This window comes from Xenopus laevis, chromosome 9_10S (genome assembly GCF_017654675.1).
Source record: "Xenopus laevis strain J_2021 chromosome 9_10S, Xenopus_laevis_v10.1, whole genome shotgun sequence".
NCBI lineage: Eukaryota > Metazoa > Chordata > Amphibia > Anura > Pipidae > Xenopus > Xenopus laevis.
In genome coordinates this window covers 40,983,789-41,055,877 of record NC_054388.1, presented here as the reverse complement: position 1 = coordinate 41,055,877, position 72,089 = coordinate 40,983,789, and the positions used below count along the sequence as shown (strand labels likewise).

Sequence of the window (72,089 nt, the reverse complement as noted above, 5' to 3'; positions counted from 1 at the left end):
GAAGAATCCGGAACCGAATCCTGGATTCGGTGCATCCCTAGTAAGATGTGGATTCGATATGTGGCCAGTATTAAAAGGATAAGGTGGTAGGTACCAGCACAGCAACTCCTAGCAACTACTCAGAAATCAGCAATAAATGAGAAATTACACAATATAAGTAAATGTTGTCTTATTTCTATAGCTCTTAGAGTTATAGGGGCAAATTCACTATGTGCCGTCAATTCGCTAGCGTTGGGCATTTTCGTTACTTCGCAAATTCACTAACAGACGCTGGCATAACTTCGCTAGTGTAACTTCGCACCCTTACGCCTGGCGAATTTTCGCAACGGACGTAACTACGCAAATTCACTAACGCGCACATTGTTCTGAACGCTACCTTTTACGCTAGACTTCCTTCGCCACCTCAGACCAGGTGAAGCGCAATAGAGTATATAGGGATTTCTTCCAAAAAAGTAAAAAAAATTTCTAAGTCCCAAAAAACGCTGGCGTTTTTTCTATATTATGGGTGATAGGCTGAAAAAGATCGAAATTTTTACATTTCCTAACTCATGGAAACTTAACTATACAGTGGGCACATGTGTAGGGCAAAATAAAAATTTTATTTGATGTTTTGAAGGTTTCCCAAGCATTTGTAGTGCTGCTACATATTCCTCCATTGAAATTTGAATTTGGCATGCAAATAAACCATCGCTAGCGTAACTTCGATTCGCTTAGCGAAACAACGCTAGCGCAACTTCGCAACCTTTCGCTACCGCTGAGCGCAACTTCGGATTTTAGTGAATTTGCGGAGCGCTGGCGAAACTAAGCCTGGCGAAGTGCGGCGAAGTTACGCCTGGCGCAACTACGAATCTTAGTGAATGTCCCACATAATGCCATTAATGCAGACACAGAAAATACTGTTAGTGGTGCCATTTTGGTTGAGGCACTCGATCAAGGAAATGGAAATGACACCTTCCTGAGTGAAGCAGTCTAAAGTGGAACTCACAGTGTCATATAAACCCAAATAATACAGCTTTCACTTTTCTATAATCCACCTATGATAAAAAGGTCAAGGTGCAAAACAAGGCTGCAAATGTGATATATTCAGTTTATATTCTGGAAACTGATGCTCTACTGGGGAGTAAGGCAGTGCAGTCAAGCATACAGGTGCAATGTGACTCTTTGGGCCAGTTCACATTTACTCTAAGGGGCATATATAAGTCTGAAATTGCCACCTCTCTCCATTCATTTCTATGGCATTTTCAAAGGAGTATTTATCAAAGGACGAACTTTCACCCATTGATAAATACTCTTTTAAAATCCCATAGATATCAATGGAGAGAGGTGGTATTTTCACTGTGGCGACTCTTTGATAAATATACCCCAAAGAGAGGGATGGTGAGTTGCTGGGCATCTAATCAGAATAATATAAATAATTAAGACCAATAAGGCTGTGTCCCATGCTTTGCCCAGTGATGCCCAGTTCTATCCAAACAAGCCCCTTTTCCATTAGTAATCCTGGACTAATCCTAAATTGGAACCATTTGGAGGTATGAGTATTATAGGTATTTTCAGTTTTCCTAGATAAGAAAGTAGACATCCGGAATTCCCCAGGGAATTTCCCAGTAACTTATTGTGCTTAATTCTGCCACCTGTATAAGGTCACAGCTATGAAAGATGTGGAGTACGGGCCCCACCTTTAAAGCGGGTAATTACATAAATTAGGAATATGCAAACTGTTGGTGACCTCTGGCTGTTAAACTATAAATTCTAAAATCCTCCAAACAGTTGTCAGGCTGGACATCCCTAATGGACATATTGACAAAAACTGATCATCATTTGGCAATATATGTCCTTTTTAACTTTGTTTGCATGTTGTCACCCCCAGGGGCTACTGATACTGGGGGCTGAGGTCAAATGCAATTTCTACTCTAACACACCTATGTGATTGAGCATCTTATGCTAACAGCTGTCTGTGTTATTGGTTAGAAACCGAAAACTGCATGATTGGTCCACTACTGCTAACAGTTGCCGGTGTGACTTATAAACCAATGCTAAGGGGTCGTACAGACGAGCGTTTTTACCTGCGCTCCCCTACGTTCCAGTTTCCAGGAGTAGACGCACTGAATTCTTTTCAATGTGGCTGTACTCACACAGATGCATGTAAGTGCCGAACGCAGGTAAAATGCAACCTGCATTCGGCGCGTACATGCGTCTGTGTGAGTACAGCCACATTGAAAAGAATTCAGTGCGTCTACTCCCCTGCGGCTGAACGCATGAAACCGGAATGAAGGGGAGCACAGGTAAAAACGCTTGTCTGTAAGAGCCCGTTTTTCGGCGTTCAGCCGCAGGGGAGCGCAGGAATAGACGCATTTCATTATTTCAAATGGGGCTGTACTCACTCAGGCGCGTGTAGGCACCGAATGCAGGTTGAGACGCAACATGCTGCATTTTTCCTGCGTTTGGCGCCTACACGCGCCTGAGTGAGTACAGCCCCATTTGAAATAAGGAAATGTGTCTATTCCTGCCCCCCCCCTGCGGCTGAACGCCGAAAAATGGAACGCAGGGGAGCGCAGGTAAAAACGCGCGTGAGTAAGAGCCCAAAGACTGGTCCACCAGTTTTAGCAGGTGCATCACCTGCTTGGTTAGGAAATGCTAACAGGTGCCTGTGCAATTGGTTGCCTAATGCTTATAGATGCCCCTATAATGCTAACAAATGCCTATATGTTTTCCAGGAGACAAGATACATCTTATTTGCTGAGGCACGTAGAGATTATGCATGGTTAGATGCTCTGCAAAAGAATAAAACGATCAACGACGGAATCCTGGAGTCTTACAGGTAAATGTCTTATTAAATGGAAGTTTGGAAACCAGCGCCCAAGCAGGTTAGAAGAATTAGCGACACCCTTCCCTCTGCACTGCACAATCTGGATATCTGCACTTCTATAATACTTATATTATGCTTGTTAAATTGTTCAGTTTGATTTTGTGCTGAAAGGGAGAAGGCAGAGTAAGTTTTTTTTTTTTTAGTTTTATGGCTTCTGTACTGATTAGTTAGCAGCAGCTCTCTGCTTCTAAAAGTGGAACTGCAGCCAAAACCGTTTTTTGGAAAATTTAATAAAACAATTGAATTCTAAGCAGCTTTCCATATACATTCATCATTCAAATGTTCAGTGGTTTTAAAAATAATTTTAAATGCAGTTGCTATAAAAGTAGTGTCTGTCCGGTTGGTTATATTCTCTGCCTTACACATCTGACTCCTGAAACAAAGTAGCCAAAGCAGCTGGTTAAATGTAATATGAGAAAGTTGATTAGCATTACATTTTATTTTATTATGCAAAAAATATGTATATTAAAACCCTCTTGCAATTAGAAGAAACCTGGAAAGTAAGTCTGGGGAAACATAAGGAATAGCTGTAATCATTTATTGTAACAGCTCATGGTTAATTGCTTTTTAATAGCAGAGAACTCATATTGAGGTTCTCAAGTTCAACATTTTCCCAAACCACACAAATAGGGTCACCTAGTTGTCAAAGCTCTAGGTGGTGGTTTTTGGGAATTCCCATGGCCAACTCCCATTATGCCCAGACCACACCAAAACTATTTTTTCAACTTAACGTTGTCAGGGCAGTAAATTCAAACTGATTTCATAGGTTTGGCTTTAGCAAATGTGAATCTGTCGTATGACGTAATTGTGCATGCAGGAGATATTCCAATATTACACAAGAATCATGAATATCCTGTACGTTGTATCCTTATTAATGGAGCTTAGTGATGTCATTAGTTGTAATCGGTGCTTACATCATGTCATCTCTGTCACATGACTCACTGAAACGTGTAAAAAATGTATGACCTGTTGTAAAATATGAGGATGTTGGAAGCCACTGACCTGTGCATTCGGCCTACGGCTTTGTGCTAAGCTAATATATGGTTACAGGACTCCTGGGTGACTTCTAATATACTTATATTATAAAGTTGAGGGGACATTTCTATCCTCCCTTTTTTATTTTTGGATGTTTCTTTATCCACCATCAGGCAATACCCCCGCAGTGATTTTGGAGATTCCTTCGACCCAAAGAAGCTATTGGTTGCTCATCCGGACTTTATGAGATATCTGAAAAACAGGTCAGAGGCTGAATAGACCCTGAATAGTCGTAGCAGGAAAACACTCGCACAACCTTATAGTATGATGCTTGGTGCTCAGTGATGGAGGGTACTGCAACCTCTCAATACATATGTAGAAGAAGCACACTGGCGCACAAGGCTTAAAGATGCAGAGTAAACCCTTGCAAGCTTTTAATGAGGAAGTGCAAAGTTTCAGGGCTCTGCCCCTTTGTCAAGCATAATGGATCATTGGTGCAACGTACATTTAAAGGGGGAACAACTGAGGTGAAATAAGGTTCCCTGAATAGACCAAGTCAGTGGCATAACCATAGAGGAAGCAGATCCTGCGGTTTGCGGGGTGGGGACCCCAAAGAACAGGGAGGCCAAGACTGTCAGGTCTGTTTCCTCTACAGTTATGTGAAGGGGGATGCAATAGGATAAGTACCCCCAGATATAAATGTGCACTTTATGTTTTACAGGTTTGCACGAGGAAATACCCTAAAAACGAAATATTGGATGATCTATAGGCCAAGTACGGGTGCACTGCTACTGCTGACTGCTCTCCATCTGTGTGACACGGTATGGAGGGATGAATTTAATGTATTTTAATTAGAATGGACCTTTAAAAAAAATTGTTCAGTATAAAAATAAAAACTAGGTAAATAGGATGTGCAAAATAAAATGTTTCCAATATAGTTAGCCAAAAATATAATGTATAAAGGCTGGAGTGACTAGATGTGTAACATAATAGCCAGAACACTAATTCCTGCTTTTCAGCTCTCTTGGTTTCCACTGATTGGTTACCAGGCAGCAGGGCCACCATCAGGGGGGCACAGGGGGTACAAGTGTACTGGGCCCAGGCCTGAAGGGGGGCCCAGCTGTGCTGCACTTTTCGAAATAGCCAGGCCCCCTTGACAGCGCCGAAGCCGTGCCACCGCTCCCAAAGTCCCAAAGCCGCAAAAAGACCCAAGCCGAAGTCGAAGAGAAAAGACACAAAGTAACGAAAGGAGTCGAAGTTGAATTCCTGAAGCCACGAAATCAGTTCTACTGAACACCAATGTGTGTTTTTTTTAGACCCCTTCCCACCAATGTATTCTTTTAATGCTCTATAGGCCCCTGTCACCAATGTTTTTTAAAGAAAATATTCTCTGAGGCCCCAATTTTTTTTTAACTTGTAAGGGGGGCCTTGGCACCAATGTTTTTTTTTCTAACTTATAGGAGGCCCTGGTCACCGATTACTTTTTTAACCTATAAGGGGGGCCCTGACCACCAATTTTTTAAAAAACTTTTATAGGAAGCCCCGGGCCCTGACCATCAATAGCTTTTTATAACTTGTGTGTGGGAGGGGAGGGTTACCGTTTTTAGTGCTGATGTCTGTGTAGTCTTTTAACTGTGGTGTGGAGTGGGCAGAATCTGGGGTGGGACTTGGGCGGCCAGGGTGGGCAGGGCCCAGGGGGCCCCAAAAATTTTGTTGTAAGGGGACCAGTGACTTCTAATGGCAGCCCTGCCAGGCACTAACCAATCAGTGACTTGAGGGGGGGCCACATGGGTCATATCTGTTGCTTTTGAATCTGAGCTGAATGCTGGGGATCAATTGCAAACTCACTGAACAGTTACGTCCCATGTGGCTCCCCTTCAAGTCGCTGACTAGCTCAGAGTTAGAGAGCTGGAAAGCAGAAAGTTGTGTTATGTTAGACATCCACTCACTCCATCCTTTATAGATTAGATTTTTGGCTAACTAACTATATTAGAATTTTTATTTTTATTTTGCACAGCCTATTTATTTACCCAGTTTTTATTTTTACACTCAATTGTTCCTTTAATTGGTGAATGCATTGATGTAGGTCATAACATGTAATATTTTGTGATCACATAGGTCAGAATTAATTTACTGCAGTATAGATGAAATGACAAGCATTTCAGGGAAACCCTACCTCCCATATAGGAAAACTATAACCCCAGAACAATGTAGGTCTCCATAAAAATGAATTGAATAAACAGTTCATATGTAAAAACCTGCTTCATGTAAATACACCATTTTGATAATATACTTTTTTAGTAATATGTGCCTTTGGGTAATCATAAATAGAAAATTACCATTTTAAAAAATAAGGGCCGCTCCCTGGGATCACAGGATTCACTGTGCACACAAACAAACCAAACATGCTAGGTCACACGAGCCAATTAGCAGACAGAGTTCTGTCTTTTGCTTCCACACTTCTTCCTGTTACAGTTAGAGCTGCAGTATTTCTGGTCAGGTGATCTCTGATGCAGCACACAGACCATCACAAAAAGGTGGTTCAAGGCAAGCAATGTGAAAGGGCAATATTTACTTAAACATATATTCCAGTTTGATAAGATTCTTTAATATGCCACTTAATTTGATATAAACTGTTGCTTAAGTATTAATTTTGAGGTTTAGTTTTCCTTTAATGTCTGTGCATTAGTGCACACGTACCACCAAGTGATATAGACCAATCCCAGCACCCCTCCAAGTAGTGAGCACTGAAATCACATATCCTAAGAATTTCATCTATAGGTGTGTTCTGGAAATGGCCTTCAGCCTTGTAACCCGCAACCGAAATAAAAATTAGCTAGAATAAAATCCAAGTATGAAAACAATAAGCTATTACTGCAACAGATGCGGCAAGCTAATTCCAAAGTTACTACACAAGCATGTAATACTCACTGGGGCTTATTTATAAACACTAGTCAAATCTGCCCATGGGCAGTAAGTAACCCATGGTAACCAATCAAATGTTTGCTCTCATTGTTCAACCTGCAGCTACCTGCAAAAAGCCAGTCACTGATTGGTTGCTGTGGGTTACTGTCTTCGCTTTATAAATGAGCCCCGAGAACGGAGCCACCAATCCAGTCGGACCCGAAACTTACATCTGTATTTACCAGTATATCTATAGATACCAGTTAAATTCTCTTCTCCCATTACAGCCATTTTGGGTTTATTTTTATGTTTAAATGGTTTTCTAGTAGACTTAAGGTATGAAGATCCAAATTAAATGATTATTTCCAGCTGGGTCTAAAAACCTGGGTCCTGTTGCAACCTACCTTAACTTTTGACCATAAATTATTTGAAGCATTGTACGAATACTGTAACTAGCAAGCTGTCCAGACTCACTTTCTGTCGGGTCATTACAATTTTGCAGGCTGCATACATCGGTTTGCAATCCTTCTAACAAATGGCTATAACTGCTGGATGTTATATATATATATATATATATATATATATATATATATATATATATATATATATATATATATATATATATATATATATATATATATATATATATTATTGGAGGCAACACAATACTTTTGGGTTTATCTCATGTTTAAGTTAAGTATATATAAAGGTACTCCTCTTGTCAAATAAATATACATCTTGGTAGCTCAGTGAAACTGTCCCTTCTCCTTTCATGCGCCCCTCATTTTCTCTTAAAGGTCAGCGCTTATGGTTTTATGACGGAAGATTACCTGGACTATTCTGATCATTATTATGACCTAAAAAAAACACCCATCAAGTTTTACGCTAACCACGACTTCCGCCTAGAGAAAGACTTGTGGAATCGCCTGCACAAGCTGAATATTATAAAACTCTACCAGCGGACATAGATAGAAAATATTGTGTGGAACTGTATGGAATGACTCCTTGGGGGGAAGGTCATGGGGGAGCTGCCATCAAATTAGAGCGTTGGAAACATCTCGAGTAGTTATGGAACCTTGAGAAAGGGAGATGAAGTGACTATTCAGAGGTGAAGGATGAAGTACATTTTTGTTATTGTTGATTTTGTGGCCAAAATTTGGTTAAAAGTTAACGTAATCCCCCCTCCCCTTCCCATTTTGTGCTATTTTGTTAATTCTTACACTAAAAAAGAAAATAATTGCTGTTTGCAGAATCAGGGGCTGGCAGGACCGGTTAATAATCCAGTGAGTCCCACTGACCCAGACCAGCACCCTTCTGCCACCCATGCTTTTGCCCTCCTCTGGCCGTGATCAAGAGAACAGGTTTGTGCAGGGGACCCAGAAGGGGTTGTGACTTGGGTTGGGGGGCTCAGAGGGGGGTTGTGGCTAGGGTGGGAAGCCCCAATGTGCCTCAGACCCTCCAGTCCAATGCTGTGCAGAAAAGAAACTGATCAAATATCAGGCCAACATTAAGCCCAAGCTGCAGCTTAGGGTATGGGGGGGGGTGTTTAAACATTACCACCCTTGGATAAGGGGTGGCAACCTGGCCGGTACTTTACTTTTAATAGGGAAAAAAGATAAATATACAGGAAGGCTGGTATTTTTTTTCCAGAAAAGTTGGCAACCCTACCCTTGGCACAAATCCTTATGTTACTTATTCTTCTGCTATTATAATGCCCTTATTGTCTTTCACTAAACTCAGTCCCCCCCCCACCCACACCCCTACCCCTATAAACAGGATAATCTTTTTTTTTAAATAAATTGATAGGCAGAATATATTTTCAAGTCCTATTTATTGTGCTAATTTTTAAAGCTGTATTTAGTTGTATACTTCCCCCTTTTAAAGATGGATTGCTTCAATGCATCTTTTTCATCCCCCTTATCCCATTCTCCATGCAGGACAAGCTAGTCTTGAAGTTGCTAAGTGACCTTCCAAAGAACAGCATTCAGTTTAGTTGGAAAGGAATGTCCTAACCCTTGGCCCTGCTGGGGAAGAGGATTAACAGAGAATTTCTCTTTTTCATCCACAATTATTTGCCCCCTCTACTCCTTTTATTCACTCCTTCCCTCTCTCCTCCTTTTTGCAATATTCTTCAGCAACTTTCATTTTTTCCACTTATACACTCCCTTGCAAGAGGTTCTGATTAAAACAGCTTTCTGAAATATAAGGTAACAGAAAAGAAAGTTGCCTGTTGCATGAGAATATAAAGTCAAAGAAGGCAATTGCCTTGGGCTTCAGTATCAGAGAGAGGCCCAATGAGGGGGGAAGTGTAGATAAATTACTAAAGATGTTATAAAGCTCATTTAACCAAGTGCAATTGCACCTGCCCAGTCTGTTCTGATGAATCACAAACAAATGCACCCTGAATATGACAGTAATTCTAGGTCCCCACTGAATGCTGCATTAAAGGGATTGTTCACCTTTGAGATAATGTTTAATATGATGTAGAGAGTGATATTTGTAATTGGTTTTCATTTTTTATTATTTAAGGTTTTTGAGTTATTTAGCTTTTTATTCAGCAGCTCTTAAATTTGCATTTTAAGCAATCTGGTAACTAGTGTCCAAATTACCCTAGCAACCATGCATTGATTTGAATAAGAGACTGGAATATGAATAGGAAAGTCCTGAATAGAAAGACAAGTAATAAACATTAGCAATAATAATAAATGTGTAGCATTACAGAGTGTTTGCTTTATAGAAGGGGTCAGCGACTCCCATTTGAAAGCTGCAAAGAGTCAGAAGAAAAAGGCCAATAACTATAAAACTATAAAAAAAAAATAATGAAAACCAAATGAAAAGTGGCTTAGAATTGGCCATTCTATAACATACTAAAAATTACCTTAAAGGTGAACCAACCCTTTAATAGGTGCAGAACACACTTGCACCCAGTGAATCAAGTGCAAAGGTCAGTGACAGAAAAGGCTCTATCCCCATTGTGAGCTCACCCAAAATCATTTGACACAATGATGGTGGGAGGAAATTCCCACATGCCCTTAAATAACCTGGAATTATTGGAAATGTGTTTTTTTTTAAATCAGCATTGTGAGTTAAACGTGGCTAATTGTGTTAGAAATTGCACCTTGCACTCTGCAATTGTGTTTGTGAATGAGCCCTTTTATTAAATAATGTTTGTTAGACAATTCTAGTATGTGGTCCGGCCTTGAGCAGATATTGCAGGAAGGTTGGAAAGTTCCATGGGCTGTGGGTGTAGTCCTTTCACATGGGGCCTCTGTCATTCGAACATTGGCCTATAGTCAACCAGACACCTGAGGCTAAAACCCCTCCAACCATACCCACCAATCAGATCTATGCACTAATTTTCTTAGAGGAGGCATTTTGTGTGAAAAACAAGGATTGTGCTGAAAAAAGTCTGCAACCGCCTCTAATCCCTCCCATCTGTTCCACTTCCTGCTGCCTCCTTTCCCAGGCTGTGCTGTGCCGGCAGCACTCAGCACACTGCACTGTAGAAAAGGAACCAATCAGCAGCCAGGCTGACCTGATAGGGAGCTTAAGCTTGTCTTTGCTTGTTTGACCGCAGGGCGGTGATTCGCTGTTCCCCTACTAATGTGCTTCTCGCCACATTTTAAAACACGGACAGGGACTGTAGCAGATCTATAGGGCGCTCCAATAATGGGCCATTTTTGATGATAATATTAAACTTTAGCCCCAAGTAAAACTAGTACCATATATTATTCATGATTGCCAACAAAATTGGGGTTTTTGTTTTTTTACATATCCTATATACTGTATCTCCTTTAAGCTGGTCATACATGTACCATCAATATTGCGTGAAATGAAGTACAAAGTACAATTATTGGTACAGGTATAGGATCCCTTATCCAGAAACCCGATATCCAGAAAGCTCCAAATTACGGAATGACTGTCTCCCATAGACTCCATTTTATCCAAATAATACAAATGTTTAAAAATGATTTGCTTTTTCTCTGTAATAATAAAACAGTACCTTGTACTTGATCCTAACTAACATATAATTAATCCTTAGTGGAAGCAAAACCAGCCTATTGGGTTTATTTAATGTCTAAATGAATTTCTAGTAGACTTAAGGCAGGAAGACCCAAATTACGGAAAGATCCGTTATCCGGAAAACCCCAGGTCCCGAGCATTCTGGATAACAGGTCCCATACCTGTACATGCATGGTGGCACAATGATATCAATGCATTGCAGTTATCAATCCGTTCAAGGATAGGGCAAATTTAAAACATATTTCTCATGTCAAAAAACTATTTTTTTGTACTCTCCTATGAAAAATGATGGTTTTTGCCTGATGTGGAGGAGAGAATAGATTTTGTCAAAAATTTCTATTTAAAATTATGTTGGAATTCTTTGTAAGCATGATTGAAAAAGACTGTAATTTTATATACATATGTAACCAAAATAGGTTTCTATTTTCTTTTGCTGTTCATTAATAAAAAAACAGATATATAAACTGGTATAATTTGAATTATTTGTGTATGTGCAAATATAACAAATCCTTGTGATACAAAATTCTCAAGCTAACGTTGGTCACCACTACCTTGGCCTTAAGGGCAGAGCCACCTGTTTGGCTGTGAAAGCAGTTCTTTGTTAGACATCTCCATGTTCTCCATCTGGAAACTCCTTTTGTACATCTTAAAGGAACAGTGACATCAGAAAATTAAAGTGTTTTAAAGGAATGAAAATATAATGTACTGTTCCCTGCACTGGTAAAACTGGTAGTGTTCCCTTCAGATTCATTACTATAGTTTATATAGACAAGCTGCTGTGTAGTCATGGGGGCAGCCATTCAAGCACAGGATACACAGTAGATAACAGATAAGTTCTGAGGAATCCTACTGTATTCTACAGAGCTTGTGCCTTTTCTCCTTTTTTCTGCTTTTAATTGCTGCCCCCATGGCTACACTGTAGCTTGTTTGCATAAGCTATTGTAGAGTTTCTTAAGCAAATACACCAGTTTTACCAGTAAAGAGCAACAATTCATTATATTGTCATTCCTTTAAAACACACATTTTTTTGGTGTTACCGTTCCCATGTAAAAGTCTTTATAAACCCTGTAAATTTTTTTGTGCAGAGTTCTGGCTTTTGGGAGTTCAGAATCTACAAAACTTGTAGCAAATAAACTTTGTTTTTACTTTTACATTGGCATCTCAGCTGCAAAGTAGGGACATTCCTATGTAAAATTTAGTGACATTTTGTGTCACACCCTAATTTGTCATTCCTTTGTGATCCACACTAACCCCACTGTAAATGGATACTGTGCAGATTGTGCTTTTCCTTACCCACATATCACTTGTTCTGTTACTTTGGGCTCCATCCCTGTTCCCTCTGGCCGGGTCCTGCGTCTAAAGCTGGCCACAGACGCAAAGATCAGATCATACGAATCAACGTACAATCGGAACTTTCCCATCTCCTGACCTGCCACTAACCATAAAGATCATATTCTTACCATTCAGAAGTAGTAAAAGAACAGATCAGCCGATGTTCTGCCCCTGACAGCAATCGTACGATAGTTATGTCTGACCAAAGCTAGTGACAGTCTCCCTCTGAAAATCGTACGATCGGCAATACATGCAGAGATATTACCCACAGCCGACTTTTCTAACCTGTCCGATCAACCAAACTGGGCCCACTGGACGAAAAATATCGGGACTCTCCACACATGGTCCGAATATCGTATGAATCCTCGTTTCTTACGATTGGATCTTTGGGTCTACGGGCAGCTTTACTCTGACCAAAGGTGGCCATACATTGAAAGATCCGTTTGTTGAGGTTGCCAAACAAAACAATGTTTTCCCAATATGCCCACCGTCAGGTGGGCAATATTGGGTTGATCCGATCACAATTGATATTATGCAGGTCGTTGGATCGACAAACTTGCCTGATTGACATCCCGATCATCTAGACATCCAGACATAAACTGCCAACACTGTCTGTCGGCAACTTGTATCAGTCCATGTATGGTTGCCTTTAAACAGACTACTTTTTGTTTAGATATGTAGCAGGCTTCAAAATGAACTGCTAATTAGTCATGAAACTTCAGTGTATACAATAAAGGAGTCAAAGTTCCAAGAGCCACCTCATAGCGGCGCTGTTGGCTCAGCTCAAACTAGTCAGTGGCTGGCTCAGGACATGGTTCATAGAGCTTTACTAAAAATAAATGTGAACAAGGGGCGAGTGCAAGATGGAATACACCCTCAGGTACTAAGTGAGCTTAGTTCAGTTTTAGACCGACCTTTATTTCTGATTTTCTCGCGTTTTTATCTGGTATGGCATACATGGATTGGAGGAAAGTCAATGTAATTCATATATTTAAAAAGGGATTACAATCTCAGCCTGGTAATTATCCACCAGTAAATTTGACATCCGTGTTGGGCAAATTATTTGAAGGCTTGTTAAGGGATCACATTCAACCTAATTTACTAAGTTACTACGTAACTTGAGGGTATAGGTTGACTGAGAGCCCAACATTTTTTTTGTACTGTCTTGTTCTCTTAGTAGGGTTGCACCGAATCCAGGATTCGGTTCAGGATTCTGCCTTTTTCAGAAGGATTCTGATTCAGAGGGGCAGTTGCATATTCTGCACCAGTAGCGTTCCTAGAGGGGGGCGGGCCCTGGTGCGTGACTTGCAGCCGGGCCCCGCCCCCCTCCGTACGGCCGATTTTGCTGGGGATTTCAGTGGCTTGCGGCGCAGTCGGGGGGCCCTGAGGGGGTACGCGCCCTGGCCCGCTCGCACCTCCTGCTCCCCCGGTAGTTCCGCCACTGTTCTGCACCCAGCCCAGTACCAAACATAAATACCTTACTGTTCAGCAGTCAGGCCCAGATTTGTGGAAAGGCCACAAAGACCTGGCCCTAGGGTGGCAGAATTTTAGGGGGGCGGCATGCCGCCCAACCACACCTGCATTGATTCGGAAGCACTGGGGATTTACAGGAGATACAATAGTTTTTAAAATTTCCTGCACACCAATCCCCAGTACTCAGGACCCAATGCTGAAAATTTGCGCATGTACACAAAGGAAAGGGAGGGGATGGGGGTGATGAACGGCAGCGGGCCTAGGGGCGCCTGCTATGTAAATCCGGCCCTGTCAGCAGTGGTGGCAGATAGGGATGTAGCGAACTGTTCGCCGGTGAACTAGTTCGCGCGAACTTCGACTGTTCGCGTCCGCCGAATGTTCGCGAACGTCGCGCGTCGTTCGCCAATAGGCGTTCGCGTCAAAAATCGTTCGACCATTCGACCATTCGATTCCTTCGATCGCTAAAATCGAAGGATTTTCGTTCGAATCGAACGATCGAAGCCATTGGATTGAATGAAATCATTCGATCGAATGGCTTCGATCGTTCGATTCGAACGAAAATCGTTCGATCGAACGATTAAAATCCTTCGATCGTTCGAATCGAACGATTTTCGGATGTTCGAAGTTCGCGAACAGTTCGCGAACTGTTCGCATTTTTTGCCGGTGTTCGCGAACGGCGTTCGCGAACACATAAACGGCAGTTCGCTACATCCCTAGTGGCAGATGGGGAGAGACAAGCAGGCATCCTCCCTCCTTCCCCTACCCATACCCAAACTTGCATGTAATTCGGAAGCGCAAGTTAGGGAGCAGCATCGGACGCATGCAGTTAGGTCAGGGTCAGCCTATACCCGCTGAAGCTGGTGCAAGTTGATAAGCACAGCCAGACTCAGGCCATTAGCAATAAGTGATACACTCTTATGTCAAGGACTAGGTTAATGACCCCACTTATAATGTAAGACTATGGTGAAGTTTAAAACGCCACATGTTGTTCACCTCCATACCCCTGTTAATATGCTCTCTTTCCAAATTGGTCACACCAGCAGACCAGGTTCAATCCATAAGCAATAAAGTAAGAAGGAGCACTCCAAACGCAGGCTCTGCTGCAACAAACTTTTATTCTCATAAAAGAGCCAGCGTTTGGAGTGTCCCTTCCTACTTCATTGACTATGGTGAAGTGTTTTTTTTGGGAGCATAAGAAGTTACAGCAATAATAGTATATAGCAGGAACATCAACTTCTCACCCCAGAAAAACTGCTATATAGTTCATTCTTTCCCCCAGTGTAAATAAAAGAAAGTTGTTTTCTTCTTATGAAGGAATTGGCAGCTTTGCACTACAGACGAGAACCACTGACCCAGGAGAAAAGAACACAATTCCAAGGTGGCTGTTTAAACAATGGCAAACCATTTTTAGTCTGTTTGCTAGCCGCCTGTGATGCGAGCTTCAGGAGAACATGAGGCGTAACCACTGTACTTTAGCACATTCCACCATCGTTTCAACACCGGATATTTATTCCTGTTCCAGAATATTTTCTTGCACATAGAGGTCATAGGATAAACTCATGCAAACCCAACGACCAGTACTGTCCATCATCACAATGTATTGGAAGTCATATGAGCAAAATCAAAGGAACAGCTTTGATCCTGAGTATAGTGACAATCTCTGCCATAAAGCAAAGAAGGACTGCTGGGTTTTTTTGCCAGCAGAGTAGTAAAGACACATTTAAAACAACACTATACTACAAAACCAGAGCATGCTTAGCAAGTGGTGCTTTTGCCATGATGCAGAGTGATTTTATATATATATATCTATATATATATCTATATATATCTATCTATATATATATATATATATATATATATATATATATATATATATATATATATATATATATATATATATATATATATAAACAGGAATAGACACAGGAAAAAAGTTAAATGATGGTGCTTTGTGCAGTTCGATTCAGTTCTTTTCTATTTGTCTCATGCAACTGCTTGTATAGATGATTTATATGATTTACCATTGCCAGGTCATCAGCTTGTCCCAAATATTGAGATACTGTATTCTAGGTCACTGAAACAACTGTAGATTCACCAAAGCAGCACTGTTGTCTCATTGTGTGATTGTTTGTCTGCATGGGGGCCTGGCCACGTTTTAAAAGTTACGCAAATTGTGTACATTATGTATAGGACTCATACATACGAGCACTTAGGGCGCATACACGCGAGCGTTCCTTTGTGCGTTTCCTGCAGTCAGTTTTAAAGCATTCGGCTGCTAGGGAGTGCAGCAAGAAAAGCAATCAAATCTTCTGAATTGGCCTGTATTCACACGGACGCATGTAAGCGCCGAACGCAGGTGGAAAGCAAAATGCTGCATTTGGCGCTTACAAGAGCCTTTGTAAGTACTGGCCCTTTAAATTAATAAGCTGTGTTCCATCCTGCACTAGTGGAGCGCAGGTGTAAGCGCTCATATGTACGAGCCATAAAGTTACATCAAAATGTACTAATTTTACATAACTTCCACAAAAACTCCCTGGAAACTTAAATAACATGCGTCTAATGCAAAAGACAATGCAGAAAAGCATAACAAGGTTAAACGCCATTGACCACCAATTAATTAAAAAACGTCAAATCAAAGTAATTTCACGGGCCCCAAATGCCCTGACTAATTAGCATATTCATTAATTAAAGGGTTTACTTATTATAAAGTAACATTATCTGTTTATAGTGGGATGTATTTATGAGAATTATTTGAGAATCTCCTACATGAATTTTTCAGCAGTAGAAAGACTAGCTATTGGGCTCCACATCAACATCTTTGGGTCCCTAAACATATGCAATTTATGTAATTTATGGAAAAACTTACATTACATTTGTAGAAACTGATGTGACTTGTGCATCAAACAACAACAGGCAGATCAGCGTGACAAGGATATGAAGGTGCAGAGAGTTTAAACTTAGGGCAAAATGAACTGACAATAATTAATGGAACTCTTTAAATGCTTATGTAACGCTAATCTGGCTATCCAGACCACAGATAGTTAATGTCCAGCTAAATGGTAATGAGCATGGGTTACATTGGACTCACACATTAGGATCCAGGGCCTTCACTAAGTTGAAACTGTCCCTTTAAGGTGTAGTGCATCTACAACACACAGGCTACTGTACATAAAAATATATTGATTGGACGCCAGGAGGTTCTTGATGCAAACAAAGTTGATAGTTTATTGTACAAATCAACAATGCAAGTGACCACAGGTTTACTCACGCAGGAGATGATGCAGGTGTAGCATATCACAGAGGAGGGAGGATGGCAGAGGATGATACAGCAAAATGAAGACTGTTACTCCCATAAGGCATGGTAGTCAAGTGTACATCAATTCCCAGAAGACAGATATACCTTTGTGGGGATCGGGATCACCAGTGGAGTAGTTAGGGAGACAAAGTCTAAAGTTTAACACCCTATGCACTGAGTCCCTGCACTAAAGGCAAACAAAGAAGCCTTTGGGAAGCTAGACCCTGCTACTATCCTTAATGGAGCACACAGCTGCTCATGCTATATAAAGCTGACTATCTCACTCTCCTACAGTGTCAGACTGGGACACCAGGGGCCCATCAAAAAACCTTTGACCAGGGGCCCATCAATTAATCTTAGACCAGGGGTGCACTCTTAGTACTATTTTTCTTCCTCTCCTCACTCAATCGTTATTCTCCTAGTCTCTTTTCTTTACATATTATACTCTATTTTTCCATCTATTTAGCCTTTGTCCTCATAGAAATAGGGAATATCCATGAAATAGTTGTTTAGCAGCAGGGTCGGACTGGGGGGCCCGGGGCCCACCGGGACTCCAGTCCAGGGCCCCCCTACAGGCCCCCGTCCCCCTGCTGCAACGCACCGTGCGGCGCCCTTCAGTGTGTATGCGCACACGGTGGCACCCTCTGTGTGCATGCGCGCACGGCGCTGCGTCTGCACGCATGCGCACACTGCGCATCGACGAAGATTTTTTTTTTTCCTCAAAAAACAAGATATCGGTCGAGGGGGCCTGGCCCGGCGGGGGCCCACGAGGGTCGGGGCCCACCGGGTTTTTTCCCGGTGTCCCGCCGGGCCAGTCCGACACTGTTTAGCAGCATGAGGGCTCACTGAAACCTTGGGCCACCGGGACTTTTCCTGGTATCCCAGTGGGCCAGTCCGACACTGCTCTCCTAGAGATTCTATTAAAGATCTTCCCTATGATAGCTAACCTCGTTCACGGGGTTTCCTGGTCCCTGACCTATTCACCAAAGGTACAGGTCCCTTTGGGGCGATGGCTTTACTGGGGCCTTGGTGATCTCAGGCTCAATGGGAAACACCTAGCTGGAAGGACACCAGGAGCCAAAGAGGAAGAGGCCACTCCTTTCCAACATTATAGAGAAGTGTGGCAGGAAGTGGTCATTACACCTTTGGCCAATAACTAGTGGTGGACAAAAAGGAATGTTACAGGGTTTATGCCCAATAACAAAATATATAAGAAAGGTAGGGAATTAACTCTATAGGGGCATAGTAATCCTATATTTTATATTTATATTTTATATTGCACACATAAGGGACATGGCCACAACTTTTGATACTGAGTGCTTGTGTCCATGTATAAATACAAGTAATTTTATATGGAGAGGGGCATATAAATAACTTGTATAGGGCCCCAAAGTTGCTGATGATGGACTTGGCTGCAAGATATGGTTCAATGGCAGCTGAACGTTATAGATTAATGGCAGCATGAATGATCTACTTTTGGCATTTTTTAGCTTTAACGTTCTGGTTTTTGGCCCAGATTTATATGGAGCAATGCTGTAATACTTTCCTAGCAGGCCCTTACCTTAGTAAGAGTTATACAGAATAAAACTTGTCTGCTATAACAATTTACTAGTTGAACTATGTAACTGAGAAATGTATATTTCCAATATACATTCATTTAAAAATGTAATAAATGTAATTACTACTAAAAGCAGCATTTTCCTGTGCTATTTTTCCACTTCTATTTCTTTTTCTGGAAACAATGAAGCAGAAGTCAGCTTTGCAAACTTCTTCCCAGGTCTGGCCTCTCAAAATTCAGAACTAGCAGTGCAGAGAAACGAAACGGACAGATAGGTGCTGCTTTTTACAAACATCTTGGAAATCATTGTAAATCATTAATGGAATTAATCCAGGGTCAGACTGGCCCGGCGGGACACCGGGCCAGGCCCCCTCTCCATATCTCCTGGCCCTACAAAATAAAAAACAATTTGAGGTGCAGCTCCTTTTGCAGATGCGCAGTGTCGCAGTATGGGGTCCGGAGGGGGGCCCTGGACAGTGGCCCCCTAGTCCAGCCATGAATTAATCCTTTCATTGGCCTTTACAAAGTGCAAGTACAAATGCATTTACAAATCACCATAGGGGTCATTTACTATATGCAAAGCAAGGTGCACCCAAACCTACATGCTAAATTATTTATTGCAGCACAGAGACCTGTGTGCCCCTCTAAAATATGGATTAAGAACTGTACGATGGTCTCTAAATTTTGGGATTATGTAAAATACCTACTATCCAAAATACTGCATACTGATTTTCCTAAAGACCCGACCGTTATGCTCCTAGGGAAAAAACCGTAGATTGTCCCAACATATTTTTACGGAAAATTACAGATATCTGTCATTTCATGAATCAGGTAGATCTGAAAATTAAATTTGCATTGGCACCATGTTGGCCAGTGTATGGTGCATCAGTAGATGAGAAAGTGAAGATGAAGCTACAGCTACAGCTTCTCCTCATACCATAAAATCCCCTCATATGGAGTTTGTCCATTTGTACCACTAACCAGTTGATTGGTCAGTGCTTGGCCTCCTTGGGGGCAAGGTTCTGTAGCTGTTTCTCTTGCCCAGTGTGGTCCTATTTGATATAACTAAATCTGTTGAGAAGATAGCTACATTTCGCTCTGAAGCCTATGGCACTCCATTCATTTCAGGTAGGGTATGCACAAAGTCCTGGGTGTTGGTGCAGGGATGAGATAAAAGGCACCGCAATCATAATTAACTTTAAATCTCTTCATCCTTGGATACACCACTGCCCTGCAGTATGTTACCTTAATCCCTTTCTGGTACAACCTGCTTGTCCTGGCACAAAGGTGTTCTGGATTTTACATCTGCACAAAGGTATGTTGTAAAAGTGTAAGAATACCTCCGCGAAATTCAAATATTTAAAGGGGAAAATGTCCTATTCCAATTGCCCAAGATTATTTTACATAGTTCCTGGGTGCATTCTACATTGTCTGATCCTTGTTCTTGACCCTTGCCTGTCCCTGAATTCATTATCTGCTGCCTGTACTGATCACTGCCTGTTACTAATTTTGTACTGTGCTACTGTTTGGTGTTTGGCCTTAGCCTATGACCTCGACTATGCTCCTGCCTTCTGTTTGGTACCACATTGTCTGATGGTTTGACCTGACTACGCTGCCTGCTCCCCCGTCCCTTCCTCATACATTTGGTTCCCGTGCTCGCCCAGAACTCTCTCCCTGGTTCTCTCACGTTACGAGTTGGCGGCATCTGAGTAGAGGAGGGCTCCTCCCAAAGCCAAAACCTTGGAGTTAGTTCTGGGTTCATGATACCCTACATTACAAGAAGGTTATAACATCCAGTTAACTGTATCCTTTGGCTTGTGAAAACCAGCAACCAATGACAAACCCCGAATCAATTATTCATTGGGGAGGGCATCATTTTAGCTTGATCCTTTGGCCAATGGGCTGGCAGTCAAGCACTATCTATGGACACCATAAAACACCTTAAAAGACCAGTTAATTACTTAAACACCAAGGCAGTTTTAACTTTAAATTTGTAAAGTCTTTATTAAGAAATTACTTACCGATTCTCTGCTTGCGCTCCTCTTCAGTTATGGCGACAAGGCTACGATCCATCCTGGATATCTCCTCCCTGGATATCTCCTATAGAAGGCAGGGAGGAGAAATCGAGCACCGCGCATGGAGCTTCGCCCTCTTGCCGTTTCTGAAGAGGAGCGCAAGCAAAGAATCGGTAAGTGATTTCTTAATAAAGACTGCTAATTTAAAGTTAAAACTGTCTTGGTGTTTTTTTTCATTAAGTAGAAACACTTTTTTTTTTTTTTTTTAAATGTATGTTACTGGTCTTTTAACCAATCCTTAGGTCCAGTGATAACAAAGTAATCATTGGCTTGCAAATATAACCCTAACTATCCTTCATTATGGGCTCTGTTGTTCTAGCCCCCCCCCCCCACTTACTTTGGAAACTACTGACATCGGGTGAGGTATTCAACTTATAGCTCTTTAGTTGTTGGTGAACTACAAATCCAGTATCCTCCACTGAAAGCTGGAGATGTTATAGAACCCTTGGCTAACTAACGCAAACCTTGGACCTTTGCCCCTATCAGTTATATAAACACATAACATTTAGAGTGTACAGAGAAAATTGTCATTTTACTTTTGTATTTATTCAATAGAAAGAACAAGATGTAAAAGGAAAATATTCCTTTACAAAGGATTTACCAGGTTTTTATAAAGGCATTACTTGCTCCTTCCAACATAGATTTCTCGGAACTACAGTATAGTATAATTATGCAGGAATTATGCAGGAATTGTCCACTATGTTTGCTCACAGTCTGTGATATCATAAAACTGTATCTGTGTAAAGTTGGCTATATGGCCAAATTGGGGGCCAACTATCAGATCATATGGAGGGGCTTATAGACTCAACAAATAAGGGCCACATCCAAGTGCCAATATGGTCCTCAAACCTGGCTAAAAGATAATTGGATGATTTTCAACCAGATATTTGTTGGGCAGGCCAATCTCTGGGCCCTATACACGGGTCAATAAGATGATTGGTCTGTGTATGGTTACCTTAAGTTTACCCTGTATTAACATGATTCAGCAGCTGCATACAAAGTTTGTTTATAGCCCGTGCAGAGAGATACCCTACCCTAGGTATGGGACCTGTTATCCAGAATGCTTGGGACCTAGTATTTTCCCGGATAACGGATCTTTCCCTAATTTGGATCTTCATACCTTAGGTCAACTATAAATTCATGTAAACATTAAATAAACCCAATAGGCTGGTTTTGCTTCCAAAAAGGATTAATTATGTATTAGTTTGGATTAAGTACAAGGTACTGTTTTATTATTTTAAAGAAATCATTTTAAAAAAATGTTGATTATTTAGATAAAATGGAGTCTATGGGAGATGCCTTCTAATAATTCAGAGCTTTCTGGATAACGGGTTTCCGGATAACAGATCCCATACCTGTATATGTTTCCCTGTTACATAATGTGTATTTTGGTGATGTATTCTTTGGATGTTTTGTCTGAGACCTCATTAAGGCCCAGGCCGATACAATGCACTCACACCCAGAAATGCATCAGTGTCTGATAAGATCTAAGGCAAAGAACCTTTAATGAAGGCATCAACTGGTAAATGAGGATGTCCTGTTTGTACCAATGGAAATGGGCCTGGGTGGTTGTGTAGGGAAATCTGCAGTTAGATGTGTTCTCCTTTACATGTCAATGTCCTTTCTTCTAGATCATGCTGCCCTTGGGCACTTCCTTGTTCATGTACGGAGTAAGGCACTATTGGGGGAATGTAATAAAAGTCGCAAAGAGCAAAATAATTTGCACAAATAAGAATTAAAATTAGCATTTTGCAATGTAATACTCTTCTTTAAACTGTTAATTAAATTGCGAATTTTCATTGCTCATTGCCCACTTTTGAGAAGTGCTTGAAGGTGTCGTAATCCTTTGGAGCAAGCGTAACAATTTTTTCAGTTAGAAGTTTTATTACATTCTCTGCGCAATGGCGCAAACTATACAATTCGCAAATCTTCTTCCACTGTCGGAAGTGGTCGCTAAACAGTTTCCGGGTTCGCAAAAGCTACATTAAATTTGCACAAAGGAAAATTTGTTCTTAAAGAGGCATAACTTTTCGCTTGCAAATATTTTTTCCGTTACTGACTTTTATTACAATCCCCCATATATTTGGTAACTGACATTTGCATCATGGAGGAATTTTTCTCAAGAAACATCATCTTAGAATACCGTCCAATCCTAATGGGTCTTCCTAGGCCTCCATTATGATCAGCTCATGGGCCACGGGGTCAAAATATTCAATCATCTTGATTCAGCCCAGTACATAGGTGGCCAAATTGGGCAAAGAGCTGCTCATGCTGCTTCCCAAAAATGCTGATCGTACAGTGTATGTAGGTTTTTGAAACTTCCACTTCACACTAAATGGGAACAGAAAAATAATCCCAATGCATGGAGTGGATTATTAGCTCCCTAATGACATGGGGCTAGTTAATGTTTGTGTTTTACTCTATTTTATTATTAAAATACAGAAAGTAAAAGGTCGCTGCACAAGTGCGCTGATTAATGATTGAAAACATGAGCTTACAATCTGCATAAGTATACCAGAGTTTTGTAAGGCTGAAGGGTTAAGAGTCTGGTTTTGCGTTCCCCTCTGAGTGATCATTTTACTCCCAGTCTCCAGGGTAGAAACAACCCTTCCCTACAATATAACAGTAAACATTCCATCCCCCTGACAAGAGCTGAAACAGCCAACACCCACCTCAGTCCTACTGTCACTTTTGTCACATCCCATTTAATAGACAAAAGGACAAATAAATCATTGGTGTTTACTGATCCAAAATCAACACGGCTGCCGAGATACAGTGTTTTGTTTCTTGCCTTGCAAACCAAGCCAAATTGTTATGCTACACTGTCTGCAATTGTACTTTGCCTTTCGTTCAACCCTTCCATGGCAGATAGTGGCTGTAAGAAATTGAATATGCACCAGACATACAGGGTATGGGTTAAAAGATGTTTCATAGTTGCACTTTCCATTCACGCATCTGTTCACATACACCTGCCTCCAGAGCATTTTTGAGCTGCAAAGGGCTTCTGCCTTCGCTTATAGACTTTTTCCTTCCAAGTCAATGGGAGCTGCATGACACAATAATTGGCAGTTCCTACCAGCTGAATTATTCTGGCTAGAATGCTAGAAAGAGTGTGACAGTGTCCTTTGCTACTATATTAGCCAACACCAACACTGATGGCAAATATATATTCTATTTCTATCGGCCTTTTGGTTAAGATATGGGGGGCAGATTTACTAAAGGACGTCACCATAGGCTTGGGTAAGTTTTTTTGGTCGAAGGATAATCCTTCGATCGTTGGATTAAAATCCTTCGATCGTTTGATCGCAGTATTTGCCCAAAATCCTTCGACTTCGATATTTGAAGTCGAAGGATTTTCATTCCCAGTCGAATATCGAGGGTTAATTAACCCTCGATATTCGACCCTTGATGAATTTGCCCCTAACTTTACATTTGCTCATGTGTGGGGCATTATAACAACTCTATTGTCTCTATTAAAGGAGAAGGAAACCCTTTAGCAAAAAACCCTGCACCCCCCACCCCAGGTAGACCCCCCTCCCTCCTTCCCCCAGGCTAACTACCCCCCCGGGGAAATGCCCCATAATCCATAATTACCCCTTCCACACATCCATCTTCCCCGTCCTCTGTAAAATGACTGGGAGATCCGCCAGCTTACAGAGACTGAAAATTATTGAATCAGAGTATTTCTGTGTTGCAGTTTCAAGTTCTAGTGGTATACATGGACAGGATTATCACTTAGAGTATGACAACTGCCAGGGAATCCAGGTAGTGGTTGTATTCCAACTGGCCATGTTGGTAACTGATAGTTAGTACCACTTCCTGAGCTTAACCAATATGAAAGTATTTTTGGGGGTGGGTCAGATATTCTCATGCTGTAGATCTGAGGCCCATAGGTCATGCTACAAATTGAGGATTAATCTATTCAAATACTTCCGGCCAAGACTTGGATTAAAATACAATCGCATATTGTTCAGTAGCTATAAATAACGTTTGATTAGTAAGGTGCTATCTGATTTCACAGAGCAGGGTAATCCCTTCCTCATACAAAGCTGATAGCCCCGGGCAATGGAATAAATCTTTGTTTCAGGCAACATTAGATTCAGCCATGAATTTCACATTTTTTCGAGGCTAAAAGGCAGTAACTGGGCCACCTCACGCACAGACACACATTTCTTGTGTAATCAGTTCAGTGAGACTGCAGGATACCAAATTTCATTAATAAACGTCTGAGTGTGGCCAAATTACATATAGCTAGGGCCTCCATTGTTCTATAGTAAGGTTCTGGTTGGTTATAATATAAGGTTTTGGTTGTTTAAAAATCATCAACACCTTCATGGGGCCCCACACTAGACAGTTAGTAGGTTCCTACCCTCGGGAGCCCATGTCCTACTTGGGTTACCCAAATGGCGATAGAATAGAGCTCCAATTTAGAAAAAAAAGACCACATCAGCAATCCACTTCAGGCATGCCCAGAGCATGTTTATACTATGTCCAAAGCCCACTCACTTCTATGCAACCCTGGCACTTTGTGGCTCATGGTCTGGACTAGCTGAAAAATGTATCGACCTGCACCGACCCTAACCCAGCGCTACAGTATATGACCCACATCCAACCTGGTCCGTGTGTCCTTATACTGTATATCCGTGGGTCCTGGGGGCTTCAAGCCGACCCACACATCACTAGTCCGGACCATGGGGTCGATGGTTGCACTTTCTCTTGCCCCTCCTGATGACAGCCCTGGATACAAGCTAATTGTTTTATCCCACATGCTAATTAATCAGGTTAGTCAGTTATGAGTTTAGAGACCAGGGGTTTATTTGTTTGTACCTTCACTTACATCCTCTATTTATAATCCCTGAGCATTTCATGGCAGCCAGTTCACAAGAATCTCAGCTGACATTCCTTTGTGCAGCAAAGAGTGCAGCCAAGAAATTGAATTGTTACTTTTGGGATTGTGATTAATGGCTGTGGTTAGGGTTACAGGTGACATTAAGTTATATTTGTCTTGCCCCATACGTCACAGCAGCCTCCTGTTTACTGTACAGTGAATGGCCTGCTAATTATGTCAGTGGGGGAGCTAAAATTAAAAACAGCCAGCAATGATTAACTAATAAAGGATGAAGGAATTCCCAGGCACTATTGAATATTGAAAGGCAGTACATGTATAAAATAGAACTCACACCTTTAGGTACAAAGAGAAACACAGAGATGCAGCACTCCCCGTGAAACTTAAAGAACAGCTAAAAAGAATATAGCTGTAAATTCTGCCATAGGTGGAATTTGATTTTTCTGTGTGGGGAGACTAAATAAATTAATACAGTACATTGTGAGATAGTCCTTAAAGGGATATTGTCATGGGGAACACATCAATTAATATTGCTGCTCCAGCAGCATTCTGCACTGAAATTTGTTTCTCAAAAGCGCAAACAGATTTGTTTATATTTAATTTTGCAATCTGACATGGGGCTAGACATATTGTCAGTTTCCCATCTGCCACCAATCATGTGACTTGTGCTCTGATAAACTTCAGTCACTCTTTACTGCAGTACTGTAAATTGGAGTGATATGACCCCTCCCCCCCAGCAGCCTAACAACAGAACAATGCAGCTCCCTAACACAAGATAACAGCTCCCTGGTAGATCTAAGTACAGCACTCAATAGTAAAATCCAGGTCACACTGCGACATATTCAGTTACATTGAGTAGGAGAAACAACAGACTGCCAGAAAGCAGTTCCATCCCAAAGTGCTGGCTCTTTCTGATAGCACATGACCAGGCAAAATGACCTGAGATGGCTGCCTACACACTAATATTACAACTAAAAAAAAAATACACTTGCTGGTTCAGGAATGACATTTTATATTGTAGAGTGAATTATTTGCAGTGTAATTTAGAAATAAAAACTACATCGTAAAAATCATGACAGAATCCCTTTAAGCTCAGGTAAGTGACATCAGGTCAGAAAATGTGCTGAGAATTGGTAGAAATAAGGGAACAATTGGGGGCATCTTTGGAGGCACAGATCTTCATGCCAAGGGGCTGTGGTACATTTGCGCTGGCATAGAAGCTCATATGCCACAAGGTCATTAGTTCATAAGCCTAATTCTTTATTTATCTTTAGTTCTCCTTTTAGTTATCCAGTTTTTAAAACATTGATTGTGCTCAGCTCTCTGCATTAGTAATGTGGCCCCCTCTTGTCCTGCTCCAATGCTCAGAAAAGTGTGCGTGGGGTGCAAGGGAATGTCATCCAAAAGGTTGTTTCTGGGTGGCCACGGGCACAGGAACGCTCCTGATTGGTGCAGTTTAACAACCAACCATTTATTAATTTGAATATCAGAATAAAGGGTATACAACAACCCATATTGTTACATAAAAGTGTATATAAAGATAACCTTTGTCTTTGCTTTTTCCATCTTGCCCAGCAGCCGATTAATAGGTTAACCTCACCCCATCCAGAATTATAAATCACCAACAGTGTTGGCCCCTGGTGATTTGCAGTCACTATAACAATACGTTTATGAACGGCTTCAGCTGGCCATTGACGCAAAGATAAAGATTCATACGATTTTCAGACCATGTGTGGATCATCCCGACATTTTTCATTCTTACAGCGATCGTCGTTTAGACGATCAGACAGGTTAGAAGATTTCTGTTGGGTTGGCTAACAATGATTTCTTTGCATGTATTGCTTGTCTGACAATATCAATGGGTGACTGTCACTACTATTTGTCTGACATAACTTTTGTACGATTGCTGTCACTGGCAGAACAACATCTGAATTGTTCTTTTACTACTTTATTTAATCGTAACGGTTAGTGGCAGGTTGGAAGATTGCGAGGTATGATCATTGTTGGACACAAGGCGAAACTCTGCACGTCTATGTCCAGCTTTACACTAGCACTGGATACAGCAGTATTGTCAGAGATAAATAACAATGGAAGGAGGGGGGTGACTGAATAAAGTAAAGACATGTGGCCTTGGCAAAGTCGGACAATCACTGTGTAAAGAACTTTTCACTCCCAAAGCAACAGCCAAGAAACTGGGGAAAAGAATGAAGCAAGGCGAATCAACTGAGGCAGCTCTAAAAGAGGTCTTATTGGTTCATTTCAACTGCAGAACAGCACTATCTTCAGTGACTTATATGCTGATTAAAAAGCTATTTTTTCATGTTTAAGTCTAAGGTTAAGAACACAGTGTGTTTGCTCTGCTTCTCTCTGTCTTTATTTTGTACACAGGCAAATAGAAGCAGATCCGCTCCTATCCTCCCCCTCAATGGCGTGTCGGCCTGATTGCAGCTACATGGAAGATACGACCAGAAATGCATACTCTCCCATGTACTAGCTGGAGCCACGTCGTCTCGTCTCACCGTGTATTCGTATACTGCTGAGATGACAATAAGGTTTTTTTTTACTTGATGTAGCTGCAGTCAGGCTGAGCTGTGCCTGTAACTAATACACAAGAGTGGATCTGCTTTTGTCTGCCTGCTTACAAAATAAAGGCAGAGAGAAGGAGCAGCAATCCTGTCCTGCCTTATGGCTGAGATTCTAGCTATCTTTATAACAGAGCTTTCTGTCACAGTAGCAGACAGGGTCGGACTGGGCCGGCGGGACACCGAGAAAAAACCGGCGGGCCCCCGACTCTAGTGGGCCTGCCGGCCCAGATCCGCACCCTGCTTTTCTTCATGCGACGACCAGGGGAGCTCCGCCAATGAGGCAAGTTGAGAAACTCGCCTCAGACAGCATCGCCCCCCTGGTTGCCAGGGGGGGCAAGAATGCCGCTCCTGGTAACTGAGAGCCTAATTTACGTTTTTTCAGACCGGAAATTCGACTCTTCTAGTGCAGAGAGCGCAATTGTGCTCTCTGCACTTGCGACGTGGACGCCCTCGACCCCCTCCAGCACTGAAAATGTGAGTGCCGTAGGGGGGGCAGAATGAAGGCCGCATTGGGCGGCAAAATGGGCTGGATCGCCCCTGGCTGCGACTGCCCGGTCATGGCAAAAACGCAGTGCACTTGCACAATTGTGCGCACCTGTGGTGGTGGTGGGGTGTTGCCAGAGGGGGGTTTTGCCCCCAGTCCGACCCTGGTAGCACAGATCCTATCTGATACTCATTGTAAGCAGCAGTCCTGTCCTGCTTTATGGCTAAAGTTATCTTTATAATTGTTCTTTATCTTTATGATAGTTTATAATAGTTCTGTCACAGTTGGCACAAATATCATCTGCAGTAGCAATTTTTTAACACAGCTCACAAATCTCCACATGTGTCATTGCCTTTAAAGCAAAAAGCAAACAAAGGAACAAACAGCCATTGGTTAATGAAAGTTAGGCCAACAAACATATGACAAAAGTCTCCTCACATACTTTGAGCAACTTCAGAAAGCCAGAGCGACACATATGTTTTACCACTGGTGATTCAAGTTATCGCCGGTGAGAAAGCTTTTGGAGGAGATATGGTTGATAAAGCAAATCGCTGGTGGGAAAGCATGCTGAGGAGAATAGTCGCCCGCAGAAGAGGAGATTTGTCGCAGGCGACTTACAGGTATATCCTCATCTACCATTGCCCTAACATAGTACAGACTATGGCATTAATGGCTTGAGAAAGGGTCCTGCGAGGCCCGAAACGTTGCCACATGTCTGCTCATATTTGAGCCAATAAAGTACACTTTTGAAGTTTACACAAATTGCAGTGTGCTGCAGTATATTGGATTTCTACTATGGCATTAATGGAAACATTTGGTCAGAGAGTCCCAGCCCCATGAACTTACAATCAAGAGCAATAAATACTATTTATAATAACAATAATATTATTATTATATAATAATATAATATATACAATTATATAAGTACATGTGCTTCCCACTAGGGGGTTACCATACCCCTTCCCAGTGACAATGCTCTAATCTAGTCTGTTAAGGTGGCCATAGACGCACAGATAATATTGTACGAAACAAATTTTCGGGCAGTTAGTGCTGAATCGTCAGATACAGGTAGAATTCTATTGTTTCTACCTGTATATCTACATGTATATCTGACGATTCTGCTCTACACGTGTATATTGAAACTAACGATCTTTCTTCGAAAGATCTTTTCCAAGAAAGATCGTAATTGTTACGTCTATGGCCACCTTTACTTGTGGAGGCAGTTTAGCCTCAGAGCCTCTCCCCTTTGCTGCTCCCTGGGTGGATGGTGGATGTACTAAGTGGGAGGAATCTATTGGAGATAAGGCAGCCAGAGCAGATCACACTAGGAGAAAGTAAGCTCTGCCCATAATCATTGGCTCCTTTTACCCTTGGACAGTGCTGGGCATGGTGGTACTTTCGTATGCAGAACAGGGGATCTCACATTTGCCTTCAACAGCCAAAAACCAAAATACTGTGGGTGAGAAGTGTCCCCTCAAAACTAATCAACCCTAGGTGTGTAGCGCTGGCACCTTGATACTAGACTAGAGACTAGTCATTAGAAGACGGGAGACATCCATAAAAAAAACTATTTAAACGTGAATTAAACCCAATGGGATTATTCTGCCTCCAGTAAAAATGACTTATATCTTAGTTTGAACTACAGGCTACTGAGATAAAGGAATCATTTTTTAAAAAACTGAATGATTTATTATAATGGAGTCTATGCGAGATGGCCTTCAAAACTCCAAAACTGCTGCATCTCTGCTTTTCTATTTCTCTTTGTGTGCTGCCTTCTTAATATTCAGTAGTGCCTGGGAATTTCTTCTTTATGCTTTATCAGTTAATCATTGCTGGCTGTTTTTCATTTTAGCTCCCCCACTGACATAATTAGCAGGCCATTCACTGTACAGTAAACAGGAGGCTGCTGTGACGTATGGGGCAAGACAAATATGACTTAATGTCACCTGTAACCCTAACCACAGCCATTAATCACAATCCCAAAAGTAACAATTCAATTTCTTGGCTGCACTCTGTACTGTGCAAGGGAACGTCAGCTGAGATGCTTGAGAACCGTCTGGCTTTACATTCTCAGGATGAGGGGATTATAAGTAGAAGGTGTAAAGTGAAGGTACAATTTATGATTTACAATGGATAAGTAAATCACACTGCCCCGTTTATGCACTAAATTAGGTGCTGGAGCATTCACAGATGCAGGTTCCAATATCAGTGGCTTAAGTACAAGTTATTAGGCCCCACAACAAGTGGCAGAACTACTGGGGGTACAGCGTCCCCTCAGAGCCTGTCTGATGCTCGGGCTGGTGCAAATCTGGCACAAAAATTGCACCTGGAGGGGGGGGTTTAGGATCCTCTAATCTTTATGAAGTAGCCATTTTCATAAGCATTATATTTCCCAACTGTCCCGTTTTCTCTGGCACAGACCCAATTATGACAGCTCAGCCTGCAGTCCTGTGTTTCTTACTGAAATGTACAGCAAAGGAATTCCAACGGCACACAGGACTGTGAGAAATCTTCTGTTGTGGGGCTGCCGAACCTCTGCCAGTGAGCACCAGTCATATTGCTGTTATCTGTTGGGTGTGCGGGATCCTGTTTTGTTCCTATCTTACTGAAATGTCCCAGTTTCTCTTTGATCTCCTGCACTGATGCCAGAAATAGATACAAAGTTTCTGAAACTTAAAGGGATACTGTCATGGGAAAACATGTTTTTTTCAAAACGCATCAGTAGTGATGGGCGAAAAATTCGGGAAACGGCGCAATTTTTTCGGGCGAATTTTCGCAGGCATTGCGTAAATTTATCCGCTGGCAGCGAATCGCGCAAATTCGCCGTGAATTTGCGACTGGCGAATAAATTCGCCCATCACTGCACATCAGTTAATAGTGCTTCTCCAGCAGAATTCTGCACTGAAATCCATTTCTCAAAGGAGCAAACAGATTTTTTTATATTCAATTTTGAAATCTGACATGGGGCTAGACATATTGTGATTTTCCCAGTGAAAAATTCAGGGAGATTTAATCTCAACGTCTGGACTTTTACACATTTGTACCAATTTAAGATAAACAGGTCTTTTGGGGGAAATGAAATTTCAGCTTCATTAGCAAAACTGTTATAACACATAAAACACGGCTCTAAAACTGTGTTCAAACTTTCATAACCTGCCAAATTGTGTAAAATGGACATGGTAATTAGGGGGTTATTACACAGGTGTGGTCAAAAATGTTCACCCCGCCTAGCTCAGCTGATGTTTTCAGCCCCTTTTAAGGGCAGAGACACACGCGAAGATTCAGGGACAAATCGTCTCTTCTTCAGTGACTAATCTCCCCGAACTGCCTTCCCGCCATCTAGAATGTAAATCGCTGCAGGGATGGCATTCGGAGTGCTGTAGTGGCTCTATGAGGAAATTTCGGACGACTTTGGAAAACAAAGCGCTCTGAGTGCCATCTGGCCGGCGATTTACATTCTAGCCTGCGAGAAGGCAGTTCGGGGAGATTAGTCACCCCGAAGAAAAAGAGATTTGTTGCTGGTCGACTAATCTCCCCGAATCTGACCGTGTGTCTCTGCCCTAAATGTTTTCAAATGTTGAGGGGTATGAATATATTTAACTGTCATTCAGTACCTCAATGGAACCCCTATATACCCTCTGGTTCCCCAGCAGTCACAGAGTCAGATTTAGTTTCTCCTCTATATTTATTACATGTGCCAATCCCTTTCCTGCAGCCAATTGATGTAAAAGCCCTATCTGGACACAAGGCAGATCCACATTCATATAAGTGGGTTTACTTGCCAATCCTCCCAACATTGTAGGACACGCCCCCACCCTCTGTACTAGTGAGTGGGCGGGGTCAGTTGTAGATAACAGGCAGTTGGAGCGCACTAGTGCAAGTAGTCCCTGCTTGTGATCTTTTCACTCGTGCGCAGAACTACGCGCCGTTCCTTTCATATGCAGAACAGGGGGGCCCAGCAGCCAAGAGAGGACTGGAACCGAGACACCTCGGGAGGGAAGGAGTCTCTTAGTGGAACTGATTTGGAAAGCCCGAGTGTTCCCAGCACGGAGTTCCGTATCCATCAATGCGCCCCCGTTGGCTGAGGTCTGTGGGGATCAGTATCGGCGCCCTGGCGCTGTGCTCCCTGTTCTATGGGCACCACTATAGCTCCCTGATCAGCGCAGGCAGCAGGTAAGGGGACGTGGGAAGGAGGAGTGGACTTTGTTGTCAGAGTGGGTTGGGGGTTAATGATTCACATACATGCAATGGCTTATTAACTACACCGGGGTCCCTGCGCCAGGGAGTTGCCATACTCACTCACTTGTGCCCAGTGCTCATGATGATGCCAGTCCTGATTTAGTTGTCCCTCTCCACGTTGCACTGGATTGCAGCAGCTTGTGTAGCCTAGGTGGAAAGAATCAAGGTGGCAGCCACATCATTGGGGTTGATTTTGACTGCCTCTTCCCCTGTTAGCTTCTCCTCTTAACTATGCCACTTATCTGCTCCCTCTACTATGTCCCCTTGGAACTGCTGGAGCTGGACTGCTGGTTAATATTGATGCTTGTTACTTTCAGTGGCAACAGATATGAATGCCATTTGTGGTATCAGAGTTGCAACTGGTGCTGTAGATGTTCTAGGAGAGAGGCATATCAATATGTGCCGTTTTAAGTGTGACCTTTTATCTTTGGCTTACTTCTGTAATTGTGCTCACCTGTGCCACTAACTTGATGTTCTCACACATGTGCCATTTATCTACCACTGTCCTTGTCTTTGCTGTTGTATCCCTGCCAATGCTCCACCTGGATATTTTCTCTGCTGTTTTCACTGTGTCATTTACCTGCCACTGCCTCACCTGTGCACCTTCTTTTCTGTTATTAGCCCAAATATGCCAAATACCTCCACTGCCCCACCTGTGCCTTTTCTGTACCACTCATTCATTTGTGCCAAATGTACAAACTCCATCTGTGCTTTATGTCTTCTCTTGTTCTTACCAATGTCTCCCTGCCAGTGTTATTTCTTCTAATCCCCCCACCTGTGCCCTGCCACTTCCCATAAACTGTGCCACATGTTGGTCTCTCTGCATCTCTGCTATCCCACAGGTCTGCTATAGTGATAGGTGAATAAATTTGCCAGGCGCAAATTCCCTGCGAATTTCTTTGCTTCCCTGCACCGGCGAATAAATTTGCAAAACTGCCGCAAAAAAAATGCTGGTGAAAATCCGCCTGCGTCACGTCAAAATCGTCGCACATCAACATTATTCGGACGCCCATTGACTTTAACGCCAGCAACAAATACATGTTTAGTTATAAAGATTACTAAACACTCAGCTGTAAAGCCAGGCAGTATTGCTGCTTAAAGTTCAGACCTCCTTGCCATAGAACGTTGTATTATATAGATAGCAGGACAGGACTGCTGCTTACAATGGGTATCAGATAGGATCTATGACACTTTGACATAATGCTCTGTTATAAAGATAGCTAGAATCTCAGCCATAAAGTAGGACAGGACTGCTGCTTACAATGGGTATCGGCTAAGCTTGGTGTCACTGTGACAGAATGCTTTGTTATAAAGATAGCTAGAATCTCAGCCATTAAGCAGGGTAGAACTGCTGCTTATAATAGGTATCAGATAGAATGCTCTGTTATAAAAATCCAGCTTACCCATGGCCACATTATGAAAAATAAAAAAAAGCCAAAGAGCAAAAAAGTTAAACTGTATAGTCAGTAGCGATCCTAGAGGGGGGGCGGGCCGTGGGGCGTGATGCGCAGCCGGGCCCCGCCCCCTCCGTACGGCCGCATTTGTTAGTGGCGCACGGACTGCCGGGGGGCCCTGAGGGGGTGCGGGCCCTGTGTATAGTTAAAAATACATCTTCTTAAAGGAGGAGGAAAGGCTAAAATTAAGTAAGCTTTATCAGAAAGGTCTACATAAATACACCAGTAAACCCTCAATGTAATGTTGCTCTGAGTCAAAATAAACACAGCTTTTCTTTCCTTCTATTGTGTACACATGGGTTTCTGTATCAGACTTCCTGTTTTAAGAATAAATATCCAGGACTAGGGCATGAGCATGCTCAGTTTGCTCCTCTTTCGCCCTCCCTTTTCCCTCCTCCCCTCCCTGTGAGTGAGCAGGGAGAGACTCAGGCAGGAAGTGATGTCGAACCAAGCTAATATGGCAGCTGCTGTCCTAAACAACAAGCTTCTAGAGCTGTTTACTCAGGTATGTGAAAGCATTCTGCAGAGTAAATATAGTGTTATAGCTTGCACTGTTGTGGCTAATCTATTGGCAATAAACTGCTTCAATAGATTTACTTCTCCTTTAAACTTAGATTTGTACTCACAAACAGACTAGTGAAGCACATTAGCAAATACATTTCTGGACTGACTGGGATCTAGACACTGCTCACCAATCCTCCCCTAGGTAACATGTTGGAGCAACTGGTTTTGTCCGACTTCCTTTGGGTAACCTGAGAAATTGCCTTTTTTGCAAGAAATGTTAGTACTATGTGTTCACAATGGGGTACCTTTCAGTTGTTTTCTTTTCTTGTATATTCATATTGAGTTTTCTTACCCCTTCGTTTACCTTGAATGTTCCACAGAGAGTCATAGGAAATGTATGCTAACATGTATTAGCACGTCAGTCTGCACCAGAGCATTTCTCTACTCTACACCTATTTCTGCCTGCAGCTCTTTCTCGCTGCTCTTCATGAGCGTTAAATGGTGATCTTCTGGTGCCGGTAGTCAGTAGTGAGAATAATTCCTGAATTAAGTAGTTACTGTGGTAGCCAAGGATAGTTGGCTTATCCAAGAAGATATCTAAATCTTTTCTGAAAGCATTATTGGAATGTGCTACCACACCCTCATACCCTAGATCAGCCCCATCCAACTCTTCCAGTGTAGTGTGTAGTTAGATTATGTACAACATGGACTGAATTATATAAAATGTCAATGTCATGCACAGGGGGTGTTTGCAGCTTTAAAGCAGGCAGGGGCCATAAAAAATACATCGGAGGGTCACATGAAGCCCCTGGGCCTTTAGTTGGGTCAGTCCTGCTTTTTGTGATATTTTTATGGGTTTATGTTTCCATATCACATCTTCTCCAAAGTAAACCAGCATTTCATATTGTATTATTACTTTGTTATTTTTAATTATATGTTGCTCTATTTCTTATCATCTTCTTTTATGATGTGAACTTCACAATTGCCTTACATACTAAAGTTGTGGTTTCATTAATTAAATATCGTCAATGTTGAAGGCATCCTCTGTCTGACTGTCTGGTTCCAATGCCTGAAACAGTGTAGCAGAATCCAGCTGATTATAGGACATGCTCATAATGGGACCCAGGCATAGAAGTGTAGGCTGAATAACATTGGCTCACATCCATGCTCCCTTGGGTTCAGACACTCAGAGAAAAGATTTTGTTGAGAAAATGCATACTCACTCGAAATACTCTGTGTGTCTGTACCCAGGTCAATGCAGTGCCTCTGGCTGCAAGCACAGGAGCAAGCAAATGCCAGCAGATTGGTTGATTCTCAATGTATTAACCTTGTGTGGCATTAGTCTATGATTATTTAGGGAGATAAGGACGTTCAAAAGTATTTGCCAGTGAAGCTGAAGAGATAAATAACAATAGGAGAGGAAAGGGTGAAATTAATACTTAAAGAGCTTGACAAATAAGACATACAGTGGGTAACAGAAGCTGAGACAGTGGAGCTAAAATGATGAAAACATGGCAATGAAGCAGAAAGGGGCGAGTGGCATAGATGTTAAACATGAAAGGGAATGCATGAGATTTTTAAAAGATCTTTTCGTTATTGTAGGACCAAGCTTATCTTGAAATGGGTCGTTTAAAATGTACATTTGTCCATTGACAAAAAAAGACTATTTGAAGCGATATTGTCTAGTTAAAGTCAGGGAAAACATGGGTAAGTGCCTGCTTGGCTCTGCAAACAATTGGACAATTGATACATTTCGCTGTGAATGAGGCACATTTTTAAACCTGACTGATCGATTTTTTGACCAATGTCGGAGGAAAAATTGCTAGATGCAGCAGGTGCCCACTAACCTCATAATAATTTGACGGATTTGTTGGATCCCACTAAAATTGGTTGTTAAGGAGAGAAAAATCTTAACATCTATGGCCACCTTAAAAGAGAAGAAAACCCCTTATTAAAAAAAAAACCGTAACGTAACTAAGTGGCGTCCAACCCTGCCCCCCTCCGGATCTTTTTGGCGGATACACAGACGCACGAACCGCAGACCCCGTTATTTCCACCTCTGGCATGCGGGTTTATAACAGGTCCAGTGTTATTCACAGTAATCTCACCAGGACCACATTGGTACATTTAGCCTTAATGTAATACTGGGTGGGAACTAGGGATGCACCGAATCCAGGATTCAGTTCGGGATTCGGCCAGGATTCGGCCTTTTTCAGCAGGATTCGGATTCGGCCGAATCCTTCTGCCCGGCCGAACCGAATCCTAATTTGCATATGCAAATTATGGGCAGGGAGGGAAATTGCGTGACTTTTTGTCAGAAAACAAGGAAGTAAAAAATGTTTTCCCCTTCCCACCCCTAATTTGCATATGCAAATTAGGGTTCGGATTCGGTTCGGTATTCACGAAGATTCCAAAAAAGTGGATTCGGTGCATCCCTAGTGGGAACATTAGTTCTAATGCCCAGCACTGAGAAATATCCAGATGGATATAACAGGGCTTTGTTACTGGAGGTTCTCCTGTTGGTATGTGCTGTGCTATTCTCTGTATGAGACCTCTGGGAAGCCATGAAAACTAGGACTTGTACTTCAAAAGAAATATTTCAACACGTACAGCATAAGGTCACTGGCATATCAACTGAAACTAATATTTCACATTCATATGGTGTCCTTTATTGTCCTACATTGTTTTCTGGGACACAACACTTTTTTTTTCAGGTATTTTATGTATTTTGCCCTATGGCAGAATCTTGCTCGAAGGATATCCAATGATTGTGACAGAGCATTGAGCTATAAAATCTTGGCCAGCCTCCGTATTTTATACATTCATAAAATGTATTGTTCTGTATTGTGATATTTGCATACCTCCCAACTGTCCAATTTTCTGCGGGACAGTCCTGATGTTGACAGCTTAGCCCGCAGTTCCGGATTTTTATTATAAAGTCAAGAGTTTCTCTTTGATGTCCTGCACTGACGCCAGAAAAAGATACAAAGTTTCTGAAACTTAATTACGTTTTTTTTCCCAGAGAGCCCAGAACACTCAGCGCCGGCACTTAGATACATTTGTAACTATTGCAAAGCAAAGATATAATTGTAAAAATTTAAGATAAGCCGTCTCTTGTGAGAACTGAGATTGGCATCTTAAAGGGCAATTACAGCTTCGTTAGCAAAACTCTTATAACACATACAATATGAACCTAAAACTCAAAGTAATGTGTTCAAACTTTCCTAACCTGCCAAATCTTGTAAAATGGACATGGTAAATATAGGGTGTGGCCATTAAATTGGCTACAAGTGCCAGAACGTTTTGTCCCTCTTTCAAATTTTCAAATGTTGGAAGGTATGAATTATTTGAACATTAAAGGAGGAAGGGTGTAGGTTATAAAACAAGGATTTATTTAGGCTTATTTATGACTGCAAGTGCCATTTTCCACTGATAATGAGCCATTTTTTCATGCAGTTCCAGTGTAAATGCAGCCATGTGGGAAGTGGAGTAATGGCTTTGTCCCAGGCCACCCCACAAAAATTCTTTGGAGGCGTCCGGCACTCTGCAACTGACCTGGTCTCATGCCTCACTGTTTTCCCAGCCCCCCCCCCCTTGCTCCAGTGCATGTGCCTCCCCGAGCAGCCAGTTGGCACGCAAATTTTCTGTAGGCAGCCATAGAGCTATATAGGGCTATAGCCCCCCCTGGCCCCCCACAACCATGGGGGCTGCTTCTTCTATAGTTACGCCATTGTACATGGGCATTTGCACCAGCTGCAATTATGTCCAATGGAATAGTGCATACATTCGGGGGCAAATCATAAGCCAGTTGCGTCAACTCGACTGTTTTCACATGTACAGTATGTTTACCCTAAGTCTGCATGGAGTTTCCTTCAGGTATTCCAGTTTTCTTCTGCACTCAGAACACACTCAAACTGCATGTAATCCTTAGATTGCAAATTCCACAGGGGACGGGACTGTGAATGATATATAATCTCTGTTAAAAGACTGTGGAATATGTCAGTGTCATAAATAAAATATAATAGAAATAATCTAACCATGGCTGTGGGGAAAACTGTAAGGAGTATGGTGGTGGTAGTGGGGGTCAGTATTGAGCACTGCATTTTAGCTGGTGTAGGTGGCAGGAGTCAATAGACTATGGCAGCGGTCCCCAACCTTTTTTGGAACGGGGACCGGTGCAAAAAGCAAAAGTTTTTGCAAGGATGGGGTCGGGTCAGGGATGTGGTAGGGGGGTCCAGAGGCAAATTTGCAAGCACCGTGTCCAATTTGGTTGCAATGGTGTCCTATTCGGCATACCAGCGTCCAATTCGGCGTGCCACGTTAATTGTGGGCTGGGCTCGGTTGTAAGGAATCCTTAGGGACTGGTAATTGGTCAGGATGGGATAAATAATAGATGTGGCTGCAAGGAGCTGGACTGCATAGTAAATGCTTTCCCTAGGATCTCCCCATGTCCGAAAGTGTCCAGCACACCACTTCAATTGAATAACTGACCCAGGTGCTACTGTGCAAAGTTGCAAACAATAAATTCCTAAAAAAGCAAAGTGCACACTGGGTACCTTTTTAAAAAAAATCAACTCTTATTTACCACATGTTAAAAAGGTTATAGATATATACTCTCCCGGCAATGTGTTTTCTTCTTCTCTTTGGCTCATAGAACCAAAGCTATTTTTTCATCAGACCAAACACTGCTGATTTCTCATCTGATTGCACCCCTGTGGCGCTGTGAAGGTGACCAGATGTTAATTGCCTGCCAGAGGGCAGTAACTCATGGTTTGCCATCAGCTGACAGTCAGGAAATGTAAATATATGCACAGAAAACACATGCATAGATAAGGTTCTCCTGATATTTACCCAAATCCGCCCCTGTATTTATGTGTATATATATGATTATTTATCTACTCTGTGTAAACATGGGACTACAGCCCGGTTAGACGTAGAGGTGTAACGCAATGCAAGCCATGAATGGATAATTACTATTACACAGCATTTATAATATGCCGGCATGTTTGACAGCCCAAGGGACATATTTGTGATTGGTGCCCTTAACCCCTAACCTCACATGCAATAAATGATGAAACGTACAGTTGGCCAATAGTGCTGCAGAAAGTGCTTCAGGGTGCACTCTCCCTAACTTATGCAGGAATACGCCTGAGCAACCCTGAACAATGATAAAAGTAATCAGACTTCAGGTGTGTGGCATTCCTGGCAATGTAACCAGGTACTAAAAAGCAGGAGTTACGGCTCACAGGTTGACTGGGTACGCTCTCCTTAAAATTGACCTACAGGCCGAATTGACGGACAACATGCAAGGGACCACAATCATTATTGGCTCCTTTCTGTTGCCCCCAAAGAATCAGAACAGCAGGAAGTGAAAAGAATCTATTGCTCTTCTTTGGTGCAGCTGGGAAATTGGCAATATGTCTAGCCCAATGTCAGATTTCAAAACTGAATATAAAAAAATCAGTTTGCTCTTTTGAAAAATGGATTTCAGTGCAGAATTCTGCTGGAGCAGCACTATTAACTGATTCATTTTGAAAAAAAATTTTTTTCCCATGACAGTATCCCTTTAAACTAGTGATTAGTACTTGTCTGTATGGAGGAGGGGGAGTTGAAGGATTAAATGGATTGGTTAGTGCTGTTGGAGATACAGGGCTGTTAAGACAGTGAGCATTTTACCTGCTTTCTTTATAATGGGCAAATCTGTTGGGTCTTGCTACCACACAAAGCTAGCCATGCCATAGAAGGAGCAATGTGTTGGGCAAATGCAAGTGGAGGTCCCTCAGCTAAAGATTTGACTGACGTGTGATCCCACTATACAGTGTCAGACTGGGATGATTTGGGCCCACCAGAAAACCTTACGCTGAGGGCCAACTTTCCAAACTATTATACCTCCTCTCTTCACTCAACCTCTTTATTCTCCTAGTGTCTTTTCTCTACATACTATACTGTAGTCTTCCATAATTAAGCCTTTATTAACATAAAGAAATAGGGAATGACCATGAAAAGGCCAAATATTTAGATGCAAGAGGCCCACTGACACCTAGGCCCACAGGGACTTTTCCTGGTCTCCCGGTGGGCCAGTCCGACACTGCCACTATACTGGAACGTCTTCCACAACCTAAATACCTAGATATCCTAGTTTGAGACCCATGACATACTGACCTGCAATTCTTATATGCAAGCCACCAAATATCTGCCATATTGTGAAGACCCAACCAGCTGCAAGGCTCTACCACAGTCCCATATTTTTACTACTCATGCTCAGCCAACTTTTTCATGGATTACAATCCATGAAAAAGTTGGCTGAGCATGAGTAGTAAAAATATGTGAAGTAGGGATTGCGCCCTTGGAACAACTTCTTAGCCTCATATCATCATAATGTGATTTGTCATGGTAGGGACACTGCTTCTCAGTAGCAGCTTCAATTATCCTGAAGTCCCTGCAGTACATTGTTGGCTTGTCAGTAAGTTATCTAGTTTATTTAAATTTCTTTTCATACTGTGCCTTCTTTGTGAAGTCAGGATTGAATCTGTATTGATGTAGAAATGCAGTTCTTCTTGCACTGCCACGTGGACAGCGAGACAGGTTTGTCTTTTACGCCGCAGTTAGAGAAACTTTTTGGCTTGAAAGTGTCATATTTTTTGTTAGTCTTGCTAACTCCAAACCCAAGTTCCTTATTTCTTTAGCAGACTTTTCTTTCTTTATAGTGTGCTTGCATATATTGTTGTGTCATCTCTATTCTATTTTCCTTCCACTCTCTCTCCTTCCCTTTTCAGTAGCATAGTACAGTTCAAAAGTACATAGTGCAACAGAATCCCAAACAGATGGGTGTTGTAATTCAGCCACATCACGTTCCTCCAGGGTTCCAAATGTCACAACTCTGTGTCCTACTGTCCCTTTCTGAATTCTTTTCTGGCTTGTGTGTCTTGCCAACACCCCCCCCCACACACACACACATACACACACACACACACCCTTTCCACTGCCAATGCTGATTTTTTCATACACAGCACAGAGGCCATATTGTTTACTGGATTGTGTGATTGTCAGCTCTGATATTAGTAAAATGGTTTTGTATCAAAAAACAGATTGATCAAAAGGGCACTGGGCACATGGCATAGTGTTGCATGGCCTAAACATTTAAGAATTAAAAAACCAGCTAGAGTTAAAATATTTTAGACGCAGAAATGATTGTGAGATGTGTTGGATTGTGTATATGAATAAGTTATATAATTTACCTTCTCCCAAAGCAGGACCCCTCGGGAAGGCGTAGGGTATGACCTTCCAAGTAAGAGCTTGGAGTGGATCCCAGCTGTTTCACATGGACGGGAAAGGTAAGGGCTGATGGGGTGTCTGTCTCTGAGCTTACAGATGAATAAGATGGGGGTTCTAATGGGGAATTTGAGAACTACACAGATAAGTGATCAATTTTTTCTCTCAGGAACCGGGAGCAGACTGAGACGTTGAGAGTGCAAAGACCAAGTAAGGTAATTATATCTCTGCATCCCACACCAGATACCTTGTATGTGCTATTGATGCCTTAATTCTCTCCTTCATTACTTGCGTGACTGCCCATCTCTTTTCCTTTCTTTAGCCGCCCACTTTCTTTTTTTCAATCTGATATTTTCTCTTCGATTATCCCTTTTCACTCCCTCCTTTTGTACTATTTACAGCTTTGCATTTTCTTCTCCCCTTTACATGTTGGCCTCAGCTGGATCCCTTACATTGCTTACTTTCCTCACTCTCCCTCACACTGCCCCTTTGGTCCCAACTTTACTTATTCCAGCTCAGTTATCTTCCCTTACACAAACACTTCATCACATGCTCTACTTCAACTCTAAATCACACACTTGTACTGTTTAGACCCTCCGCCACACTTTCCCAATTCTGCTCATACACTTGCCCTTCTCCATCTCATCTGTCTGACTGTTCCTGCTCCCTCTATATACAGACCACTTTCCATCTTACTCCTCCCTTACTCTTAACTTTTATTTTACTGCCTCTCATCCTTGGTCATTTACCTTGTTCAAACTCACATTCTCTAGTTGCCCTCTTCACTTGAACTGCAAATTAATCCACCTTCCAACTTTGTAATTTGCACTACTCCAGTTTATTACTCTGCAGTTGCTCTGCTCGCTCCACATTTTCTTGCATTGCTCTAGTTTAGCACAATCGGCTTTATTTTTTTATATTTATACTGCTCTAGTTCACTCTGTTTCACTTGCACTGCTCTTACTTACTACTCTTTAGTAGCACATCGTTTTGTTCACTCTGCTTCACTTGCACTGCTCTTTCTTACTACTCTCCAGTTATACAACTTTTGTTCACTCTGCTTTATTTGCACTGCTCTAATTTGCTACTCTTTAGTTGCAATGCTCTAGTTCACTCTGCTTAATTTGCACTGTTCTGACTTACTGCTCTTAAGTTGCACTGCTCCAGCTCTGTCTTCTTCACTTACATTCCTTTAGCTCACTCCTCTTCACTTGCAATGCTTTACTTGCACTATTCATGCTTACTACTCTTCAGTTTTCTCATCTTCACTTGTACTGCTCCTGATTACGACTTTTCAGTTGCACTGTTCCAGCTCTGTCATCTTCAGTTGCACTGCTCCAGCTCCCTTCATTTGCACTAACTTTCCACATTGTACCAAATATTACTCAAAGTGTGCCAGGTAACTGAATGTTTGCTCCTTTATCTCCCTCTTTTTTTATTTTCCTTTCTCCAGTTCAGCACGGTTCATGCTTCCTCCTCTTCACTTGCAACTCCTCCAACTAGTCATATTCACTTGTCATGCTCATTCTTATTTAGTTTCTCTTCACCCTTGGGTTCAAGCTAGCACTTCATTCCTTGTTGTGCCATTCTGCACAACTTTGCACTGTTATTTATGTCCCATTCTTGTTTACACCAAGGAGCAGGTACCTGACACATGTCCGACATCGCTGCAGCTACGGGTAAAGAATGATTCCTACTTCAATACACTCTTTAACTTTGAGGTTCCACTGCTGCTGTGGAACAGTCACATGACAGAGAGGAACTGGGATATCCTCGGCAAGAGGCCAGTTCCTTACGGCTGGAAAGATCTACCCCAGGAAGGTAGAATTACCTTTAGCTTTCTCTGCATTTTTTCTTTCTCTTTATCAACCACACACAACTATCTGGCTTATTTATTCTGTCCTGCAAAAAAATGGGCAAAAATAAACTACAGCTCAATATCCATTGTGAATTTCAGTACCTGTCAAGGATGCTGGGCGTTAATAAGATCAGCATAGTTACAGATTTAACAGCCCTAGCTGGAAAGTTCCAATCACACAATTGACTCAACTGTGTATCTGCCCACTGCTCCTCTGAAGTACAATGGCTATACAAGAGTGTAATAGAGAATGTTTCACTGCATGGGCAGATCAAGTGTCTGGTACAATGAGGCTTGTTCTTTTTAGGAGCGCCAAGTGCGCCTACGTCCGACCTAATTCACTAGGGCCACATTAAAAGCAAAAGCTCAAAGGCATCTGAGTAAAGGTAACCCATTGAGTGCTGCAGAAGTTAATACAATTTATTGCACATCTGTCTGTGGCTTCAGCGACAACTGTTACATGTGACTACCAGAGTTTCACTTCCGCTCACATCCTCATGTATACGTTACCATGCCAAGCCTTTCAACATTTCCAGATTTAGATCATCAGAAGGAAGTCTAAAATCTGAAAACTAAAGAGCAGGAACACCTTTTAAATGAAGTGGAATCAACTTGACTTAGCGTACTGTACAATAATATTAAACCACCGAAAAAAAAGGCACAGGACCCAGAACATGTTGATCACTCACCATGTGGAACAGGTGATCTAGGTGCACCAGACCCTCAGATTAGGGAGCGGATAAACCAGCAAAGTACAAAAAGAGGGAAATTGGGCTCTCAGAAAGACTCCACAAGGGCTGCCAAAAATAAAGTTAAAAATGAAATATTTATTGTAGATTCATTTAAAAAGGAACAGTATCTCCATTGGCACTTGACTAAGTGCCCTGGGGGGCATGAAACACGTAGGGCCAATGGAGATACTGTTCCTTTGTAAATGAATCTACAATAAATATTAAATTTTTTACTTTGTTTTTGGGCGGCCCTTGTGGAGTCTTTCTGAGTGCCCAATACCCCTCTTTTTGTACTTAGCATACTTTTGATGCTTGATTAAAGACATCTACACTCAAATAATTGGTGTTTTTTGACAGTAATTGGTTTACAATTTAAAATAAGCCCTTTCTTTGACAGCAGCCGCTCTGAGTCATTTTCCCCTTTTTTCTAATTTTTTCTAAACTGTTTTTTAATTGGTTGCTTTCTGTATAGAAGCTCATTTCCTGTGGGTGGGATCTCAGCCCATAATTAAGTACCTTGGAGATAAAAAACGCGTAGTGCCTATGGAGATGCATTTATACTTTTAACTAAGCTGGGGGTCTGGGGCTGGTACACCAGGACCACACGATCAACTTGGTGAGCTATTTACTTTATTATTCTGGAGCTCCATTTGATCTATCGGTTTAGCAGCCGCTCTAACAACAGGACTTACTATATATATGCAATGCACTTTTCTCCTTGGTTTAAAGGGAACGCAGACATTTAGATTCAAATACCCACCTGGCCTTCAGGGGAAGTGCCGTTGGTTGTGGGCATGAAACGCGTAGGCAGTCTTTGCACGATAATTTCCACTGTATCACATTGTTTGCAACAATAAAGCTGTGTATAGATAAAGATTAGCCATCTCTGAGAATTACTCCAGCTGAGCGCCTGTGTGCGGAACTAATGTTGTGCCAACTGGCCATCAACCTAGAATCTAAGTTGTTGACAGGAGAAAGGATAAAGATGAGCAATTTCTGTATATAACACCCACACCTCTTTATTCATTTTTAATTTTCAGATGTGGCCTCCACGCTCAAGCTGCTCAATGACTCTGCACACAGGGTCATGTTCAGGAGGCAGGGCCCCCAAAAGTGCATCCGCTGTGCTGTGGTGGGGAATGGGGGCATCCTGAATGGATCCAGAAAGGGAAAAGAGATTGATGGGCATGATTATGTATTCAGGTAAGAATGAAAAACAAATGTATCTAATTATGTCTGGGTGTTCCCTGCATTACAAATGTTTGTCCTTATGTTCTTACTCATGATTCTCTCAAATAAATGTTTAACATGGTGTAAATGAATATAGGAAAGTGAAACAGCTAGATATAAACAGCTTGTTACTGGCCCATCCACTTACTTATCATTCTGTTTATATGTGTTACATGCAGGGCAACCATCAGTTATCATAGTCCCCCATACTGATAAGTTAATAATGCCTCCTTCCTGGGGCCCCAATTATTAGCACACTACTCATCTGGCCCCTGTGTGATGGGCCCTGCCATCAAGTTAATGGTCCCCCACTCTAATATGCCCTTGCCAAACCAAAATCATATCCAAAATCCACCAATCCGCTATGATACCCAAACCCTGCCCACTCCTCACTGGTCATGTCCACATTGTGATCGACAAATCACACCTTTCCATCTCTGTGTCCCAAAAGATGCCCCAGTAGCTCCCCCTCTTCTTTTCTGCTGATTCATTGCCCATGCTCTGTGCTGCTGTCACTTACTGATCTTAGGGACTGACACACAATAAACTGAATATATATCATATAAATTGTCACAATAAAAGACTGATTAATACAGATAATAACTACATGACAGCACAGAAACAAGCAGTGATGGGCGAATCGTTTTGGTAAAAAATTTTGACGATTATTATTTGTAACGGTGAAAGATTCACGTAACGATTCACGTCAGAATTATTTTGACGCCGTGTCAATTCTGATGCCGGGGACAATTCAGCCACCCATTTAAGTCAATGTGAGCTTATTAATTGTCGCCAGTGTCATAATATTTGTGATGCTGTCGAAAATTGTGAATTTATTCGCCGGCGGCGAAACGTGGAAATTCGCACCTGCCGAATAAATTCGCCCATCACTAGAAACAGGTGCAATTAGCATCAGCATTTAGTATTCAGCCCTGTAGCATCAGCTGCCAAACTGCTGCTTCCGTCCTGGGATAAAGTCACAATGTTCTGCCCTTACAATACTATGAAACAACACCTCATGGGACAAATTCACAATAGTAAAGATGGTTTATAAAGTACAGTGCCCTTTTAACATTGGCAGCATAATTTAAAATAAATCTGCAAAACAGTCTGGCTTTCTAACCCTGGTGGGGCATACTGTAAACTGAAACACTTTGAACTCCAACATCAAGAAGAGAATGGAGCAGGAGGTTGAATATAACTTTGTGTTTATGGCAAGTTCCAAGTACCTGTGGGATTTAGGCAGCCAAAGGCAGAAAATGCACGAATCTTCTCCTCCCCCCCACCGCTTGCTGCTCGGACCAGATGGACCAGTTTTAGTGAGCCTCGTTCTAGATTTATCTTTGCGTAAATCCCGTTGTAGAAGGGGCTGTGAGTAGAAAGAGAAGGACATAAAAAAACAGACTGTTCATATGTGTAGTTTCTCCTTTAAAGGGGAAGTTTACATCTACGCACAGGTGTGATTGCACGCTACAAATAACATTTTGCAATTTTGTGAACAGTTTTTCCTAATATATCAGCTTATACTTTCCTTAAAGTTTTCACTTCTCCTAATTTAGTAAAAAAAAATGATTTTAATTGATGCAGAGGCGAGTCAGCAAATGATGCACTAATTGTAACAGGTGACTTCTTTAAGCTCAGGGTAAGGAGCTAGTGGTGTGTGCGTCATCCTGGACCCCATGAGATCCGTGGGTGGGGTTGGTTTAGGCCAACTAGCTGCCCCTCTAGAGTAGTGATCTCCAACCAGTGGCTCACAAACAACATGTTGCTCAATAACTTCCAGTGGCCTGAATGCTGGTGTTTATTTTTGAATTCCAGGCTAGGAGGCAAGTTTTGGTTGTATAAAAATCAAGTGTACTGGAAAACAGACCCTCTTTTAGGCTGCCAGTCCACATTGGGGCTACCAAATAGCCAATCACAGCCCTTATTTGGTTTGTGTTACTCCCCAACTCTTTTTACAATTGAATGTAGCTCAAGGGTAATATAGATTGGGAATCCCTGCTCTAGATAGTTCTTAAAATATATTGACAGCAGCAGCTATAGCCCCAATGAATGTGTGCTAATTATTGGCTGAAGCTGCTGTTGTTAAGAAATGTATCCAGTAATGCAGGGGAGTAAAACTGGCTATACACTGGCCTATAAAAATATATGGGGCCTGTTGAGCAAGGACCACATAAGCACATTGATATAGTTGTCTTCTGACATGTCTCCATAGATTCCCAGGGCCAAACAATCAGATCATAACAAGCTGGTGTACACAACAATGAGTAAGTTAAATGCTTTACATGTACAGGAGTTTTAGAAGGGCAATAAGAAGACTCTTTATATAAGGCAGCTCTAGAAGCAACTTTACAAATACACAGGGAAGCCCTGTAAATATAAACCTGTGTTTAATTTGCCATGCCAATTTACAATATATAAAACAAGTGTCTATCATTGTTTTTGTTTTCATCTCATCCATCTCTGACCACCACTCCCTTCATTCTGTCCCCCTTTTACACTTGTGGAGGTGTGATCTCATACTTCTCTCTCTGTTGCTATACTTACTAGGGAAATATGATAAACAGGAAGAGTTTTTTTATTTTTATTTTATCTTTACAACAAAGAGTGATGAGTACTACACATATAAAACACCCAATGACACCATTAAGCCTTACATGACACACTCCACAGTTACAGCCACTTCCCCTGATACCAACTTCTTTTACCCAGCACCATCTCCATTTACTATTCACATAGTCCTGGGGTCCCCAACGTTTTTTACCTGTGAGCCAAATTCAAATGTAAAAAGAGTTGGGGAGCAACACAAGCATGAAAAAATCCCTTGAGGTGCCAAATAAGGGCTGTAATTGGTTATTTGGTAGTCCCTATGTGGACTTGCAGCCAACAGGAGGCTCTGCTTGGCACTTTACTTCGTTTTTATGCAATTAAAGCTTTCCAAGCCTGGAATTCAAAATATGCACCTGCTTTGAGGACACTGAGAGCAACATCCAAGGGGTTGGAGAGCAACATGTTGCTCACAAGCCACTGGCTGGGGATCACTGACATAGTCCAACAGTTATAGATCCTACTCCAACACCATCTTTCCTTATTAAGAATTCTATCCCACAGGTACAGGCTCTTCTGTGATACCAATTTTGCTAACTATACAATCGCACCATACTGTACATTGTCCAACAGGTCAAGCCCCATTCTATGACAACATCTTCATAAATCTATCCAGCAACCCCAATTCAGGTTACAGACTATAGTGTTCCTAAAGGCTTAGGGTGCTTTTCTCCTCTTTGCCCTAAAAACTCTCTGTAGCCTGTTTTCCTTTATGTTATGCTTTGTTACATGTTCTTACAGAAGAAAAACATACTTTCTCCCTCTTTGTTACCATGTTTTCCTTCTCCGCCTTCTTTCTCTAATCTCTGTACTATCCTCTCTTAAGGCTGAATGGGGCTGTGATAAAGGGATTCGAGAAAGATGTTGGCACCAAGACTTCATTTTATGGTTTCACTGTCAACACCATGAAGAATTCGCTGATATCTTACAATGAGTATGGCTTTACCCAGACGCCGAAAGGGGCAGTAAGTACATACATAACCAGCTACCAATAGGTTGATAGCTAGCAAAAAGAATTAAAAAAAAATAATAAAAATTTGAGTGCTGCTACATTTGCTCAGAATTTGAGCTGCAACAAGTCTAGCACGTGTTTGTTCTGCTGTCATTCCCTGGTGCTCTGCTACAAGTTATCAAAATTAAAAAAAAGAATACAACTTGACATTTTGGGTGTTTTGTCATACTTTATTATTAGTTTTTATTTTTTTACATTAAGACCCCTTAAAAACCTTTGGTTAGGGCCCCTCTTAAGGTGGCCATACACGGGCTGATAAAAAGTCAGTAGCTTATTCGCTCAAATATCAGCTAAATACCATGTGCTTGATTTTGCTGTTGAATTGAGGGCTGCATCTGCACATTTATATGGTCCTCATCCTCAACTGTTTGCCTAGTGGCAATTATGATCCAATTGTTGGCCCAATGGCCAAAAGTTTGGATCAGCCCAATGTTTCCCACTTCAAGCTGGACATATTGATGAAAGGTCCTCGCCAAACAAGCAGATCTTGACATGTATGGCCATCTTTAGACCATAGCAAGGTTAAAGCAGTGCTATATCCGCCATTCTCCCAAAGATATTGGACAACAAGGAAGTGTTGAACTCAGATTTCAACTTAATTGATCAGTTTGCTGAGCTTTCCTTTGTAGTGAGCAAATTAACATTTCCAACAAATCGTACCCTTCCCAGATTTAAGCTCTTCCTCCACTACCTTTGTTTCCCCTTATTTCAACAGTCTGCACCCACTTTACAGGGCTGTACACTTGAGATGTCCTGGTATACTGTAGGTCCAAAGTAGAATGTTAGGCATTTATCTCATAATGTAAGTGGTGGGTCAAGGTCTACTGGCATCCAACATACTATGATCAGTCACATTCAATTCATCACCTGTACCCACTGCCACCACCACTAGTTGCTTACTAACATCTTTCCAGTCGCTTCTCCTGTCTACCGCTTGTTCTGGCCAATATTAATTTTTCTGTGGCATAAATGAGTGAAGGTGACCTCACTCTCCAATAACAAATTGACAAGCTATGTTTTTCTTTCAGGATCTCCGATACATCTTCATTCCCTCTGACCTACGTGATTATGTCATGCTACGCTCTGGAATCTTGGGAGTCCAGGTGCCCAGTGGATATGACAAAGGGGATAAGTAAGTAATAATAAGTGGTATTATGGTCTTTCCGTTAATGTTTTGTGAAAAAAAAACGGCTCCTTACTTATTTGCAATCTCTTCTCAGACCATCTGTATACTTTGGACCCAAACCTTCTCCCAGGAAGTTCAAAATGTTGCACCCAGATTTCCTGCTATATACAAGGGAGAGGTAAATATAGAAACCATTTTTGACTGTTTGCCTTGTTACTTCTCTCACTCCGACCTCAACTCCCTGGCTCTCCTTTACTCTCACAAGATCATCCCAGTAACCAAATGCAACCAATCAAAAATAAGGTTTACCTGTACTTATGCAGTAATTATAATGCTATTATATACTATAGAATGCCCATATGACTTCTTTTCATATCCCAATTGTATCATCTTTAGTGTTCCAAGGGGGAGAGGAGTTTACAGCAGGTATTGTTATTATCAGCATCCTCAATAAAGGCAGAACAAAAAATAATCTTTTTGTCTCCCTACCAGATTCTTGAAGTCAGACATATTAAACACAAAATATGCCGGCTTGTACATGCCAAGTACCGGGGGACTTATGCTACTGACTGCTCTGCACAGCTGTGACCAGGTAAAGAAGCCCCACCTCCTCTATGCTCTTAAAGGAGCTGTTCACCTTTAGTTAACTTTTAGTATGATGTAGTGAGTGATTGGTTGGTTTAATTTTTTATTATTTGTGTTTTTTGATTAATTTAGCTTTTTATTCAGCAGCTCTCCAGTTTGCAATTTCAGCAATCTGGTTGCTAGGGTCCAAAATATCCCAGCAACCATGAGATATGGATATGGAATATGAATAGGAGAGGGACCGAATAAAAGATGAGTAATAAAAAGTAGCAATAACAATACATTTGTAGTCATACAGAGCATTGGTTTTATAAATGGCGTCAGTGACCCCCATTTGAAAGCTGGAAAGAAACAGAAGAAAAAGGCAAATAACTCAAAAACTATAATATATAAACAATGAAGAGCAATTGCAAAGTTGCTAGGAATTGGACATCCTATAACATATTAAAAGTTACCTCAAAGGTGATCCTCCGCAATATTACTTTGCTGCTATGTCCTCTGCTTTAGGGGACCCTGCTGAAGGCTGAGATATTTAAGAGAACATCCACATGATAAACACACATGATGATGAAGCAGACAAAATGGGTGCCCTACTGACAGAACTAGTGCCTAACTTGCGATTTTATCACTGCACGCAGCCGCTGCGGGGAGAAGATAGAAGGCACTGCTCTCTACTCCCATTTTAGGAAGCAAAAAAAAGTACCAGATCCTGGGTCGGGGTGTCTAGTTGGGTGCTAATGCCACAGTTTTTAAACAGTCAGAGCTGAGCAAGTGGTATGTTTCGGCTTATACTGTAAGGCCACCCTAGGCCCAGGCCTAGGCGGCTTCTCCCCAAATCCAGGCCTGCCCATTAATGGGTGATTCCTTGTTTAAGGCTGCGGGCCATTGTAAATTTGAAAACGGGCTGCAATTGGCCCGCAGACCGGACTTTGGACATGCCTGCTTTACTGACAAGTATCCCAAGGTTAGTGATTCGATTTACTAGGGTTCCTAACAAATTAGCACCCACCAATAAATAGTTTTGATGCATCATATTTATACCTTTCTCTCTTTCCGCCAGGTGAGCGCCTACGGTTTCATCACTCCAGATTACAATCGCTATTCAGACCACTATTATGAGCTTCAGAAGATACCCCTTGAATTCTATGCCAATCACGACATGATTTTGGAAATGCAGCTGTGGGGCAGGCTGCATGACAAAGGGATCATCAAATTGTACAAGAGATGAGACGAGGAAACTTCATTCCGGCACAGCATTTCAGCCCCCATAGGATTTATGGTGCACAGCACCCGACAAGATAATATACCTCTTGTTAGTATACTGGAAATGGGTGGGTGGGTAGGGCTTTTCGTGGTTGGACCATTATTCCATTGTAAATGGAAAATGTTGTTAAACAACTTGGTTATGAGGGGTCCAATCTGAGAGGTTGAGTTTATATCCTTTTAAGTGGCCTTATAGACATTTAAAATGTTTCTCTGGGGCAAAAACTTCTGGTTTCAGCCTGATGAAGATGGCAAGGCTGGACCTATCAAAACTATCACCCTGTATTGCCTTTGCTGGAGTGCAATCACTCTGGTACATTGTATAGACACTTGCACTAACTGATACAATGTGAATTTGGTTGGCCAGATACCAGAATAACCTTTTTACTGTGACTGTAGCCTTTCTATATCATATTTTAAAAGTCAGATTTTAGCAGTGTAACATTTGTAATTTGATGAGGGTGCACTTTTTAAATTCCTCCTTAGAATTTAAGGAGATGTAACATTTTAGTATGATGTAGCCGGTGGCATTCTGTTAAGCCAATGGTCTACATGTTGAATGATTTTCTAATTATATCAACTTTTAATTTGATACAGACAATGATTCTGAGACAATCTCCAAATGGTTGTCTTTTTATTTGTTTTTTATTAATTAATATTCTTTTTCAGAAGCTCTCTATCTAGTTGTTACGGTCCAGTTTCCCTGGCAACCAGACAGTGGTTTGAAAAAGTGGACTATACATAGCAGATGCCCGAATAAAAAGATAAATAACAATGTAGCCTAACAGAGTAATAGTTGTTTGGCTGATGGTGTCAGTGACCTCCATAAGAAATATGTAGAAGAGGAAGGCAGATTATTTATTAAAGACCAAATGAAAAGTTGCCAAGAAAAGGATATTCTATAACAAACTAAGGGATAACAGAAAGGTGAAATGCCCCTTTAAATTTTTTACATGACCATAATAGGCTGATAATTTAAAGCCAAAAAAAATTAGTTTAATCTGAAAAATTCTAAACATTTAATTTGTTCTTTAAACATCTTTAAGCAAGAGAAGAGTCTGGTACTCTGTATGTAGCAGGTGTAAGGGTGAGAGAAGTAGGAAGAAGAGGCATATAAATAGGGTCAGGGTCAGACTGGGCTGCGGGACACTGGAAAAAACCTGGAGGGCCCTGGTCCTAGTGTGACCTACTGGCCCAGACCCGCTCCCTGCACAAAGCCTGCTGCTGTCTCTGACCTTTCTTCCTGGTCCCCCCCACGTGCCCGCTAGAAGATGGAGGTAGGACCAGGGGTTTCCAGCTGGGGGTGCAGGGGCCCCTGAGGCAACAGCCCCAGACTGACATATGCCCAATTTTTATCCAAATATCTGTGAGGAGGCAGGCCCATTGTTGGGCCCCGTACACAGGCCAATATGTTGTTGACTCGGTAACTTATATCGGCACCACCTTAAGAAGGATTAACGTCCTGTTTTGACATAATAGAAGAAGTGCTGATGTCATCACTTTGATGCCAGTGATCTTCTGTTGGCTTGTGCCTTTTTAATCCTTCTGCTGCTGAAGATATTACTTTTTTCTGCATATAATTAGTTGCAGCCTTCCATCAGTGAAAGCAACTCGTTTTTTTTTGTTTGTTTGAAATGTTGTTTTAAATAAAAGTTTGTTTATATTTCTGATGCTAAAACACACCATATTCGTTGTTTTAGGTGAGACAATAGTCATGTCATATGTGCAATATGTTATGTTTGCAAATGCAAGGAGTCTGACTGGTAAAATGGGAGAGCTGGAGGTGCTGGTGCTGGTGCTGGAGGGAAAATATGATGTGGCCAAAACATGGCTGAATGAGTCACTTGACTGGGCAGTTAATATCAGCTGCTATACTTTGTTTCGGAGGGACAGAGGCAATAGAAAAGGAGGAGGGGTATGTCTGTTTGTTAGGCAGGATTTAAAAGCTAATATAAAGGAGGAGGTTATGTTAGAAAATGAGGGGGATGAAGACTTATGGGTGGAGCTCTTAACTGATTATAAAGAGTTCTGCAAATTAATTGTAGGCGTATGCTATAATGTAATGTAAGTGAGGAGGAGGAGGCTAAGTTCCTGATGCAAATAGAAAAGGCTGCTAGTTTGAGTAAAGTAATGATAATAGGGGATTTTAATTGCCCAGATATTGACTGGAGCAACAGTACAGCCATGGCAGTTAATGGGAACACATTTATAAACTTGTTGCATCACAATTTTATGGCACAAGTTGTTGTGGAGCCAACCAGAAAAAATGCTATTCTGGATCTAGTGATCTCAAATGACCCAGAACTTATAGCAAATGTGCAAGTCATTGAACCCCTGGGTAATAGTGACCATAATTTTATATCATTTCATGTCTGGTGCAAAAAACAAATATACGCTGGGGCAACAAAAACCCTGAATTTCAGAAAAGCTAATTTTAGTGCCTTAAAGGAATTACTCAGCGTAAAAATAACAACTGGGTAAATAGATAGGCTGTGCAAAATAAAATAAAAAAATCCAATATAATTAGTTAGCCAAAAATGTAAGCATGTCTAAAGGGCTGGATAAACTGGATGTCTAAAATTATAGACTGAACACTGCTTGCTGCTTTGAAGTTCCCATGGTTTCCACTGATTGGTTACCAGGCAGTAACCAATCTGGGTTGGGCATATGGGTCTTAACTGTTACTTTTGAATCTGAGCTGAATGCTGAGGATCAATTGCAAACACACAGAACAGTTATGTCCCATGTGGCCCCCCCTTCAAGTCGCTGACTAACTCAGAGTTAGAGAGCTGAAAAGCAGGAAGTTGTGTTCTGTTATGTTAGACATCCAGTCACTCCAGCCTTTATACATTACATATTTCGCTAACTAACTATATTAGAAACATTTTTTATTTTGCACATATCTATTCACCCAGTTTTTATTTGCACACTGAACTGTTCCTTTAAGGGCTGCCCTTCAGAGCATAGATTCCCTGAGCTCTAAGAGAGCTTAGTTCAGTTTTAGATCGGCCTCTATTTCAGATGTTCTCAAATTCGTTTTCATCTGGTATGGTACCTATGGATTGCAGGAAAGCTGATGTCATTTCAATATTTAAAAAGGGATTATGACCTTAGCCTGGCAATTATAGGCCATTAAGTTTGACATCACTGGTGGGCAAATTATTTGAAGGCTTGTTAAGGGATCACATTCAACATTTTGTCCTAGTGAATGGCATTATGAGCAGCAATCAGCATGGCTTTATGGAGGATAGGTCATGTCAGACAAATTTGAATGCCTTTTATGATGAGGTAAGTACGATGCTGGACAGTGGGGGGCAGTAGATGTGATCTTTTTTGATTTTGCTAAAGCGTTTGATACAGTGCCTCAGAAACGACTGCTTTCTAAACTAAGGTCTGTTGGGCTTAATGAAGTCGTTTGCACATGGATAGGAAACTGGCTACAGGATTGGGTACAGAGGGGGGTTGTTAATGGTACATTCTCTACTTGGAGTAAGGTTCTCAGTGGGGTCCTTCAGGGCTCAGTATTGGGTCCACTTTTATTTAACATGTTTATTAATGACTTTGGGATGGATATTGTAAGTAATGTATCAGTGTTTGCAGATGGCACAAAACTATCCAGCCCAATTAATTCCATCCAGGATGTGGCATCCTTGCAACATGATCTTGACAAACTGGCAATCTGGGCAGCTAAGTGGCAAATGAGATTCAATGTTGATAAATGTAAAGTCATGCACCTGGGATGTAAAAATATCCAAGTCACTTATACCCTTAATGGGACTGCACTAGGCAAATCCATGATGGAAAAGGACCTTGGAGTCCTTGTAGATGATAAACTTGGCTGTATCAAGCAATGCCAGTCAGCAGCATCAAGGGCAAATAAGGTCTTGAGCTGTATTATATTAAAAGGGGCATTGATTTGTGGGAGGAGTCCACCTTACAGAGCACTGGTAAGGCCCCATCTAGAATATGCCGTACAGTTTTGGTCTCCATCACTCAAACATGACATTATTGAATTAGAGAGGGTACAGAGAAGGGCAACTAAGCTGGTAAAAGGAATGGAAAATCTTAGCTATGAGGAAAGACTGGCCAAATTGGGGATGTTCTCACTGGAGAAGAGGCGCTTAAAGGGTGATAAGATAGTATATAAGGGGATCTTATAATAATCTCTCTAATGCTTTATATACCAGTAACCTCAACACCAACACTTCCATTGAACCACAACGGTTTTGTTTTGCAACACCGATCCTTGCTTACAAGGGGAATATGCTGACATGTATATTAAGCAGCATTTTAAAAACCTTCCCAATTTTGTTCCATGTTTAACCCTGTGAAAAGCATTTCCCACTTAATATGTTGCAGAGATGCCCTTATACTGTCAAAGTTTGCACATCTAAGATTTTGTGTTTTAGTTGCTCCCTTATAGAGTTGTTTCTGCAACATGCTCACCCATGCAGATGCTAGAGATAAATTCGGTATTATTGATTATTACAAGATCCAAAAGAGACTGGTTCCTAGTAGGTCCTTGGAGCTAAAAAAAAAAAAAAGTTGTCATTCAGCATATGTACAAAGCTACTAGCTTTTTCTGATTTGGCAACCCCATTACCCCAGTCAATTCTAGTCACCGATAATAATAACTTGACCTAGTTGTGAAGTCGCTTCTATTTGTAAAAGTAGCTGGAAAAGTATTGTGATTTTTTCTGAAGCAAACTCAACAGTACAAAACAGTACATTACAGTACAGTTCATTACTTTACAACACAAATTTTTTGGTGTTCCTGTTTTTTTAAACAGTGCAAGACAGCCATTGATTGGTCCTGATGACCTTGCCGAGGTTTACTATAAGCTACGACGCCGACAAAATCAATATAGGCAGCAGCATACCTTGCATGATGACTTAACATGCAAAGGCAGTTTTGGGTTTACACTTTTCTAAACCAAAAGCCAAATGAATGGAATGGTTGTCAGGTCCGTGCTTGAACATTATTGTCTCATGTACTGCTCATATTAATTAATATAACTATACAGCCAAATATGGCAAGTTTTAACTGTGCCCAAGACAGATCCATCCTGTGCCCATGCTGCTTTTCATTCATTCGCTTTTCATTTACACCCCCCTTCCTCTGGGATAATTTCCCCAGCTGGCCACTTGAACGACGACCCCCTGTGGTGGTGACTAATTTATTGATATCCTCAAAGTTGCGTCCCCATGCCCTTGTACCCTAGGCAGTTGTCTACTATACCTACCCCTAGTTCCTGCCCTGTAACCAAAAATCTCACTCTGTAAGATATAATCTACACATATATGTACATATAACATTTTTCGGCCATTGTACAGCATTAACAGCCCAATACATTTGCTCGTAGCCTGTACAGAAAGATACGATAAACCTATACCAGCACAGATATTCCACTCTACTAAGCACAATTCAACCGGAACAGCCCTCTAAATTTGCTCATAGCCTGAACAGAGAGACATCATTAAAATTATACCAGCACAGTATTCACAGTGGTGTAACATAAAACAGCCAGGCCAGAGTCAAAAATGTTTCCACTTTTTATTAACTGAGATAACCTGCACCCTATTCCCCATCTAGTGCTTTCACCAAACTTGCTAAATACTGGAAGATGCACCTGAAAGAATCCTTACCACGACTGACCCCAGTAAACATTCTCAGTGGCCTGATGTATTCCTTATACTTATACTAAGCACAATTCAGCCGGAACTTCAACCTAAGTGTGGGCATAGCCTGTGCAGAGATATACCATAACATGATTTTATTAAAGGAGAACTAAACCCTAAATATGAATATGGCTAAAAATGCCATATTTTATATAGTGAACCTATTGCACCAGCCTAAAGTTTCAGCTTCTCAATAGCAGCAATGATCCAGGACTTCAAACTTGTCACAGGGGTCACCATCTTGGAAAGTGTCTGTGACACTCACATGCTCAGTGGGCTCTGAGCAGCTGTTGAGAAGCTAAGCTTAGGGGTTATCACAAATTATCAAGCAGAAAATGATAAATATAAGTTGATGCTACAAGGCTGATTATTAAATTCTGATGCTAGTTGCACTGGTTTCTGTGCTGTCATGTAGTAATTATCTGTATTAATTACTAATCAGCCTTATAGTGTGACATTTCTATTCTATGTGTCCTGTATATTGTGAGTGGGTCCCTAAGCTCAGTAAGTGACAGCAGCACAGAGTATGTGCAGTGAATCAGCAGAAAAGAAGATGGGGAGCTACTGGAGCATTTTTGGGGACACAGATCTTCCCTGCTAAAGGGTTATGGTTGCCTTGGGCTGGTTCAGAATCACAAAACATAATGTACAACATTTCTAGCCTACTTCTTTAGTTAACCTTTAGTTCTCTTTTAATTCTGATATTTGAGGAATGTGTTCACTGAACTGAGTGTTGTTTCACCCAGTTCCATGCTATTAGACAAATAGCACTGTTACTGCACTTGGAGCCATTGGGGTGGCCTAGATGCAGGCACAAACAGCAGATTTCAGACTTGTAACATGCAAGTATGCTGTCCAGAACCAATACCCGCGCTATGTGCCCCGTTGGCCCAGATCCCCATTCTGCTCTTCTTCTTCCTGCTGCGACCTCCCTTCTTCAGGCCATGCGCGGCAAAATCACAGTGCGCGCACAAACAACGGGGGGGGGGGGTTTGGCCAGAGGGGGCCCTGAGAGCCCTTGCTGGAACATGTGGGTATAGTTGCAATTTTTATAGTTAGCGATCTATGTGTTACAATTCTGGAATTCTTGGTAGCCACCTTTGCAAGCCAGAAAGGGAACATCTCCTGTAAATGCAGAATAGGGTATTATTATTTTCACAAACCAGGAGGCTGGCAATCACATGATAGTCTGGGGAGTAATTATAGGGATCGATCTGGGCCCTAATTGTGAAAGTACCAATTACAGCTGCTACTGCTGGGTCAATGGGGTACTATTTGGTAAGCATGCCCAGCCAGTATAGTCTGCCTATAGGATCCAGAAAGTGCACGGCTCTTACAGGTGGACTTTGCACGAACTAGGAAAACAAAGAAAAAAAGCTGGCTATAAAATGTTAAACACATATTTGGAAATAAAAAGAGGGACAAATATGTTTTAACCAGGCCCATTTTGACCACACACCCTAATTAACGTGTTTATTTTACAAAATTTGGCAAGTTATGAAAGTTTGAACACATTTCTGTGTTTTTTTTCCAGTTATTACAGTTTTCCTAATGAAGGTGAATTGCCCTTTAAGTTGTGAGTCTAACATTTCCCGAGGGACCTGTTATCTAATATAATTGTTACAAAGTATCTTATCTGAACCTCATGGCTGTTCTGGGCTCTCTGCCAAAAGCCAATTAAGTTAGAAACATTGTATCTTTTTTTTTTGCTGTTCAGTGCAGAGAAAATCTGGACTTTCCAGTATAAACACGACTGCGGGTTGAGCTGTCAAAAGAGGGACTGTCCCTCTAAAAACGGGACATTTGGGAGGTATGCAGAGCAACGGTTATCATACATATACCATTTGTTGCCAGAGTTCAACGGGGGCAGTGGGGTTCATTTAGGCACTGTTATACAATTTAAGCAATATATGCTAATATATAGTGTATTGATGATATCAGATTTCCGATTTTTACCTCCAGATTGAAAAGTTGTTTTTTCACACCTGAACCAACACTGTGGCATTCCTGTAGTGTTTATAAAAGGCCTCTCTGGAACACTTTTTGTACTTTATGTAAAGAATTTTCTTGAGAACGTATTTTTACTCTTTGTAGCATATAAGAATGTTTTTGTCACAAATATAAACTTGAGGCAAGATATTTTTCAAGCTGCACTTGGAAGCACTTGGGTAAGCAGTTAGCAAACCTGTTTGTTCTTAAAGGTTACCTATCACGAGTTGTGTGCTAGGACAAAACCTGCAAGGGAAGGAGCTCCCGTTACAGACGCAGGGGTGATTCTTACCCCTCTTGCCTCCTTTCCAGGGAGTTCGGGGGAGTCCACAACAGTCTACATCGCTAGATGATTTGATAACCAATTTTTTGCCACCCCTGGTAACTAGTGGAGTGCTGCTGCCTAAGGCAAATTTTTTTAACTCAGGGCCCCTGTGTAGTGATATTTCAGCCATCAGAAATTCTGCATTTTGCCATGTGCAATTCTTTTCACGAAACTAAAAACGAAAATTTTGCCAAGAAAAAATTCGGTCATCGCTACCCATGTGTTTACAGCAGTGTGTACCCCCGTGTATACAGCAGTGTTCAGACACAAGCATAGGGTTTCAACCTGGTCAATTTTTACCCGGACAGCCCAGTTTTTGTAAGGGCTTTCTGCTGGGTTAAAATAAAAATATGGATATCCTGACTGCACAACGCTTTTCATGCACCTTCCTGTTCTTGTCTTTAAATCAGGGGAGTAACTATATAGAAGCAGACCCTGCGGCTGTAGGGGGGGCCAGCAGTTAAAGAGGCCCCAAGAAGCCATAATTCATGTACATTTTGAATAAATACTGGTAAAACAAGTCAACCTGTAGACATTTTTTGGGGCCAAAAAAAAATTTGCTGTGGGGCCCAGTAATATCTAGTTACACCACTGCTTTTAATATTATCATGTATTCAGGTCTGGACTGAGAATCAAAATAGGCCCTGGCATTTCAAGTCTACAGAGGCCCAAACAGCCCCCACAAGCCCACTAAACTTTCTATGGCACCTTATAGTAGCATTTGCCAGAACCCACAGATTGCCAGTCCGGCCTGCATGTATTCTTCTCTCCACCTCCTCTTTCTAATACCTGGGTCCTCTGGAAATTTTCCTAGTGGCCTGGTAAACCGGGCAAGCTTATATTCAGACAGGTTTAGTCCAGTGCACATATCAGTGTCGGACTGGGACACGAGGGGCCCACCCAATAACCTTAGACCAGGGGTGCACCATAAAACCTTAGACCAGGGGCCGACTCTCAGTACTAATATTCTTCATCTCCTCAATCAACCTCTATTCTCCTAGTCTGTTTTTTTACATACTATAATCAATTATTCCATCTATTTAGCCTCTTTGTTCTCATAGAAATAGGGAATGGCCATGAAATAGGCCACAAGTTTAGCAGCATGAGGGCCCCTGACTCCTGGGCCCACCGGGACTTTTCCTTTTATCCCGGTGGGCCAGTCCGACACTGGAACATATGTATACTCAATTATCCAAATTAAGTGACCTCCCTGAAATATTTAAAGCCTACACACACTTGACATTACATGAAGGATAGCCTTTTTGACCGTGTTTTAAAGGGCATCTAAAGCCAAAAAAATAAAATCCCATTTTTACTTTTTTTAATGAAAAAGAAACCTTAGTATACAAAATACAGCATTTCTAGCCTTATTCTATTTTAGACTTTACTTCCCCTTTCATCCACATGCATAGGGGAGCTTCTGTCACATCTCCAATATGGAAAGAATGTAAAATTGAATGCTTATCTGGTATGTGAAGTTCCTTCTGACCCATACAGACAACTAGGCTGATTTGAAAAAAAAAATGCAGATAATTATAGACAGCAGACAGGGTACAAACGATTGTGCAAACACTCAATCATAACAAGCATCTCATTATGTTTGTATCAGTCTGTTTAAGAGCTGGAAATGATAACACTTAGTCAATCCTCACATGACTAAATATTGTCAGCCATAATGTGGTTGCATACCATTCTGTTAGCTGAAACCATTTAAGCAAGAAGGAAGTACATCATAGAAACGGCTACACTAAACAAACGGACGTCATACTTACAGGTTAAACTCCAATGAACTTGTTCAACAGCTCTAACAAAACTGACTTGCAAATAGGTAGCTTCCCAATATTTCCCTGTAGCAGACCCTTTAAAGGGAATGCTCACCTTAAAACTATCTTTAGTATGACAGTATTGACAGTGATATTCTGAGACACATTGCAATTGGTCTTCATTTTTATGTTATTTTTTGATTTGGCCACTCTCCAGTTTGGAAGTTCAGCAGATATGCTAGGCTTAAATTACCCTTTCAAACAGGCAGCAGTGTGAATGGCTGGTCTTTTACTGGCCTGTTGATGGCTGATGGCTGTTCCCAATGTTATTAATAGGGAAAAAAGATAAATATATAGGAACACTTAGGGGCACATTTACTAAGCTTGAGTGAAGGATTAGAAGTAAAAAATTAGAATTTCGAAGTATTTTTTTGGGTACTTCGACCATCGAATAGGCTACTACGTCCTTCGACTATGATCTCGACTTCGATTCGAACGACTCAAACTAAAAATCGTTCGACTATTCGACCATTCGATAGTCGAATTACTGTCTCTTTAAAAAAAACTTTGCCTACATACTTCGGTAGTTTAAACCTACCAAGGTACAATGTTAGCCTATGGGGTCCTTCCCCATTACTTTTCTAAGTTTTTTTTTGATCAAAGGAAAATCCTTCGATCGATGGAATAAAATCCTTCAGATTGTTCCATTCTAAGGATTTCATCTGTTTTTTGATCGAAGGAAAATCCTTTGATCGATGGATTAAAATCCTTCGAATCGTTCGATTCTAAGGATTTCATCATTTTCATGATTTTTCATGATTTTTCCTTCAATCATTTGATCGTAGGATGTGCGGTGAATTCGATATTCGAATTCGTAGGATTTTACCTCGAGGGTTGAATTAGAGGGTTTATTAACCCTCGATATTCGACCCTTAGTAAATGTGCCCCCAAGTGTGAGTTAGACACAGCAATATGAATAAATAGTCAGAGGATGAAGGCAAATAACTCAAAAGCTAAACAAAATGAAAATGAAGACAAATTAAAAAGTTACTTAGAATTGGCCATTCTATAACATACTAACAGTTAACTTGAAGGGGAACTACTCCTTTAAAACATGCACATTCTGGAACCTTAGTAACAATCGAAGAACAAAATGATGTCCTCTCAGTTCAGGAAGAGTTGGTTTTCATTTTTTATAATTTGTCCTTTTTAAGGTTATTTAGCTTTATATTCAGCAGCTCTTCAGTTTGCAATATCAGCAGTCTGGTTGCTAGGGTCCAAATTACCCTAGCAACCATGCATTGCTTAGGATAAAAACTGGAATAGGAATAGAATAGGACCTGAAACGAAAGATGGCAAATACAAAGTAGCAATAACAATAAATGACCCTATCTAAAAAACAGAACAACTCGTGATAGGGTCAGTTACCTCCATTAGAAAGCCGGAAAAAGACTCAGAAGAAGGCAAATAATTAAAAAAATATATAAAAAATAAATAATGAAGAACAATTGAAAAGTGGCTTAGAATGGACTATTCTGTAACTTACTAAAAGTTAACTTAAAGGTGAACCACCCCTGTAAAGAAAATAAAAAGGCAGTAAGAAAATAAAGAATGGGCAAAAGGGGTACCAACAATAACATTTGGAAAATAAGAAGTGTTTAATGTAGCTGCTATTTTAGTATCCTATTGCATGTACAATGTAGAATATTGTTAGTGGTTTCTCTGGTGGGTCCATAATATCCCAGTCCAACACTGAGGCCCTCTAAGCCTATTGTTTTATTCTGTTGGTTTATTGTAACCCGCTGGCACTATATATATTGATGATGATAATGATGATGAAGGTAAAGTCTCTAAACAGTTCATCGTTCCAACCAGGATGCCCAATTTTCATAGGAGCTAATGATTTCCTGTTTCACATATTCTATTGGATGTTTTACAATAAACAGCAAGAAGATAACAACATAACAGCTACTTTCCTGCAGACTCAAAACCATGTATAACAAGTAACACAAAAGTATGCTCATTCAGAAAGGACTTGAATATGAAATAAAAATTGTTGGAACAAACAACACGTTTCTAATCAGTTATCAAACAGAATAGTAACAATGTGATTATATGAAAAATAGTAAAATACAAAAATAAACAATACAAAAAAAAAAAATCCAGTGGATGATAAAAAAAAGAAAAGAAGACCATTGTTTTCAGGAACAAAATTAGATTTCCAATTAGGGTTCCCATCAGCGCTCCTCCCTTCTGTACATGTGCCAGCAGGCAATGAGCCCATATCCATCAATACTGTCCAAGCCCCACCTGTACCTGTGCCAGCCCAGCAGCCATTAGCCATCAATATTGCCCCTAAGTAGAGATGTCGCGAACTGTTCGCCGGCGAACTTGTTCGCGCGAACATCGGGCGTTCGCGCTCGCCGGAAGTTCGCGAACGTCGCGCGACGTTCGCCATTTTGGGTTCGCCATTGTTGGCGCTTTTTTTTGCCCTCTCACCCCAGACCAGCAGGTACATGGCAGCCAATCAGGAAGCTCTCCCCTGGACCACTCCCCTTCCCTATAAAAACCGAAGCCCTGCAGCGTTTTTTCACTCTGCCTGTGTGTGCTGAAGAGATAGTGTAGGGAGAGAGCTGCTGCCTGTTAGTGATTTCAGGGACAGTTGAAAGTTTGCTGGCTAGTAATCATTTTGATACTGCTCTGTTATTGGAGGGACAGAAGTCTGCAGGGGTTTGAGGGACATTTAAGCTTAGGTAGCTTTGCTGGCTAGTAATCTACCTTCTACTGCAGTGCTCTGTATGTAGCTGCTGTGGGCAGCTGTCCTGCTTCTGATCTCATCTGCTGACTGCTGCAATAACAGTAGTCCTTGTAAGGACTGCTTTTATTTATTTTTTTGTTGTTTTACTACTACTACTACTACTACTATAAGAGCCCAGTGCTATTAGTCTAGCAGTGTTGGGGAGTGGGACTGGTGTGCTAATCTGCTGCTCCTAGTAGTTCAGCAGCACCAACTTTAATTTTTTTTTTTAATATTAATTTTTTTTATTTTACTTTTTTTTATTTTACTACCGCTGTAGTAGTGTATAAGTTGACCTTTTAGGCATTATTTGCCCTGTAGGCATTATTTGCACACTGTTTTCTTCAACCCGCCATCTAGCTGTGTGACCTTGTTCACATTCTGTCTAAATATCCATAATATTACCGTCTCCAGAAAAAACACCGGAGTGACTTTTTTCAAGCAGCCATAATATATTTTACGTAATCCGTTTCCACCGCTGTAGTAGTGTATACGTTGACCTTGTAGGCATTATTTGCACACTGTTTTCTTCAACCCGCCATCTAGCTGTGTGACCTTGTTCACATTTTGTCTAAATATTGATAATATTATCGTCTCTAGAAAAACCACTTGAGTTACTTTTTTTCAAGCAGCATTCATATATTTTACGTAATCCGTATCCACCGCTGTAGTAGTGTATACGTTGACCTTGTAGGCATTATTTGCACACTGTTTTCTTCAACCCGCCATCTAGCTGTGTGACCTTGTTCACATTCTGTCTAAATATCCATAATATTATCGTCTCTAGAAAAACCACTTGAGTTACTTTTTTTCAAGCAGCATTCATATATTTTACGTAATCCGTATCCACCGCTGTAGTAGTGTATACGTTGACCTTGTAGGCATTATTTGCACACTGTTTTCTTCAACCCGCCATCTAGCTGTGTGACCTTGTTCACATTCTGTCTAAATATCCATAATATTACCGTCTCCAGAAAAAACACCGGAGTGACTTTTTTCAAGCAGCCATAATATATTTTACGTAATCCGTATCCACCGCTGTAGTAGTGTATACGTTGACCTTGTAGGCATTATTTGCACAGTGTTTTCTTCAACCCGCCATCTAGCTGTGTGACCTTGTTCACATTCTGTCTAAATATCCATAATATTATCGTCTCTAGAAAAACCACTTGAGTTACTTTTTTTCAAGCAGCATTCATATATTTTACGTAATCCGTATCCACCGCTGTAGTAGTGTATACGTTGACCTTGTAGGCATTATTTGCACACTGTTTTCTTCAACCCGCCATCTAGCTGTGTGACCTTGTTCACATTCTGTCTAAATATCCATAATATTACCGTCTCCAGAAAAAACACCGGAGTGACTTTTTTCAAGCAGCCATAATATATTTTACGTAATCCGTATCCACCGCTGTAGTAGTGTATACGTTGACCTTGTAGGCATTATTTGCACAGTGTTTCTTCAACCCGCCATCTAGCTGTGTGAGCTTGTTCACATTTTGTCTAAATATTGATAATATTATCGTCTCTAGAAAAACCACTTGAGTTACTTTTTTTCAAGCAGCATTCATATATTTTACGTAATCCGTATCCACCGCTGTAGTAGTGTATACGTTGACCTTGTAGGCATTATTTGCACACTGTTTTCTTCAACCCGCCATCTAGCTGTGTGACCTTGTTCACATTCTGTCTAAATATCCATAATATTACCGTCTCCAGAAAAACACCGGAGTGACTTTTTTCAAGCAGCCATAATATATTTTACGTAATCCGTATCCACCGCTGTAGTAGTGTATACGTTGACCTTGTAGGCATTATTTGCACACTGTTTTCTTCAACCCGCCATCTAGCTGTGTGAGCTTGTTCACATTTTGTCTAAATATTGATAATATTATCGTCTCTAGAAAAACCACTTGAGTTACTTTTTTTCAAGCAGCATTCATATATTTTACGTAATCCGTATCCACCGCTGTAGTAGTGTATACGTTGACCTTGTAGGCATTATTTGCACAGTGTTTTCTTCAACCCGCCATCTAGCTGTGTGAGCTTGTTCACATTTTGTCTAAATATTGATAATATTATCGTCTCTAGAAAAACCACTTGAGTTACTTTTTTTCAAGCAGCATTCATATATTTTACGTAATCCGTATCCACCGCTGTAGTAGTGTATACGTTGACCTTGTAGGCATTATTTGCACACTGTTTTCTTCAACCCGCCATCTAGCTGTGTGAGCTTGTTCACATTTTGTCTAAATATTGATAATATTATCGTCTCTAGAAAAACCACTTGAGTTACTTTTTTTCAAGCAGCATTCATATATTTTACGTAATCCGTATCCACCGCTGTAGTAGTGTATACGTTGACCTTGTAGGCATTATTTGCACACTGTTTTCTTCAACCTGCCATCTAGCTGTGTGACCTTGTTCACATTCTGTCTAAATACCCATAATATTACCGTCTCCAGAAAAAACACCGGAGTGACTTTTTTCAAGCAGCCATAATATATTTTACGTAATCCGTATCCACCGCTGTAGTAGTGTATACGTTGACCTTGTAGGCATTATTTGCACAGTGTTTTCTTCAACCCGCCATCTAGCTGTGTGAGCTTGTTCACATTTTGTCTAAATATTGATAATATTATCGTCTCTAGAAAAACAACTTGAGTTACTTTTTTTCAAGCAGCATTCATATATTTTACGTAATCCGTATCCACCGCTGTAGTAGTGAATACGTTGACCTTGTAGGCATTATTTGCACACTGTTTTCTTCAACCCGCCATCTAGCTGTGTGAGCTTGTTCACATTTTGTCTAAATATTGATAATATTATCGTCTCTAGAAAAACCACTTGAGTTACTTTTTTTCAAGCAGCATTCATATATTTTACGTAATCCGTATCCACCGCTGTAGTAGTGTATACGTTGACCTTGTAGGCATTATTTGCACAGTGTTTTCTTCAACCCGCCATCTAGCTGTGTGAGCTTGTTCACATTTTGTCTAAATATTGATAATATTATCGTCTCTAGAAAACCACTTGAGTTACTTTTTTTCAAGCAGCATTCATATATTTTACGTAATCCGTATCCACCGCTGTAGTAGTGTATACGTTGACCTTGTAGGCATTATTTGCACACTGTTTTCTTCAACCCACCATCTAGCTGTGTGAGCTTGTTCACATTTTGTCTAAATATTGATAATATTATCGTCTCTAGAAAAACCACTTGAGTTACTTTTTTTCAAGCAGCATTCATATATTTTACGTAATCCGTATCCACCGCTGTAGTAGTGTATACGTTGACCTTGTAGGCATTATTTGCACACTGTTTTCTTCAACCCGCCATCTAGCTGTGTGAGCTTGTTCACATTTTGTCTAAATATTGATAATATTATCGTCTCTAGAAAAACCACTTGAGTTACTTTTTTTCAAGCAGCATTCATATATTTTATGTAATCCGTATCCACCACTGTAGTAGTGTATACGTTGACCTTGTAGGCATTATTTGCACACTGTTTTCTTCAAACTGCCATCTAGCTGTGTGTATTATCGTTTCCAGAAAAACCAACTGAGTTTTTGTTGTTGTTGTTTTTTTAAAAATAATGCCAGGCAAAGGCAGGCCGCCACGCAGAGGCCGTGCTAGGGGCCGTGCTGCTATGCAATCCTGTGGCCCTAGCAAATTGCCCAGTTTTAAAAAGCCAATGACCCTGAACTCCCAAAATGCTGAAGAGGTAGTTGACTGGCTTACACAGCACACCCCATCCTCTACCGTTTCTAACTTTACCACAACATCCTCCTCATCCTCCACTGCTATGGCCACCCCACGTAACACTTCCTCCACCACCGGTGCCCCTTCTTCACTGGAGTCAGAGGAGTTATTTTCCCATGAGTTTCTTGAACTGAGTAATGCGCAACCATTATTGCCAGAAGAAGATGAAGGAGATGAGGACCTTACACCAGATTTAATTCTGGCAGAGAACACGATAGAGATGGACATAATGAGTGATGAGGAGGAGGTCCCCGCTGCTGCTTCCTTCTGTGATGTGTCAGAAGAAATTGATGCATCTGAGGAGAATGATGATGAGGAGATTGATGTTTTGTGGGTGCCTAGTAGAAGAGAGCAAGAGGAGGGTAGTTCAGATGGAGAGACGGAGAGTCAGAGAGGCAGTAGGAGAATAAGACTTAGAAGAAGCAGGGAGGACAGCCCGCAGGGATCAGTAGGGCAACAACATGTATCGGCACCTGTGTTCAGCCGGCCAACGCACCCGCCATTGCCGCCAATGCCGCCAACTTCTACTGTTACCGCCAGATCGCACACTTCCAAAAAGTCAGCAGTGTGGGATTTTTTTAATGTGTGTGCCTCTGACAAAAGCATTGTAATTTGCAATGAGTGCAGTCAGAAACTGAGCCTTGGTAAGCCCAACAGCCACATAGGTACAACTTCTATGCGAAGGCACATGAGCGGCAAGCACAAAGCACTTTGGGAGCAACACCTCAAAGGCAACAGGCAAACTAAAAGCCACACTCCTTCTGGTCCAGCATCTTACTGCTCTACCTCTGCTCTCCTTGACCCGTCTGAACCACCCTCCACTCCGCCTTCCACCTTGACCACCTGTTCCCATTCCCAGTCATCTGCCACCAGCCAAGTTTCTGTGAAGGCCATGTTTGAGCGTAAGAAGCCAATGTCTGACTGTCACCCCCTTGCCCGGCGTCTGACAGCTGGCTTGTCTGCACTCTTAGCCCGCCAGCTTTTACCATACCAGCTGGTGGACTCTGAGGCCTTCCGCAAATTTGTAGCAATTGGGACACCGCAGTGGAAGGTACCCAGCCGCAATTTTTTTTCTAAAAAGGGAATACCACACCTGTACCAACATGTGCAGAGCCAAGTTACCGCATCTCTGTCACTTAGTGTTGGGCCAAAGGTCCATATGACTACTGACGCATGGTCCTCCAAGCATGGTCAGGGCTGGTATGTCACCTACACTGCCCACTGGGTGAACTTGGTAATGGCTGGGAAGCAGGGAATGGGTAGCTCAACAACAACAGTGGAGTTGGTGTCACCGCCACGGATTGCACGCGGTTCTGCCACCACCTCTACTCCTCCATCGCTCTCTACCTCGTCTTCTTCCTCTTCTTCTTCTTACTCTGCTGCTGGGTCCTCCTTCTCCTCCTCCACACCTGTGCACCCCCAGCTCCCCCTAGGCTATTCGACGTGCCAGGTACGCCGTTGTCACGCTGTCTTGGGGATGACGTGCCTGGAAAGCAAAAACCATACCGGATCTGTACTCCTGTCATCTCTGCAGTCACAGGCCGATCGGTGGCTGACCCCACACCAACTGCAGATCGGAAAAGTGGTGTGTGACAATGGAAGCAATCTGTTGGCAGCGTTGAGACTGGGCAATTTAACACATGTGCCCTGCATGGCACATGTGTTAAATTTAATAGTCCAACGTTTTGTCTCCAAGTACCCAGGATTCCAGGACGTTCTCACCCAGTCCAGAAAGGTGTCGGCCCATTTCAGACGTTCCTACACAGCCATGGCACGCCTTGCTGACATTCAGCAGCGCTACAACATGCCAGTCAGGCGTTTGATTTCTGACAGCCAGACTCGCTGGAATTCAACGCTCCTTATGTTGGAACGTCTGCTGCAACAACAAAGGGCCGTCAACGAGTACCTTTTTGAACTGGGTGGTAGGACTGGATCTGCAGAGCTGGGGATTTTTTTCCCCCGTTACTGGGTGCTTATGCGCGATGCCTGCAGGCTCATGCGACCTTTTGAAGAGGTGACAAATATGGTCAGTCGCACCGAAGGCACCATCAGCGACCTAATACCCTTCGCTTTCTTCCTGGAGCGTGCCGTGCGACGAGTGACAGATGAGGCTGTAGATCAGCGTGACGAGGAGCTGGAAGCGCGCGATTTCTGGTCGGAATCACCAGAACGAACCCAGGCACCTGCTGCAACGCAGGGAGAGGTGCCAGAAGTGGAGTCAGAGGAGGAAGGTGGCTTTGTGGAGGAGGAGGACCAACAGGAGCAGGCTTCCCAGGGGGCTAGTGGTGACCTTTTGGGGACCCCTGGTCTTGTACGTGGCTGGGGGGAGGAGACCGTGGATGATGCAGTCCTTGATAATGAGGAAGCGGAGATGGATAGCTCTGCATCCAACCTTGTGAGAATGGGGTCTTTCATGCTGTCATGCCTGTTGAAGGACCCCCGTATCAAGAGGCTTAAGGAGAAGGACCTGTACTGGGTCGCAACGCTACTAGACCCTCGGTACAAGCATAAAGTGTCAGAAATGTTACCAACATACCACAAGTCCGAAAAGATGCGGCATTTACAAACCAGCCTGCAAAACATGTTGTACAATGCTTTTAAGGGTGATGTCACTTCAGGAACTCATCAACATTCCAGGGGCAGAGGTGCCAGTAATCCTGCCACGAGCGCACCTGCAAGGACAAAGCCCTTTGGCCAGTCTGTAACGTCAGACATGCAAATGTTTTTCTGTCCAAGGCAGCGCCACAACCCTTCTGGATCCACCCTCAAAGAACGCCTCGACCGGCAGGTAGCGGACTACCTGGCATTAACTGCAGATATCGACACTCTGAGGAGCGATGAACCCCTGGACTACTGAGTGTGCAGGCTTGATCTGTGGCCAGAGCTGTCACAATTTGCCATGAACCTCTTGTCTTGCCCAGCCTCAAGTGTGCTCTCAGAAAGGACCTTCAGTGCAGCAGGAGGGATTGTAACTGAGAAGAGAACTCGCCTAGGTCACAAAAGTGTCGATTACCTGACCTTTATTAAAATGAATGAGGGGTGGATCTCGGAGGGTTACTGCACGCCGGAAGACTTGTTCTGACTTCTATGCAGCTGTCCTTCTCTTCAAGCCTCATGACTCCACACACAGCTGTCCTTTAGCGTCCTCCTCCCTCCGCCACCGTTACAAACTAGGGTGCAAACCCTACTGGTTTAATTTTTTCTGGCCTCTGTGCTTCAGTGGCTGCAACCAAAAAAACTGGGCAAACAATGTCTACAAGGTCAACGTATGGCAAAAAATGACTATTTTCAGCATTTATATGGCATATTTTTTCTGGCAACTGTGCTTCAGTGGCTGCGACCAAAAAAATGCATATTTTCAGCATTTATATGGCATAATTTTTCTGGCCTCTGTGCTTCAGTGGCTGCAACCAAAAAAATTTATATTTTCAGCATTTATATGGCATAATTTTTCTGGCCTCTGTGCTTCAGTGGCT

General features: G+C 41.7%; 2 protein-coding genes across 5 annotated transcripts in view; both read left to right on the top strand.

The window, feature by feature from the left end:
• Positions 1 to 8,137, top strand: part of LOC108702827 (alpha-N-acetylgalactosaminide alpha-2,6-sialyltransferase 1-like) — a 19,110-nt gene extending 10,973 nt beyond the window's left edge. The window contains exons 6-9 of the mRNA XM_018238543.2: positions 2,715 to 2,818; positions 4,015 to 4,104; positions 4,563 to 4,662; positions 7,543 to 8,137. Of these exons, the coding sequence (XP_018094032.1) occupies positions 2,715 to 2,818; positions 4,015 to 4,104; positions 4,563 to 4,662; positions 7,543 to 7,713 (465 nt within the window). The 3' untranslated portion in view covers positions 7,714 to 8,137. The remainder of the gene's footprint in view (positions 1 to 2,714; positions 2,819 to 4,014; positions 4,105 to 4,562; positions 4,663 to 7,542) is intronic.
• A 24,125-nt stretch (positions 8,138 to 32,262) lies between these two features.
• On the top strand, positions 32,263 to 53,960 carry st6galnac2.S (ST6 (alpha-N-acetyl-neuraminyl-2,3-beta-galactosyl-1,3)-N-acetylgalactosaminide alpha-2,6-sialyltransferase 2 S homeolog). Of its 4 annotated transcripts, none has more exons than XM_018238542.2 (10): positions 32,263 to 32,589; positions 41,867 to 41,947; positions 42,055 to 42,100; positions 43,529 to 43,706; positions 45,515 to 45,677; positions 49,138 to 49,276; positions 50,352 to 50,455; positions 50,544 to 50,627; positions 50,942 to 51,041; positions 52,095 to 53,960. In XM_018238542.2, exons 1-10 carry the CDS (start codon positions 32,483 to 32,485, stop codon positions 52,260 to 52,262), a joined length of 1,170 nt encoding a protein of 389 aa, XP_018094031.1. In that variant the 5' UTR covers positions 32,263 to 32,482; the 3' UTR covers positions 52,263 to 53,960. The 4 variants fall into 4 exon arrangements, with proteins under 4 accessions (XP_018094031.1, XP_018094029.1, XP_018094030.1 ...); XM_018238540.2 differs by having other exon boundaries at positions 43,523 to 43,706; XM_018238541.2 differs by having other exon boundaries at positions 41,864 to 41,947.
• The last annotated feature ends 18,129 nt before the right edge of the window (positions 53,961 to 72,089 follow it).

What these genes read in the sequence shown, in the direction of transcription:
- st6galnac2.S (XM_018238539.2), top strand. Translation starts at nt 32,483, where the DNA reads ATGCGCCCCCGTTGGCTGAGGTCTGTGGGGATCAGTATCGGCGCCCTG. An exon ending in CTGATCAGCGCAGGCAGCAG is followed by an intron (nt 32,590 to 41,863) that starts GTAAGGGGACGT and finishes CTTCTCCCAAAG; the next exon opens with CAGGACCCCTCGGGAAGGCG. An exon ending in CTCTGCACAGCTGTGACCAG is followed by an intron (nt 51,042 to 52,094) that starts GTAAAGAAGCCC and finishes TCTTTCCGCCAG; the next exon opens with GTGAGCGCCTACGGTTTCAT.